Source organism: Dromiciops gliroides, chromosome 3 (assembly GCF_019393635.1).
Source record: "Dromiciops gliroides isolate mDroGli1 chromosome 3, mDroGli1.pri, whole genome shotgun sequence".
NCBI lineage: Eukaryota > Metazoa > Chordata > Mammalia > Microbiotheria > Microbiotheriidae > Dromiciops > Dromiciops gliroides.
Genome location: NC_057863.1, coordinates 600,007,199 through 600,079,287, shown reverse-complemented (window position 1 = coordinate 600,079,287; position 72,089 = coordinate 600,007,199). Strand labels below are relative to the sequence as shown.

The window sequence follows — 72,089 nt, the reverse complement described above, 5'->3', positions numbered from 1 at the left end:
CTTGTGTGAATTCTCAGTAAAATATTCTTTTAGTCAAATGCACATTAGGCATTCAAACAACGTGGCCAACCCATTGAAATTATACTCTCAGCAGCAGAGCTTGACTGCTTGGCAATTTAGCTATAGAAAGGACCTCATACCTTATCTTGCCAGGTGATCTTTAGAATCTTCCCAAGACAATTCGAATGAAAGCAATTCCATCTCCTGGCATGGCACTGATAATACGGTACATGTTTCACAGGTCTATAGCAATGAGGTCAGCACAATAACTTTGTAGACCTTCAGTCTGATAATTAGAAGAGTTCTTCTCTACCAAACTTTCTTTTGAAACCCTTCATATGTTTATGTGTTCTTTGGTCCAGTAAAGCTGGCTTGCTCATTGTCCTTTCCGTTAGGATTACTAAAAATTGCTGTGCTTGAAGTAGTTTAGGGGGCCAGTGAACACATGGATGGAAAGTTGTGTAGAACGCCTTAATACAAGAATTCAAAAGGTATGAATGTTTGGTCTGAACATATAAAATTACTTAAAGATTACCAGGGCATCCATTCAAACTTTTAAAGCTATTGAAGCAATTTTACTAATTATTGTGATGTCTTATATTTATTTTATATTTTATTATCAACTATAATATATGCCCTATTTATTTGATATGAAATTTTAAATAAGATAATTAAATTGCATAATTTCTATTTCGTTTTTCATTCCTTAGAAATCAAGAAATTTTATTTTCCTCTGAAATTGAAAAGGGTCAAAGTCAGCACTCACTATGCCTTTGATGCCTTAGCTAATTGATTGTTTTGAACAATTATATTCAAGTTGGCATTCTGCCATTGACAGCATATTCTTCCATTCTTTGTTATCAATCTGTAACAAACAGCAAAGAATTATTTTATGGTGCTTTGAAACTCATACCATGATGGGAGTATTTTAGTGTTGATATGCCTGGGTAGTGATATATACATATACTTAATATTACAACTTTTCCCCCCTATATTTTCAGTATTGAAGGCAAAACACTGAACTCAAGCTGCTAGATTCTTTGGGGGCCAATAGCTTCATATGTTACAATCTACCGTAATTCATTCATTATTCATCGATGATAGTAATGGCTCACATTGGTAAAATGCTTCAAAGAAGTAGAGAATGCTAGTGACAAACTTCATGAAGTTTATGACTTAGGGCCAGGAGATTTTTGGGTTAGAAGCGACTTTAAGAGCCAGTAAGTCCAAGCCCCTTTCTTTATAGAAGATGGAAATGAAGCTCTTTGTAATTCATTCAAGTAGTGACTCAAGACAAAAAGACCAACCTACCTGGACTATTAATGATCACTTTGTGATATCAGTGATATGGGTACATATGCTAACATATCAGATCACAACTGTCCATGTTCTCCTGTACATCCTTCACAGGTAATGTCTTGGTGTTCTGCAGACTTTCTCTTGATCTCTTGACATTGTATGTACACCAATGTCCATTACCATGTAGGTGTTCCTGCTACATGACTTCTCTCCTTTTTTCAATCTAACACCTTTCTAATGGCATTCATTACAATGTCATCTGCACTGTTCTTCACTGGTAACATATTCTAGCTTACTCTTTCATCCAAAAGTGGCCTGAAAATTTAATTACTTGGAGTCTTAGTACAGCACTATTAGGAAAATTATTAGGAAAATACTGGGGGGCAGCTAAATGGAGCAATGGATAGAGCACCGGCCCTGGAGTCAGGAGTACCTGAGTTCAAATCCGGTCTCAGACACTTAATACTTACTAGCTGTGTGACCCTGGGCAAGTCACTTAACCCCAATTGCCTCACTTAAAATAAAAATAAAAAAGGAAAATACTGATATTAAAAGTGAGCCTTTTATTTTATTTTTTAAACATCCCTCCCTAACTATCACCTTGCTAGATTAGAATGAAAGCTTCTTAAAGGCAGGGACTATCTGACTTCTTGTGTTTTGTCTTTGTATTTTTGTGTTTGTATTCCAGCACATAGCACAGTTTCTGCCTTATAGTAAGTACTTAACAAAAAATGATTATCCATTAGTGTATTCAAACTTTAGGTCATCAAATGTACTTTACCATTTCCTAAACTGTCAAAACCACCGTCTTCCTTATATTTAATACGGATCTATTTCACTGTTCATTTGTACTATCAATCCATGATAGGGCATCAACTTCATTTCATTCCCTTGAAGGTACAACTCCCAAGCAATGATAACCCTATTTATGCCTGTAATAGCAAGAACTCAACACCATCTTCAAAATCTTTAGCCACAAGATGGCAATATTGCTCCAAGAAAGTGCTTATTTATTTATTATGCATGGTCTCTATTCTCTCTCTTTCCCTAGATTTCTTATGTTAATCCTTTGGTCTCTCTTCTCTTCTCTTCATTTCCTTTTCTCTCTTTTTCCCTTTCCTTTTCTTGCCCCTTCCTTTCCCATATAGTCCTTTATCATAGAATGGAATTTTTAAAAAATAGAAACTTTTTAGTTATTCAGTATCATTAAGGGAGGATATGTTATAAAAGTGAATTTTCTGGAAAACTAAAACATTTTAGTTATATACTATTTTTTAAAAAGCAGTCATTTTAATGGATGTCACATTACATTTTTATACATTCCATTTTTATGCATCATATATTGAATATAAATTAACTTATTTCTTGACAGCTCAGGATCCCCATTATGAATATCCATTATTATATCTTGCTATAACACACTGACACTCTGTATGTCTATGGAGAATTGTGTAATGTTGTTTGTCCCTACACTAAATATCCCCGTATTTCAATACTTTAAAGACAAATTATTGGGATACATAAATGTAAATATATGCATATGTGCATTTTAATATTACTATAGATTACTGTGTGTGTATGTGTGTATTCTCACTGCCAGGCTATAATCATTAACTGAGCAAATAGATCACCTTTTATTATTTGTTGTTGTTTGGTCATGCCAATTGTGTCTAACTTATCATCACCCCATTTGGGGTTTTCTTGACAAAGTCACTTGGGTGTTTTGACTTTTCCTTCTCCAGCTCATTTTACAGATGAAAAATGGAGCCAGTGTTGAATGTGTTTCTCAGGAACACAGGCCACATTTGAACTCAGATCTTCCTGACTCCAAATCTGGTGCTTTTTCCATTGTGCTACCCGGAAGCCAATAGATAACCTACTCAGTAATAAATATTTGATGTGGATGATTTGTTTTAAATTCCTTTTTATGTGTGTGGAACTTAAGTCACCAAAAATCTTTTTGAAAGGATATTTACAATGTAATGTCCAGATTATGACATGAAGTATGACAGGCAGGTTTATGTTTATGTTTTATGTCTTATGTCTTATGTTTTAAGGTTTAGGGTTGTTGTTGGTGGTGGTGGTGGGATTTTTTGTTTTTGTTTTGTTGAGGCAAATTAAATGTTCCATTCTAAGGAAACTGATGTTAGCTTCAAAATTTCCTGGCAACCAATTTCCGAGTAACAGTTTTTAAAAAGCACAGCAGGGGCAGCTAGGTGGTGCAGTGGATAGAGCACTGGCCCTGGAGTCAGGAGTATCTGAGTTCAAATCCGGCCTCAGACACTTAACACTTACTAGCTGTGTGACCCTGGGCAAGTCACTTAACCCCAATTGCCTCACTAAAAAAAAAAAATAAAAATAAAAAATAAAAATAAAAAGCACAGCACATGAAATCAGAATTATCTCCCTTCAACTTTAAAGATAATTTCACTTCTGAAACTGGAAAATTATCTGAGCAAACAGATTAAAATAAATGAATGAATAAGGGGGCAGCTAGGTGGCACAGTGGATAGAGCACTGGCCTTGGAGTCAGGAGTACCTGAGTTCAAACCCGACCTCAGACACATAACACTTACTAGCTGTGTGACCCTGGGCAAGTCACTTAACCCCAATTGCCTCACTAAAAAAACCAAACCAAAACAACAAAAAAATAAATGAATAAGAAGTGGGTATTGGTAGAGGGAGTTAACAGGGTACAGTGGAGATATTGAGCTTAAAACTACAAGACTCAGGGGGCGGCTAGGTGGCGCAGTGGATAAAGCACCAGCCCTGGATTCAGGAGGACCTGAGTTCAAATCTGGCCTCAGACACTTGACACTTACTAGCTGTGTGACCCTGGGCAAGTCATTTAACCCTCATTGCCCTGCAAAATACAAAACAAACAACCCCCCCCCCAAATCTACAGGACTTGATTCACTTTTCAGCCCTATAATTCTTTACCAATTTAAATGCCATTTAAATTCTATGAGCCTCAGTCTCCTAATCTGAAAATGAGGATATTCATGCTGTATACCTGAAAAATCATTGTATGGTGGAATAAGAACTGGATTTGGAGTCAGACCACTTGAATTCAAATGTTGGCTCTGCTACCTACCATATCTTAGAAAAGTCATATACTCTCTGGAATTTATTCCTTATCTGTCAAACAAGGGGTAGAGTAAATGATCTCTAAGGTCCCTATTACTTTTGTCCATGATCCTAAAATTCAGAGAGGAAAATATAATTTGGAAAGGAAATGGACTGTTTATGTAAAGAAGTGAGAAATAACAAATGGGTGGGGCTACTGCTTCCCTTCGACCACTTCAGTGGAAAATGACTGCAAGGAAGGCTTCCAATTGGTTGCATTAATTCATCGTCTTCATCATAGTTACCTTTTATATTATAATTTAATATTTGCATAGCACTTTACAAATATCAAAGTAGTTGCTATTATTATTTTACAGAAAAGGATAATGAGACAGGTAGAGGTTAAGTGACCAAACTCACACAGTTAGTAAGTGTTCAAGGCAGGATTTGAAATTAAATCTTCTTGATTTCAAGCCCAGTATTTGACACTATTCAATTTAGCTGGAGGATTTATGAGAGAACATGGACAAACATGGCAAATGATGAGAAGGTATAGGTGACTGGAAAACTTAATTGATGAAACACATCACAAGCTGAGATCATAATGTGTACCATGTACCATCTGGTGTACTGTGTAACATACCATGTAACATGTAATGTGTACCATGTACCATGTACCATACTAGAATATACAAAAAATAAAACTGGAGTAAGGATCATAGAGTTGTAGAGACATAAAGATAACCTAGTCCAACCCTGTCATTTTACCAATGAAGATGAGATGTGTGGGAAGTGGAAAGAGGATAGCATACTATACAAAGGCAGAACGTTTGAACTTTACAGAGAGCTGAATGTAGAGAAGGGTTGGAAAGGAAATGTTTTGTTTTTACTTTTGTCTGGGATTAAGTGAATGGCTCCTGTGAAGTGACTATCTTCCCCTTTACTATTACCTTCATCCCCCGGTTTGCCATCCATTGATTTCTTCATTGGAAAACTGTTCATATCCTTTGACCATTTCTTAACTGTGGAATAACTTGGACTTATAAATTTGATGTAGTTCCCGATAAATTTTAGGAATGAGGCCTTTATCAGAAATACTGGCTATAAAAATTGTTTCACAGCTTTCTGTCTCCCTTCTAATTTTGGATGCATTGACTCTGTTTGTGCAAAACCTTTTTGATTTAATGTAGTCAAAATCATCCATTTTGCATTTCATAATATTCTCTATCTCTTGTTTGGTTATAAATTGTTCTCCTTTCCAAAGATCTGACAGGTAAACTATTCCTTCCTCTCTTAATTTACCTATGGTATCACCTTTTATGTCTAAATCATGTACCCATTTTGCCTAGTTTCTGCCATACTATCTTCCAGTTTTCCCAGCAGTTTTTGTCAAATACTGTCAGAAGCTGGAGTCTTTGGGTTTATCAAACAGTATATCAACTAAGGTCATTTACTACTGTATCTCCACTTTATTTCTTAGCCAGTACCAAATAGTTTTGATGACTGCTGCTCTATGGCATGTGGATTTCTCATGGCCCTGGGCTTGCTCCCTGGGCTTGGTCCTGGAGTGCTGGGATGGACAGGCCTGGTCACACCCATCCTGTGGGTGGCCTTCTGGATGGCAGCCTGCCCTCTCAGCTGGTGCTGGTGGATCTCACCACTGGCCTCCTGCACCACCAGCTTTCTGTGCAAGGATCAAGGGGCCTCAGTCACTTGGCTGTGGCCTAGAACTTCCTGCTGACTTGCCCCAACCCCATCCATGCTGTGCTGTGCTGAGGTATGCTGCGCCTCCCTTTTGCCTGAGTGAGGCCGACCTTTCCTGAAGTCTTATAAATTACCTCGGGTTGGAAGATCGTGTCTCTCTGTCTTTTTGTAGGTTCTGTAGTTTCAGAATCCGTTTAGAGGCTTGATTTAATGTTCTTTTTGAGGGAACCAAAGGAGAGCTCAGGCAAATTGCTGGCTTCTCTCCACCATCTGGGCTCCACAGGCCTGATTCTTTTCAACATGAATCGTTTTGGCTGATGGCCTAGCATGGTGCCCGTCACATAGTAGGCACTTAATAAATGTTTATTAAATAAGTGACTGATGCTTTAATACATTGCTGAAATTGGTCAAGTCAGTCACTTGGGGACTGTACTTATCCCTTACTGGATTTGGATATAGCTGTAACCAGCTCCCTTGGTCTGTGCTACTATCTTTGATTGCCGAGGGCCCTCTCTTGTCGCTTTTCCAACTTTTTGAAACCCAAAAGGTCAAAACCCAGTAATTATATCTCCAGATAATCATTAAAATAAGATTGTGAAAGAATAAACATCAAAGAGACCAATGATTCCAACTCAAACCAAAACAAAGCAGTAATATCATGCCTTTAGAGATATATGGCAGTTGGGGTTGAGGGAATAGAATTTAGTGTTGCTCCCTACCTCCACACCCTCATGTTTTACAACAAGAGTTCTCACTGGAAAGCTGCCAGGGAAAAGGGAGACCAACAGTATCCAATAACAATTTTCTATTGTAAGGAATTAATTGTGATTTGGAGTTTTTATAACCCCATCATTGCTTCATCATGGTCAGACTGAAAAGATGCAAGCTTTAACAACAAACATTTATTTTATTTTCCAGTTACATGTAAGGGTAGTCTTCAACATTCATTTCCATAAGATTTAGAGTTCCAAATTTTTTCTCCCTTCCTCCCTCCCTTTCCTCCCCCCTCTACAAGATCGCAATCAGATTATATATGTACAATCCACAAGTGTTCTTTTTCTCAGTTCTTTCTATAGGGGTGCATAGTAAGCTTCTTCATTAGTTCCTTGGGATTGTCTTGGATCATTCCACTGCTGAGAGTAGTTAAGTCATTCACAATTGCTCATTGAATAATACTGTAATGATTGGGATGATGCCACCTACTGGAGACTTACTATAGGAAAGCTCCACCATGAGGAGAATGCGTCAGAGGCAAGGCCATGTGGCTTTTCCTTGGCGTCAGGAAGTAACGTTTGCTCATGGGTGCTGTCTATCAAGGCAAGAGCCAATCAACTTGAGGAGCCTCTTTTTTTTCTGGGAGGAGACAGGAAGGAGGAAAGAGGGCCTGCTCAGAGAGCTCTGTCTCTTTTGGATTCCTGACTTGATGGTGGTGGTGGTGGCAGCAGAGGACTTGACAGGAAATTTGAGGAAAGATAGGAATGCCAGGCTGTTGGAATTCTATTCTCAATCTTTCTCTATTTTTCAATAAACCCTTAAAAACCTAAACTCGTTTTATCAGTGATTTTAGTCAGTTTCCCCCAAAACTGGGGACACAGATTAGAATCCACATTTAGAATCTTAAATTACACAATACTGCTGTCACTACGCACAATGTCCTCCCAGCTCTGCTCACTTCACTATACATCGATGTTCATTAGTCTTTCCAGGTTTTGGGGGGATCATCCTGTTTGTCATTTCCTGTAGCACAAGACCATTCCACTACAATCATATAACACAGCTTTTTCCATCATTCCTCGGGGGCGGTTAGGTGGCGCAGTGGATAGAGCACTGGTCCTGGAGTCAGGAGTACCTGAGTTAAAATCCGGCCTCAGACACATAACACTTACTAGCTGTGTGACCCTGGGCAAGTCACTTAACCCCAATTGCCTCACTAAAAAAAACAAAAAACAAAACCATCATTCCTCAATTGATGGACATTCTCTTGATTCCCAATTCTTAGCCTCCATCAAGAGTTGCTATAAATATTTTTTGTACAATTTTTCCCCCTTTTCTCTTTTTCATGATTACTATTATTAACAGTTTCCCTTCCATCCTATTCCCTTCCCCATGATATTTATTCTATTATCCATCTTCTTTCATCCTATCACTCTTCAAAAGGGATTTGCTTCTGTCTGTCCCCTCCCCCACTCTGCCCTTCCTTCTTTTGCCCCTCTCTCTTTATCCCCTTCCTATTTTCCTATTTTCCTGCAGGGTTAGAGAGATAACTCCACCCCATTGAGTGTGTACATTATTTCCTCCTTGAGCCAATTCTAATGAGATTGAGGTCTTTGAGCCAATTCTGATGAGTGTTAGGCTCATTTACTGCCCAGATTAAACAGATTACTCCACTCAGTTGGGTGTGTCTGTTAGTCCTTCCTTGAGGCAGCTATGATTAGTTTAAGGTCTTTGAGCCTTTTTTGATGAGTGTAAAATCCATTTACTGCCCTGCTCCTCTCCCATCTCTTCCCCCACTCCATAAGCCTTTTCCTGTTACTTTCATGTAGGATTTCACTTCTGCCCTTCCCCCTCCCCCAATGAATTCCCTTCACCCCTCAATTTAACTCTAAAGATGTTATCACCTAGCTAAGTGACACAGTGGATAAAGCATCACCCCTGGAGCCAGGGGGATCCTGGCCAAAATCCGGCCTTAGACACAAGACAGTTGTCCACTGAACAACCCCAGGTATGTCCCCCAGCTCCAATTTTTTATGGTTCTTGTATTTGAAAGTCAAATTTGCCATTCAGTTCAGGTCTTTTCATCACAAATATCTGAAAGTCTTCTTTTTCATTAAAGTCCCATTTTTTCCTCTGAAAGATAATGCTGAGTTTTGCTGGGTAGGTGATTCTTGGTTGTAATCCCAATTCTTTTGCCCTTTGGAATATCATATTCCATGCCCTCCGGTCCTTTAATGTAGAAGCTGCTAGATCTTGTGCTATCCTGACTGGGGCTCCACAGTACTTGAATTCTTTCTTTTTCGCAGCTTGCAATATTTTCTCCCTGACCTGAGAGCTCTGGAATTTGGCTATCATATTCCTAGGAGTTTTCCTTTTGGGATCTCTTTCTGGAGGTGATCAGTGGATTCTTTCAATTTCTATTTTAGCTTCTTCTTCTAGAAGTTCAGGGCAATTTTCCCTGAGAATATCTTGGAAGATGGTGTCTAAGCTCTTTCCTTGATCATGGTTTTCAAGTAAACCAATAATTTTCAAATGATCTCTCCTGGACCTATTTTCCAGGTCAGCAGTTTTTCCCAGAAGATATTTCACATTGCTCTCTATTTTTTTATTCATTTGGATTTGCTTTATTGTGTCTTGGTTTCTCATAAAGTCACTGGCTTCCATTTGTTCAATCCTCATTCTTAGGCAATTATTTTCATCAGAGAGCTTTTGTACCTCCTTTTCCATTTGGCCAATTTGACTTTTCAAGCTGTTGACTATTTTCTCATGTCTTTCCTGCATCACCCTCATTTCTCTTTCCATTTTTTCCTCTACCTCTCTAACTTTATCTTCAAAGTCTTTTTTGAGCACCTCTATGGCCTGAGACCAATTCGTATTTTCTTGGAAACTTTAGATATAGGGGCCCTGATGATGACATCTTCCTCTGAGGGTGCCCCTTGGTCTTCCTTGTTACTGAAGAAACTTTCTATGGTCCTCACCTTTCTCTGTCTGCTCATCTTGCTTTTCTTTTACTTAACTTTTAGCTCCTTAAAGAGGGGCACTGTTTCCAGGCTGCGGTATCCCAAGTTTCAGAAGTCTCAGGTGGTATGATTTAAGGAGGATCAGGTTCTTCACTCGCCTGGCCTGTTCCCTGGTCCTTAGATGACCCAAGACCAACTTGGTAATCAACCAGCTTTGTATGTTGTGGTTGTCAGATCAGATGAGCCTGTGCCCCTCCCCGACCTGGGCCACTGTTACTAGAGCCTACCTCCTGGTTCTCAGCAGGGGTGTAAAATCCAAGTTCTGCCTTAGCACCAGCATAAACCCCTGTAGTCTCTTCCCTGCTCAGGGCTCAGCCCACTCACCAGACTGTGAGCTTAGTTCCAGATGACACTGGTGCTTCAACTGATTCAGAGGCTCTGGGGGTCTGCTTTTCTGGTGAGGCCTTCCTGGACTGGATCTGTGTCAGGGTGACTGTGGGGTTGGGCTTGACTCCTGTATCAGCACAGCAGCTCCCTCCTTCTGACCTTCCAAGCCATTCTTGGTTAGGAGATGATTTCAGCACATTCTTCTGTGAGTTTTGCTGCTCCGGGCATTTTCCTATGGCGTTATTTGGATGTTTTTTGGAGTGATCATGTCATGAGTTCGGGAGCTCACTGCCTTTCCTCCGCTATCTTCTATACTTTCTTATCTCTCTCCCTCAAGATGCAAGCTTTAAAAGCCTTAGAGAAGACTCATTTATGTTTTTAAGACAAGAAAAAAAGATAGTAAGGATTTGGGACCTGGGAAGGAAAATGTACTGTGTACTATGTACCATTACATGTACTGTGTACCATGTAACACACCATGTAATGTGCCTTTCCAGGCAATATTATCAACAAGGTCAGATAAAATAAAATACTCCTTTTAAGAAAGCTAAGACAAGAAAAAAAAGAAAGGATTTGGTTATCGTAAATACAAAGGACCTGGGAAGGAAAATATACCATGAACTGTGTAACATACCATGTACCATGTACCATGCCATGTAACATGTAATATACTGTGTACTGTGTAACATATTGTGTGCCATGTACCATGTAACATCCATGTAACATGCATTTCCAGGCAATCAATTATATAAAATCAATAAGCTCAGATAAAATAAAATAAAATACTCATTCATGTTTTTAAGAAATCTAAGACAAGAAAAAAAGAAAGGATTTGGTTATCAAAGGACCTGGGAAGGAAAATGTACCATGTACCATATACTGTGTAATGTACCATGTACTGTGTACCATGTACCATATACTGTGTAATGTACCATGTACTGTGTACCATGTATCATACATAACATGCAATATACTGTGTACCACATAACATATTATGTACCATGTACTATGCACTATGTACTGTACCATGTAATGTACTGTGTACTATGTATCATGTACCATGTACGGTGCACCATGTGCCATGTATCATGTATCATGTACCATGTACGGTGCACCATGTGCCATATATCATGTATCATGTACCATGTACTGTGTAACATGCTGCGTGCCATGTACCATGTACTGTGTACAGTGTACCATGTACCATGCATCTTCTTTAGGCCCCTTGTTGGGTTTTGCTGTTAAGCGGCTGTGGCCAGCTGGCTGGCTGTTGTAGCTAGGGAAATTTCAATAGCTGGAAGGTGGAAACCCCACCTTTCCATTGCCCTGGAAAGGCCAGCAAGTGGTTAGGTTTTGGTTTAAACATATGTTGTGTCCTTGAATCTGCTAGTTCAGCCTCTCTGCAAGTAGTGCAATTTTCTTTATATCATCACATCAAAGTCAGTATACTTCTTCTGTCTATCCAAATAGAGGTATAATTCTCGAGAGTTATAAGTATTATCTTCCCTTGTGGGGGACAGTTTAGCCTTATTGAATAATTTTCCCCCTTGTTTACCTTTTTATACTTTTTATTTTCTTGAGTATATTTGATGATCACATTTTCTGTTCAGTTCTGGTCTTTTCATCAGGAAACCTTGAAAGTCCCCTATTTCCCCTGGGTAGCTGACTAAGTAAATTAGTTTCCTGGGGGCAGAACTACACATTAAATTTTAAATGTCACAGCTGGTGATCCATGAAGCAGAGTGCTGAACCCCTCGATCTTCTGATCTTCATGTTGTGTAAGAAATTTTCTCCTATTTTCCTTTAAATTTTCAAATGGATCTCCTCAACCTGTTAAGTACTTTAGTCTGGCTATTCACACAAGTGGAGGTTGAGATCATGTTTACACTTGGTCTGTTTGAATTTGAATATTCTATTCCTATTTTTATTTTTACTTTTCTTTGTGTTATAGTGAGGAAATTTTTGAATTATAAAAAGGGGACTGGGGGCAGCTAGGTGGCGCAGTAGATAAAGCACTGGCCCTGGATTCAGGAGGACCTGAGTTCAAAGCCAGCCTCAGACACTTGACACTTACTAGCTGTGTGACCCTGGGCAAGTCACTTAACCCTCATTGCCCTGCAAAAAAACCCCCAAAAAACCAAAAAAAACAGAAAAAGGGGACTAACAATACCAGGGGGACTAAAAATACCAAACTCCCTAGAAAGGATACTTAATATTAAAAGTATGACTTATGGGGCAGCTAGGTGTTGCAGTGGCTCCAGAGCACTGGCTCTGGAGTCAGGAGTACCTGAGTTCAAATCTGGCCTCAGACACTTAACACTTACTAGCTGTGTGACCCTGGGCAAGTCACTTAACCCCAATTGCCTCACTTAAAAAAAAAAAGAAAAGCATCAGTTGATTTTCATAGAGATTTTCATTCTTTTAAGATTGTTTTTTTTTAAGCCAGTTTGAATTTCATTGTCTTATTCTTCCATGTGTATTTTGTTCTATTCATCTATCTCTCTATTTTTGGACCAATGCAAGATGGTCTTGATTTCATAATACAATATTAAGTCTGGAAGTATTATTCTCCCATATTCCAATTGGGTTTTTGTTTTGTTTTGTTTTGTGTGAGGCAATTGGGGTTAAGTGACTTGCCCAGGGTCACACAGCTAGTAAGTGTTAAGTGTCTGAGGTCAGATTTGAACTCAGGTACTTCTGACTCCAGGGCCGGTGCTCTATCCACTGCACCACCTAGCTGCCCTGCCATAACAAATTTAAATTAATTTTAGAAGTATTATTTTTACTAAGCTTAAAAAAGTTATTATTTGGAATTATTTGCTAAATTATTTGTTAAATCCATATGAGACCTGGATTATGGGAATTTACCATTTGCGACATTAATTGCCTTTATTGTGATCTTGAGCAGCCAAAATGCCAGCCATCCCTGAGAGGAATATATAATATCTAATATGCGGGCATTGAACTGTCACAGAAAGGGAGAAGGGGAGTCCAGATAGTGCACTGCCTTGGGAAAGGCCATTGGCAAGAGCTGAGGTTGAATTCTTTTGGTTTAATTTTCCCTCCACATAGCACTGGATGGTCAGGCTATGCCATCTTATTCCATGTCTGACTTCAATTCCCCCTCCTATATGACTGATATCATGGACATCTCAATCCTATGCATCTGATTAAGCCTGACTCAGTTTCCCCTCTGTTCTTTTATGGTAACCCCATAATTATCTCAGGTGTCATGATAAACACAATGTTGAATTTGGCCTTGACATCTGTTATTAGATTATTTAATTTCTCTTCATGGCATGAAGATAATTATGGGGGCAAAATGTGAGAAAATAATGGGATTTGGCCCCACCTGAAGATTGATTTGGAATTGATTGAATTGGGTGAGACTGACTGAGAGACTGACTGAGAATCTACTTAAGGTTGATTAAATCAAGACTGGCTGGCCCTGGGTGGGGTGTTGTTCTCAGAAGCTGAGGACTTTGAACTCAGAAGCAAGACCACCTGGAGGTCTGGTGAAGTCAGGCCAATCAGCTTAAACGATGACCCCTTCTGGGGCAGGGAGACAGGAAGTAGGAAGTGAGGCTGGCTCCCTGGGTCTGCCTCTTTCTTTCCCCAGAAGCCACTCCCTTCTGTTCATGTACAAAAAGAGCAAAAGACTTACTGTAGTCTGGGAGTCCTAGTGCAGGAGCTGATAACAAACAAGGCCTGTTTTAATTCTGTTGTAGCTAAAAGATGCTGGGAATCCAGCTGTAAAGCTTCTGGGACAGAATTTTTGGTTAGAGATGTAAGAGGCTTAGTAATTTCACCGAAAGAGGGTATCCATTGTTTGCAATATCCAGCTGCTTCCAGAATAGCCCTTAGCTGCTTCTTAGTAGAGGGAGCAGAGAGTTGTTGAATAGTCTGGACACGCTTAGTAGAGATGGACCAATTCCAGCAGCCAAAACAAAACCCAAATATTGCACCTGAGTTAGACACTATTGTACTTTAGAGACCTTATGGCCTCATTTGTGCAGATCTAATAACAGGTGTCAGCTGTCTTCCTGGCAAATCTCAGCATTACAAAATGGTAAACCGGCTTGCCATCTGGCCCAGGCTTGGGTTTTTCAACTGGCATTGCATGGGGAATAAGGGCATGGGACAATTATGCCTTGGTTTATCAAAGCCTCAATTATAGGAGAAATTCCTTCAATGTCTTCTCTAGATAAGGGATATTGTGGAATGTTGGGCTAACTTTGGTCTATAATGATTGGAATGATGCCACCTGCTGGAGACTTACTGCAGGATGCTCCGCCATAAGGAGAAGGCGTCTAAGGGAAAGACATGCAGATCTTGGGCGTCAGGAAGTGACGTTTGCTTGTGGGAGGAAGAGGGGGCGAGGCTGGTGCTCTCGCTCTCTTTTGTCAGGACTCTGGTTGAGAGCAATGGAGGCCAGGCAATAATTCAGAAACATGTACACTTTCCAATGAATATATATATATATATATATATATCTCATGCCTACCTAATGAGATTGTTCATTTCATAACTTCAGTTCCGTTTTTATTATTTCATAATGGCGACCACTCATTAGAAATTTTAGATAGACTAGCTAGAATTTTAGCCCCTTACAAGTCTTAATGATAACAGGCACAGCAGATTTAAGGAGACCTACATCAGTAGAGGAGGAATCAGGAATATCAGAAGGGATTTCAAATATATCTCCTACTGTTTCCTGAGTGTCTGAGATAAAAATTGGCAGTAAGTGGACAGTATCCTCTGGCAATTCCAGGGAAATGCCACCATGTGGAGAACAAGATATGGTTGCTCTAAGTTTACAAATGAGGTCATGACCTAGTAGGTTTGCAGAAGAATTAGGCATAAGTGGGAAAAAATATTCTACTGTTAATGGGCCCAGATTCACTATGTGAGGGGTTAATTTTGCAATGGATTGGGCTTTTCCTGAAATGCCAAGTACATTTAGAGATCTGATAGGTGTATATTCAGGGTCAGGTTTGCTCACCAGGATATATCTTGAGGCTCATGCATCTTATAAACAATCATAATAAGTATCTCCAACCCTAAGGTTTACATGTAGTTCCTTACTTTGGGGAGGGGAATGGACTGGCACAAGAGGGCTAAAAATTTCAGGGTCTGGAAAGGTAAAATCTTCAGATTCCACTGTCCTTCCCCCCATCAATTCTCTATATCTCTCTGATCTGTACCCCTTTGAGAGAGCCTGTAACTGCTTTCATTCTGCTCACCTATATCTCTCTGAAAGGGCCTGTTTTGCCTCTGTCTGTACCCCTCTGAAAAGATCTATCTCTATTTTGGTTCTGCCTCTCTGTACTCTTCTGAGAGAAATTATATCTGTTTTGGTTCTGCCTTTCTGTACTCCTCTGAGAGTTTGGTTCTGTTCTCTTTTCATAGTCCTACAGAACTGCATTAAATGCCCTTGTTTATTGCAGTAACAGCAAAATCTAGGGGGTTGATAGTGATACTGGGGTTGATGGTGGTTCTCAACTGACCAGCCTTGCTGCCTCATTATTTCCTGTACTGGAGCTAAAATGCTTGTCTGTTCGTTTCCTCCCTCTCATTTTTTCATAAATATATGTTACTATTTCTTTAAGTCTGTCAGGACCCAGACTACTCCAGCCTTGACACTGCCTTTTGAAATATTTCTGGTAAGGACTGGTGTATAAAATGAGAACGGATAATATGGGCATCTCTATTGTTTAATGGGTCTAGTCTAGCATATGGCCTGGCATGCTTACACAGTCTGTCATATTAGGTCTCTCATTAGGTCCCTAAACTGTATCTATAAATTTTCGCCAGTTATCAGTATTTCTAGCACAGGATTCCATTGCCTTCAACAATGTTTCTCTTGCTTCCTTCAACATATTGCTCAGGGATATTGAGGTCCCAGTCAGGGTCTTCTAAAGGCCATCGAATCTCAACTTTTCCCAATGTTTCTAAGGAGTTCCCTGTGGATATTATATCAGCTCTTTCCCCTGGTGATAACATCATTTCCATGAGATCATTAACATCATTCCAAGTGGGTTGATATCCTCTGAAAATTGCCCTAAACTGGCTGATAACTGCTGTGGGACCCTCATCAAATTTAGGAATTTCTCATCTCCATAAATTTAAATCTTTTGGGCCCAAAGTGCCTGAGCTTTGCTACAATACCTTTTTTATCTTGGGTGGGGATCTCTTCAAGGGGAAGAACTTTTATCTTCTCTGTCTCCTCTACAGGTGAATTTTCTCTCTTTTTTTTTTTGTTTTTTATTTCTGTTGTTGGCATTTCAGCCTGAGACAGGCTTGCATTCAAGCTCAGGCTCGGATTCCCCTTTCTTTTTCCCCCTTTTTGGTCAATGCCCTACTTGCTGCATTCCAGAGGTTCCAATAAGTTAAATCTTTGGGGGAATCAAAGTGTAGGATCATTTGTAGAGTCTTCAGTGTTAAGTGGTCAAAAGATCCATTCTCTAACCATTTGTTTTCCAGTAAGCTAAAATATTTTTATGCCACATAAAACATAGTTTGATAAGCCTTGCTTTTTTCATGCCTAGCTGAATCAGTAGCTTATGAGTCCCATGCTACAATTATTTTTTCAATAGGAGTATGTAGTATGGTATGTAGTATCATCAGTCCCCTTTTAGTAATTCTAAAATTGCCTTACTATAACACAAAAAAAAGAATAAAAATAAAAGAGGAATAGATCATTCAAATTCATAAGGACCAAGGGTAACACGAGTTCAATTCTGGCCTGGGTGAACAACCAGGAAAAGAAGCTCAGGAGACTAAAACTCAGGAGGCTTTTTTGATCCATTGGAAACGGTAAAGGGAGAGACATGTGGAAATAGGAGGCTAAAATTAGTAAAAAGGGTACTTAAGAAGTACTTAGGTACTTAGCTGGTAAGAGAAACCCAATTTAAAGGGACAGGCGCATGTAGAAATAGGGAAAAATTCCTTACCCAACTGGAAGATCAGAAGATCAAAGGGTTCAACATTCCCCTTTGTGGTCGCCAACTGTAAAGTCTAAAATTCTAACTGTGATGTCTAAAAATCTAATGAGTGTCGCCTTAAATTAGAAACATATAGTACCAATCTTTTGGCATTAAGTATTTATTAAAGTATATTAGGGGTTAGTAAAAGGAACACGTGTAGCAAGAAAGAGATCTGTCTACTTTCCCTATTCTCCCTGCTCCTGCTGCCAACAGCTGGTTCCCAAATGAAAAAAGAGACCACTCTCCTCCATCGCTTCTCCCAGAAGCCCCCTGTAAAACAGGAAACAGGGCCATCCTCACACACAGCTCTAAGCAAATTGGCTGGTAGCACTGATTGACATGACAGATGGTAACTTCGGAAGCTAATCCGACCTTCAAAACCCTCAGAGGTCACTTCTGGATGCTAAGTCACATGTTTTCTTTTCAGGATGTCTTTCTCAGCAGATGGTGGCACTCTGATTCTCACAGACAAGTGAGATGGACTTTGCCTGAAGTCTTCTAAATTATCTCAAGTTGGAAGATTGTGTCTGTCTTTTTGTGGGCCATAATGGTAACAAGGACAGCAGATTTAAGGAGTCCCACATCAAAAGATGAAGAAGCCCAAGGGGGAGCCGAAATATCAGAAGGGATCTCTGAGTGTCTGGATTTGAGTGGTAACTGGTCAAGGACATCCTCTGGCAATTGTAGGGACATTATACCATCATGAGAACATAATATGGTTACCTGAAGTTTACAGTAAGTTTGCAGGAGAGATAGGCATAAGAAGAAATTAATGTTCCACTGTAAGTGGGCCCATAGATACCATAGCTTAGAGACAATCTGAGGTTTTCCTGAAACTCCAACTGCATTTAATTATCCAAGAGAAGTACATTCACAATCAGGTTTTCTGACTAGGATTGATCTTGAGTTATAATAAGTTTACAGTTTAAGATACAGTTATAATAAGTTTTTCCAACCTTAAGGGTTACATAGAGTTCATCATTTTGGAAAGGTGAATGGACTGGGATAATAAGTGCTAGGACCTCAGGGTCTGGGAAAGTAAAATCTTCAGGTTCCACAGTCCTGTGTTTTTAAAAATTAATTGCTATTTGCTATAGACACCAGTTTTGAGTAAGCATATTATTATTTATTAATATTATACACCAGTAAAGGATTGACCACGTGTTAGGGACCTAACTTTTCATGATCTCAGGCCATGTGGTAGAGGAAGCAGGCAAGCTTCAGCATGCCAGTTGGCACAAGGAGGAGAAAAAACCCCATGCTAACTCCCAGAGAGACAACATGTGGTCTCAAGTAGACCTAAGAGAGTTCAGAAGACCTTAAAAGCCCCCAAAACTCTAGTGGTATATTTAAGGAGGACTCAGACCAAAGGGTATGACCTGCAAGGGCCAGTTGAGGCTTGGCATTTTTGAAAGAGTCAGTAACAAGGGTTTTTATCTTCTTTTAATAGAGGCGGGTCATTATACATTACACAACGCTAATTGGTTAGCATCATTCAATTCCATTGGTTGACATGACTTGAAGGTGGTCGACATTAAAATGAACTCTACAGGTGACATCAGGGAAAAGAATGAAAAGGACTCACTGAAGTTGTTCCAGGCAAAATCCATTATCTAGATGTGGTTTAAGAACTGATGAGTTGGGGGGGGGGGGCGGAGCCAAGATGGCGGAGAGGAAGCAGCAAGCTGCCTGAGCTCTCCTTCTGTTCCCTCAAAACGAACATTAAATCAAGCCTCTGGACGGATTCTGAAACTACAGAACCTGCAAAGAGACAGAGAGACACAGTCCTCCAACCAGAGATAATTTAGAAGACTTCAGGAAAAGGTCGGTCTGACTCGGGCAAAAGGGAGGCCCAGCACAGGGCAACAACCCAGCGCTGAGGGGGTTGGGGCAAGTCAGCAGGAGCTGCGGGCCACAGCCGAACAACTGAGGCTCCTGGAACCTGGCTCAAAAATCTGGTGGCCAAGAAGGACAGTGGAAAAACCTACCTGCACCGGCCGAGAGGGCCACGAACGGCGGGATCAGACGCCGGGGTCTGGCGCCTGGCTGGCCGAGCACAATCAGACAGGAAGTGCAGGGCTGGGGATCTCCACACAACATAAAGGCCTCAGAGTAAAAGCCTGGTCACACAGCACCTATACACCTGCACAAGAAGCCCAAAACAGGGACCCTGGTGCCGCCAGAGCAGACCTCAACTTAAAGAATAAATAAATAAGCTGCAATAATGAGTAAGAAGCAAAAAAGAGCCCTCTCCATTGAGAGCTTCTGTATCAATAGGGAAGAAGCCAACACAAACTCAGATGAGGACAATAGCCTCAAATTGTCTACATCTGAAGCCTCACAAGGGAAGGTGAATTGGTCGCAAGAACAAAAAGCCTTCCTGGAAGAGCTCAAAAAGGATTTTAAAAATCAATTGCAAGAGGTAGAAGAAAAAATGGGGAGAGAAATGAAAGCAAAACAAAAAAACTATGAAAAGAGAATCAGCAGCTTGGAAAAGGAAGCTGAAGAAAACAAAGCCTTAAAAAATTCATTTGGCCAAATGGAAAAAAAGCTGCATAATCTCACTGAAGAAAACAATACCTTAAAAAATTCACTTAGCCAAATGGGAAAAAAGGTGCATAATCTCACTGAAGAAAACAATGCCTTAAAAATTAAAGTGGGACAGTTGGAAGATAAGGAATCCATGAGACACCAAGAATCAGTCAAGCAGAATAAAAAAAATGAAAAAATAGAAGAAAATGTGAAATACCTCATTGGAAAGACAACTGATCTGGAAAACAGATCGAGGAGAGACAATTTGAGAATCATTGGACTGCCTGAAAGCCATGACCAGAAAAAGAATCTAGACACCATATTCCAGGAAATTATTAAGGAGAACTGCCCTGATATCATAGAATCAGAGGATAAAATCATCATTGAAAGAATCCACCGATCACCTCCTGAAAGAGACCCCAAAAGGAAAACTCCAAGGAATATTGTAGCCAAATTCCAGAATTATCAGGTGAAGGAGAAAATACTCCAAGTAGCCAGAAAGAAGCAATTTAAATATCATGGAGCCACAGTCAGGATTGCTCAGGACCTGGCAGCTTCAACATTAAAGGACCGCAAGGCTTGGAATATGATATCCCGGAAGGCAAAGGAGCTTGGATTGCAGCCGAGAATCTATTACCCAGCAAAAATGTGCATTTTCTTTCAGGGGAAAAGATGGACATTTAATGACATTGGAGACTTTCAATCTTTCCTGGTGAAAAGACCAGAACTGAATAGAAAATTCGATCTCAACATACAAGACTCAAGAGAAGTTTAAAAAGGTAAACAGAGGGGAAAAAAAAAGTTACCCTATTAGGTTAAACTGTTTATATCTCTACACAGGAAGATAATACTCATAACTCTTAAGAACTGTAAATGTATTTGGGCAGAGAGAAGGACTTTATATAGAGGGTATAAATATAAATTATCTTTGATGTGATGATACAAAAGAATTAAGGGGATAAAAAGGGAGTCTATGGGGAGGAGAGGAAAGGGGAGGTGGAATGGGATGAATTATATCATATGAAGAGGTAGAAAAAAAACCTATTACAATAGAGGGAAAGAAAGGAGGGGGGAACATGGTTTCAACCCTATTCTCATTAGATTTGACTCAAAGAGGGAATAACATATACGTTCATTGGGATAAAGAAACTTAACTCATTCTTTAGGGAAACAAAAGGGGAAGGGAAAGGGGGGGACTGATAGAAGGGAGGACAAAAGCAAGGGAGAAAAGGGTAAAGAAAAGAGGGGGGGTGATAAAAAGGGAGGGCAGATTGGGGGAGGCAGGGGTAAGAAGTAAAACGTCGGTGAGGAGGAATAGGGTGAAAGAAGGGGGGAAAAGTACAAAGGGGGTAAATAGAATGGAGGGGAATAGACAGTCAGTAATAATAACTGTGAATGTGAATGGGATGAACTCTGCTGTAAAACGGAAGCGAATTGCAGAGTGGATTAAAAACCAGAACCCTACAATATGCTGTTTACAAGAAACACATTTGAAGCAGAGAGAGATACATACAGAGTAAAGGTAAAAGGCTGGAGCAGAATATATTATGCCTCAGCTAAAGTAAAAAAGGCAGGGGTAGCAATCCTTATCTCAGACAAAGCGCAGGCAAAAATAGATCTCATTAAAAGAGATAAGGAAGGAAATTACATCTTACTTAAAGGTACTATAGATAATGAAGTAATATCAATATTAAATATGTATGCGCCAAGTGGTATAGCATCCAAGTTCTTAGAGGAGAAGTTAAATGAGTTACAAGAGGAATTAGATAGTAATACTATACTAGTGGGGGATCTGAATCTCCCCCTCTCAGAATTAGATAAATCTAGCCAAAAAATAAATAAGAAAGAAGTGAAAGAGGTGAATAGATTACTAGAAAAGTTAGACATGATAGATGTCTGGAGAAAATTGAATGGGGATAGAAAGGAATATACCTTTTTCTCAGCAGTACATGGCACATTTTCAAAAATTGACCATGTATTAGGGCACAAAAACATCATAGTCAAATGTAGAAAGGCAGAAATAGTAAATGCATCCTTCTCAGATCATGATGCAATAAAAATTACATGTAAGAAAGAGCCAGGGAAAAGGAGAATGAAAATCAATTGGAAACTAAATAATTTCATTCTAAAGAATGAATGGGCCAAACAAGAAATCATAGAAACAATCAATAACTTTATCCAAGAGAATGACAATAATGAGACAACATACCAAAATCTATGGGATGCAGCCAAAGCAGTGCTTAGGGGAAAATTTATAGCTCTAAATGCTTACATGAATAAGAAAGAGAAAGAGGAGATTAATGAATTGGGCATGCAACTTAAAAAGCTAGAAAAAGAACAAATTAGAAATCCCCAATTAGACACTAAATTAGAGATCCTGAAAATTAAAGGAGAAATTAATAAGACTGAAAGCAAAAAAACTATAGAATCAATCAATAAAACTAAGAGCTGGTTTTATGAAAAAACCAATAAAATAGATAAAATATTGGTTAATTTGATTAAAAAAAAGAAAGAAGAAAACCAAATTACCAGTATCAAAAATGAAAAGGGTGATGTTACCACCAATGAAGTGGAAATTAAAGCAATAATTAGGAAATATTTTGCCCAACTGTATGCCAATAAATTTGACAATCTAAATGAAATGGATGAATATTTACAAAAATACAAACTTCCCAGGTTAACTGAAGAGGAAATAAAATCCTTAAATAAACCCATATTAGAAAAAGAAATTGAACAAGCTATTAATGAACTCCCTAAGAAAAAATCCCCAGGGCCAGATGGGTTTATGGGTGAATTTTACCAAACATTTAAAGAACAATTAATTCCAATATTATACAAATTATTTGGAAAAATAGGTGAAGAAGGAGTTCTACCAAATTCGTTTTATGACACAAATATGGTGGTGATACCAAAACCAGGCAAAGCAAAAACAGAGAAAGAAAATTACAGACCAATTTCCCTAATGAATATTGATGCTAAAATCTTAAATAAGATATTAGCAAGGAGATTACAGCAAGTGATCACCAGGATAATATACTATGACCAGGTGGGATTTATACCAGGAATGCAGGGCTGGTTCAACATTAGGAAAACTATTAACATAATCAACCACGTCAATAAAAAAATCAACCAAAATCATGATTATCTCAATAGATGCAGAGAAAGCTTTTGACAAAATACAACACCCATTCCTAATAAAAACACTAGAGAGTTTAGGAATAGGGGGAGCTTTCCTTACAATAATAAACAGTATCTACCTAAAGCCATCAGCAAGTATTATATGCAATGGAGATAAATTAGAGGCCTTCCCAATAAGATCAGGGGTGAAACAGGGATGTCCATTATCACCCCTATTATTTAATATTGTTCTAGAAATGTTAGCTTTAGCAATCAGAGAAGAGAAGGGAATTAAAGGAATTAGAATAGGCAAGGAGGAAACAAAACTATCACTCTTTGCAGATGATATGATGGTATACTTAAGGAATCCTCGAGAATCAAGTCAAAAATTACTTGAAACAATTAACAACTTTAGCAAAGTAGCAGGATATAAAATAAATCCACATAAATCATCAGCATTTCTATACATGACCAACAAAGTCCAGCAGCAAGAGATAGAAAGAGAAATTCCATTTAAAGTAACGGTAGGTAATATAAAATACTTGGGAGTCTACTTGCCAAGACAAACCCAGGAACTCTATGAACACAACTACCAAACACTCTTCACACAAATCAAATCAGATCTAAATAATTGGAAAGATATCAATTGCTCATGGATAGGCAGAGCTAATGTAGTAAAAATGACAATACTGCCTAAATTAATTTACTTATTCAGTGCCATACCAATCAGACTACCTAAAAATTATTTTATACAGCTAGAAAAAATAATAACAAAATTCATCTGGAAAAACAAAAAATCAAGAATATCCAGGGAAATAATGAAAAAAAATTCACAGGAAGGTGGGTTAGCAGTACCAAACCTGGAGCTTTACTATAAAGCGGCAGTCATCAAAACTATCTGGTACTGGCTAAAAAATAGAGTGGTAGATCAATGGAATAGGCTATGCTCAGGAAATGCAGTAGTAAATGACACTAGTAATGTAGTGTTTGATAAACCCAAAGACTCCAGCTTCTGGGATAGGAACTCAGTATTTGACAAAAACTGCTGGGAAAACTGGAAGATAGTATGGCAGAAATTAGGCATAGACCAACATCTTACACCTTATACTAAAATAAGGTCAAAATGGATACATGATTTAGACATAAGAGGTGATACCATAGGTAAATTAGGAGAGAAAGGAATAGTGTACCTATCAGATCTTTGGAAAGGAAAACAGTTTTTGATCAAACAAGAGATAGAGTATATTATAAAATGCAGAGTGGATGATTTTGATTATATTAAATTAAAAAATTTTTGTACAAACAGAAGCAATGCATCCAAAATTGGAAGGGAGGCAGAAAGCTGGGAAACAATTTTTGAGGCCAGTGCTTCTGATAAAGGCCTCATCTCTAAAATATATAGGGAATTAAATCAAATTTATAAGAATCCAAGTCACTCCCCAATTGAGAAATGGTCAAAGGATATGAACAGGCAGTTTTCTGATGAAGAAACCAAAGCTATCTATTCCCATATGAAAAAATGCTCTAAATCTCTAATGATTAGAGAGATGCAAATTAAAACAACTATGAGGTACCACCTGACACCTATCAGATTGGCTAAAATGACAAAAAAGGAAGATAATAAATGTTGGAGAGGCTGTGGGAAAATTGGAACACTAATGCATTGTTGGTGGAGCTGTGAGCTGATCCAACCATTCTGGAGAGCAATTTGGAATTATGCCCAAAGGGCGATAAAGCTGTGCATACCCTTTGACCCAGCAATCCCACTTTTAGGTCTTTTGCCCAAAGAAATCATGGAAGGGGGAAAGGGACCCACATGTACAAAAATATTTATAGCTGCTCTTTACGTGGTAGCAAGGAATTGGAAGTTGAGGGGGTGCCCATCAATTGGGGAATGGCTGGATAAGTTGTGGTATATGAATACAATGGAATACTATTGTGCTGTAAGAAACAATGAGCAGGAGGAGTTCAGAGAAACCTGGAGGGTCTTACGTGAGCTGATGATGAGTGAGATGAGCAGAACCAGAAGAACATTGTACACAGTATTATCAACATTGAGTGTTGACCTACTGTGATGGACTATATTCTTCTCACCAATGCAATGGTACAGAAGAGTTCCAGGGAACTCATGATAGAAGAGGATCTCCAAATCCAAGAAAAAAAAAGAAAGAAAGAACTGTGGAGTATAGATGCTGATTGAACCATATTATTTCTTTTGTTTTGGGTGCTATTGTTTTTTTTTTCTATTTTGAGGTTTTGCATCACTGCTCTGATTCTTTCTCTTGTAACAGGATTAATGCAGAAATAGGATTAATGTTATTATGTGTATATATATATGTGTGTGTGTGTGTGTGTGTGTGTATATATATATATATATGTATATGTATAGAGATATATAGATATAACCTATATCAGATTACCTGCTGTCTAGGGGAGGGGGGAGGGAGGGGAGGGAGGGAGAAAAATCTGAAATTGTAAAGCATGTATAAACAAAAGTTGAGAACTATCTTTACATGTAACGGAAAAAATAAAATACCTCATACATTAAAAAAAAAAAGAAAAAAAAAAGAACTGATGAGTTCTTCACTGAGCTAGACAACAGAATCTATCTCCATTTATTTTGTTCCCTCGGGTTTCTCCCAGATCAAGGAGAAGTGGACTTTCTGGAGTGGGGATGGGGGTGGGGGTGGAGAAAGGACTGAGAAACTGATCTCAGGTTCCCCCCAAGAAATCCATTATTAATAATTATTTTCTCAAAATTCCCCATCTTGTTTCTTTAATGAATAAAACTAATATTACAAATGTAGGGGCCAAATTTAATATGGGAAGAGTACCTCTAGGTCCCAAACTTCCTCTCCTCCGAACTGCCCTCTTTAGTTATTTCTCCCAGGCCAATAAGAAAGGAGCTTAACAGCCTCTTTTCCACAAACAAATAAGGTTTTATTAATGAGAATAAAATACACGGCAATCCCCAATACAATCCCCAAACTCGCTTCCAGCTCAGCTAATTCAAAGAGCCAGACTCGTTTTATTTAACTCACCACCTGGGGTCCATAGCTTCAATAGGAGTCCACTGTGCAGCCAGTGGTAACAGGAAATGTTCCCCTCAGTGAGCATTCCTTTTTTTTCTACTTTTACTCTCCCTCCCCTAACAGGCTCCCCTAAGTAGTAGTAGCAGTAGCAGTAGCAGTAGCAGTAGCAGTAGCAGCAGTAGTAGCAGTTATAGCAATAGTAACTGGGGGCAGCTAGGTGGTGCAGTGGATAAAGCACTGGCCCAGGATTCAGGAGGACCTGAGTTCAAATCTGGCCTCAGACACTTGATACTTACTAGCTGTGTGACCCTGGGCAAGTCACTTAACCCTCATTGCCCTGCCCAAAAAAATTCTTTAAAAAAATAGTAACTGGAGGAGGAGGAGGAGGAAGAGTAGCAGGTGTCTCAGTAGCAGGAGCAGCAGTAGCAGGGATATTAATAGTAGTAGAATAGCTAACATTTATATCATGCCTTAAAGTTTATGAAATGTTTTACAAATATTATCTCAGTTTCTCCTCAAAACAACCCTGGATAATAACTGTTATTATTATCACCATTTTTTCAGATGAGGAAAATGATTTGCCTAGGATCATACAGTCAGTAAGTCATCATGAATTGCTTGATGACAACTTGAATGCAGAGCTCTAGTAGAATGCTCCAGGTATCTGACGTTATCATAAATTTTCATAATTTACTTAGAAAAAGGTATAAATTCAGTAGGGTGCTGTCATCAGCTAGAAGAATCTACTCAGGAGAGCCAACTGATAAATTTTCACTGTGAGCATTTACACCTAGAAAACCAGCAAACAGTATAAATAAGGGTTTGCTTTATTGTTTTCTTAACTCCCCCAGCAGGGGAGAGACTACAGAGATCTATGCTGGTGCTGAGGCAGAACTTGGGTTTTTCACCCCTGCTGGGAACCAGGAGGTAGGCTTGAGTAGCAGTGGCCCAGGTTGGAGAGGGGCACAGGCTCGTCAGAGCTGACAACCACAACACACAAAGCTGGCTGATTAGCAAGTTGGTCTAGGATGACAAGGGAACAGGCCAGGCCAGTGAAGAATCTGCTCCTCTTTAAATCATACCACCTGAGACTTCTGAAGCTTGGGATACTGCAGCCTGGAAACAGTGCCCCACTTTAAGGAGCTAAAAGTCAAGTAAAAGAAAAGCAAGATGAGCAGACAGAGAAAGGTGAGGACCATAGAAATTTTCTTTAGTAACAAGGAAGACTGAGGTGCACCCTCAGAGGAAGATGTCAACATCAGGGCTCCTAGATCTAAAGCTTCCAAGAAAAATATGAATTGATCTCAGGCCCTATATAGAGCCGCTCAAAAAGGACTTTGAAGATAAAGTTAGAGAGGTAGAGGAAAAAATGGAAAGAGAAATGAGGGTGATGCAGGAAAGACATGAGAAAATAGTCAACAGCTTGAAAAGTCAAATTGGCTCTCTGATGAAAATAATTGCCTAAGAATTAGGATTGAACAAATGGAAGAAACCAAGACATAATAAAGCAAATCCAAATGAATAAAAAAAATAGAGGGCAATGTGAAATATATTCTGGGAAAAACTGCTGACCTGGAAAATAGGTCCAGGAGAGATAATTTGAAAATTATTGGTCTACCTGAAAACCATGATCAAGGAAAGAGCTTAGACATAATCTTCCAAGAAATTGTCAGGAAAAATTGCCCTGATATTCTAGAAGCAGAAGGTAAAATAGAAATTGAAAGAATCCACTGATAACCTCCAGAAAGAGATCCTAAAAGGAAAACTCCCAGGAATATTATAGCCAAATTCCAGAACTCTCAGGTCAAGAAGAAAATATTGCAAGCCACTAAAAAGAAAGAATTCAAGTACTGTGGAGCCCCAGTCAGGATAGCACAAGATCTGGCAGCTTCTACATTAAAGGATAGAAGGGCATGGAATATGATATTCCAGAGGGCAAAGGAATTGGCACTACAGCCAAAAATAACATACCCAGCAAAACTCAGCATAATCTTTCAGGGGAAAAAATGGCAATAAATAAAAATCATTCAGGTAAACAAATGTTTCTTAAGTACCTTCTGAGAGTAAAGAACATCAGGAGGAGAATGCAATGCTCTAGATAAAATGTAATTCATCGTGACATAGAGTTTACAATCTAATAATCCACTGAAAATGTTTGATTATGTTATATTGACTTACTTAACTTGACAAAACAGAAGTGTTAACTTTGAAATTTTTCCTTAGGTATTATTTGTTCATTCATCATGCTGAGCTAAATAAAATCTGGAAAGAAGACATGTTAGAGGGACCATGGTAAGGTGGAAAATACAGGGAATCTTCAAGAAAATGACCCAGTTTCTCCCCCATTAGACTGTGAGCTCCTTGGGGTCAGGGACCTTTTTCAACTTTTCTTTGTATCTTGTGGGCTTAGCACAGTGTCTGACACATAGTAAATGCTCAGTCAGTCTTCAATGATAATTTGGTTCAAAATCACATCTCTACCTCTGTGACTTATTTTTGATAAGCCTATTCAAAAAAAGAGGGGACCATTTGTAAAAGTTTTCTCTTGTTTTTTTTTAAATGTTTTCTTTAAGATTGTGTTGTACTTTAACTTGTATTTAAATATGTTCTGATTTTTCATAAAAGTAATTGTATGCTTAGTAAAAAAAGTATTATTTGAAATTATTGCATAATTGTATATTATATTATGAGTCAAGGTACATTCACATTTTTTTGCGATCATTATTATCCTCAATTTTAAAATCCATATGAGACTTGGATTATGGGAACTTATCATTTAAGACATTAATTGCCTTCATTCTGAGTTACCAGATGCCAGTTGGCCAAGATCCCATCCAATCACAAGAGGAATACATGCAAGAGCAGACATCGAGTTGTAATGATTGGAATGACGCCACCTACTGGAGACTTGCTGTGGAGAGCTCCACCATGAGGAAAATGCCTCAGAGGCATTGTGGCTTTTCCTTGGAGTCAGGAAGTGACGTGAGCTAGTGGGAGGAGGAAGGAAGAGACTGGCGCTCAGTCTCCCTGTTTTTTCCTGGGGACGCTGGCGGAGAAGGGAGCTAAAAATGTGCTCTCCCTTTAATAGATAGAAATCTAGGCCTTTCTCTCTCTCTTTACCAAATTCTTATTCTCCTTAATAAATGCTTAAAAGTCTAACTCTTGCTAAAGCTTATAATTTATTGGCGACCACTCATTAGATATTTTAGACAGTTTAGCTAGAATTTTAGCCGTTAACAGATGGCTGACCACGAAGAGGAAAGCTAACCCTCAGTCTTCTTCTGATCTTCTAGTTGGGTAAGAAATTTCCCCTCCCTCTCCCTTTAACTGCTAAGTACTGGTGTACTGGCTGTGTTTTCCTTTAAATTTTTTCGAATGGACCTTTTAAACTCCCTAATTATCCTATTTTTGATTTTAGTCTGTTTAACCAGACAAATGGGAGATAAGATCATGTTAATGCTTTGTTTTTGTGGATTTTCTATTTTTCTTTTTATTTTTGTTAAAAGAGCCAGCAACTTACTCACACAAGGAAATATCTCTCCCTCTCCCAACCATGCTTTTTCAGAGAAACCTGAAGAGATTCCTGCAGCTTTTCCCAATTCTAACACTAATTGTTGCTCTAATTTTGCATGCCTGGAGGCAATGACCCACCCTCTAGAAGCTTTTAATTCCCTAGCACCTGGAGGCAAAGTGGGGGAAGAGGAATCCAGGCCTGAGTTCAAAATCAAGTCTGATTCAAATTGTGCTGGTCCCTCCCCTCCTCTCCAGACCCCACCCTCTACTCCTCCTATGGCCAAGCCCATAGCTTCCCCTGCCTAGGAAGTCCAGAGATCTGATGCGCATGCTCAACTTTTTCTACCTGCATTTGCAGCTTCAGGCTCAGCCCTTCCCCAGCCTGACTGTGCTTCTGAGACAACCTTAGAAAACCCTTTAAATTCCAGATATGCTCGTTTTGTTCATAATTTTGCTAACCTGCTTTTGTCTTTAATTAGTAATCTTATAAAGCATTTGTATGGTGAAAAGACTGACAGACAATATAGAGGGGTTAAAGAAGAAAAATTTAAGCTAAATAAGAATGACAATCATCAACATAGTTCAAGACTCCGCTTCTTTTGCCATGGAAGGGTATATATTTTACAGAAATGTAGAAGTCAGCAGCAAGGTATTGATATGAGTATTGGGGATTTTAGATATCGGAATCAAAAGTGTTCTGAATTCACTCAGAGTAATAATGTCAGTTCAGAGGTTACATAGGATTTCTATGCTATTATATATACATTTTGAAATTAATGGTATGGGTTTATTTTCATAGAGATTTTCATGCTTTTGAGATTGTGTCTTATACTTAGTTTCTAAAACAAGGAGAATATTTGTAAAGCTTTTTATAGTCATATGATCAAGTTTATATTTTATAATACTCTTATTAATATTAAGTTCATATTCATTTAGATTTCCCTAGTTTGAATTTCATTGTCTTTTATTGTTCCATGTGTATTTTTTTCTATTTATTCATCTCTAATTTTGAAACATTGCAAGATGGTTTTGATTTCATAATACAATGTTAATTCTAGGAGTATTGTGCTCCCATATTCTGAGTTGTTTGTTTTTGTTATTTTTTCTCAACTGATTATTTGATCAAACTCTTTAAAGCATTTCCTTGGCAAATTGGTTGCCATGGCAAGTGTAAATTGATTCTAGAAGTATTATTTTTGATAAGCATATTTTTTAAAAAAAGAGGGGAATGTTTGTAAAAGTTTTCTTTTTTCAAAAAAAGTTTTCTTTAGGATTGTGTTGTGCTTTAACTTGTATTTAAATATGTTCAGATTTTTCACAAAAGTAATTGTATACTAAGTAAAAAAAAGGTATTATTTGAAATTGTTGCATAATTATATATTATATTCTGAGTCAAGATGTATTCACATTTTTTGCAATCATTTATTATCCTCAATTTTTAAATCCATATGAGACTTGGATTATGGGAACTTATCATTTAAGACATTAATTGCCTTTATTCTGAGTTATCAGATGCCAGTTGGCCAAGATGCCATCCAATCACAAGAGGAATACATGCAAGAGCAGACACTGAACTGTCACATGAGGGGAGACATGCATGAAGTCAAGGTATGGCCGAGGGAACGGCTTTTGACAAATGTTGAGGTTGGATTCTCTTGGTTTAATATTTTATTCTCTTTTTCCCCACAATATTGTACAGATGGCTGGAAGTATTGATCCCACCCATCTCACTTCTACACCTAGCTTCTATGCTCCCTCCTATATGCCTGATGCCATGGACATCTCAATCCCATGCATCTGATTAAGTCTGACTCAGTTTCCTCCAATATGTTCGGTGGCATGGACATGTATTCCATCCACCTATTTTAAGCCTGGCATACTGTATGGGCAGTACATATTGCTCAAGTGTGGGAATGCTCATATCCCATCATTTCTCTGTTCTTTTATGGTAACCCCCATAATTATCTCAGGTGCCATGATAAATAACAGTGTTGAATTTGGCCTTGACACCTGTTACCAATTATATTAGATTTTCTATTTCTCATAATGGCATGAGGATAATTAGGCAGATGATGCAAAAAGTGATGAAACAAAGATAAAAATTATTTTTAAAAAATTAATATCGCAGCAATTGTCTTCTCAATTACTCCCCATAAGGGGGGGCTATAATAATAATATAATTTTAAAGAATGGTTCAATTTTTGTTTTATTGTATGTTTCACGTGTTAACAACTAAGATTCTGAATTCCCTTAGACATGTTTTTGAGAACTTTCATTGTTTGATTTGATTATTGACGAAGCTATTTTAAAGTTGTGTTAAGCTCAATTTTGTAGGAAATTTTCCTGGCTGATTACCAGCATCCACACATCAACCCCTGAAGAGACTTCCATTCTACGACTACACCTAGAGGACATCTGAGAAAAGACTTTCAGAGACTTTAAATGAACAGTTTTGATTTGTTGTTTTTGTTGTTTTTTTTCTCTTTCTGTTATAATATACACCATCTGTAACATGTATTCTCTGCAGAGGCCCTCCCTTTGCAAGACTAATGTCAAAGCGTCGGTTCATGAGGACAAAAAAAAATCGCCCCTCTGGACAAAACTTTCCTCTCTTCCTTTTCTATATTGTTGTTCACATATTATTAGTTAGCAATAGTTATTATATTGTTTTTACTGTTCCGTCAAGGAAACATTTTGTTTCTTGAGGAACAACAGGGGGGACTGTAACGATTGGAATAACGCCACCTGCTGGATACTTACTGTAGAAGAGTTCTGCCCATGAAGGGAAGGTCTTTGAGGGCAAGACCAGGAGTCAGGAAGTGACGCGAGCTAGTGGGAGGAGGAAGGAAGAGACTGGCGCTCGGTCTCCCTGTTTTTTCCTGGGGACGCTGGCGGAGAAGGGAGCTAAAAATGTGCTCTCCCTTTAATAGACAGAAATCTAGGCCTTTCTCTCTCTCTTTACCAAATTCTTATTCTCCTTAATAAATGCTTAAAAGTCTAACTCTTGCTAAAGCTTATAATTTATTGGCGACCACTCATTAGATATTTTAGACAGTTTAGCTAGAATTTTAGCCGTTAACAGAGTTGTTGAGGTTGGTTTCTCTTGTTTTTTTTTTTCCCCACAATATTGTACAGATGGCTGGAAGTTTTCATCCCACCCATCTTATTCTACACCTGACTTCTATTCCCTCTCCAATATGCCCAATGCCATGGAGGTCTCAATCTCATGCATCTGATTAAGTCTGACTCAGTTTCCTTCAATATGTTTGGTGGCATGGACATGTATCCCATCCACCTATTTTAAGCCTGGCATACTGCATGGGCGGTATGTGTGGGCTCAAGTATGGGAATGCTCATATCCCATCATTTCTCTGTTCTTTTATGGTAACCCCCATAATTATCTCAGGTGTCATGATAAATAGTGTTGGATTTGGCCTTGACATCTGTTACCAATTATAGCAGATTCTTTAATTTCTCATTAATGGCAGGATAATTAGCAGATGATACAAAAGGTGATGAAACAAAGATAAAAATTACTGTAGTAATATTAAGTTTTAGAGAATGTTTCAATTTTTGTTTTATTATATGTTTCATGTGTAACAACTAAGATTCTGAATTCCCTTTAGACAGTTTTTAAGAACTTTCATTGTTGGATTTGATCATTGACAATGCTATGCTAAGGATTAGTAAAACTCCAGCAGTTCAACAGCTAAAGAAGTGGGTCCAGAGACAACCAGAGTCCAGAGCAGAGTCCAATTTTTCCTGATGACCACTCCAAGGAGACAAGATCTCAAAGACTTTAAATGAACAGTTTCATTTTGTTGTTTTTCTTTTTTCCTTCTGTTATTATATACACCATTTGTAACATGTATTCTCTGCAGAGGCCCTCCCTCTGCAGGTCAGTGTCAAAGCGCCAGTTTATGAGGGACCGCCCCTCTGGACAAACTTTCCCCCTTTTCCCTTTTCTATATTGTTATTAACATACTGTTTCTTCAAGAAACAAAGGGGGGACTGTAACTATTGAAATGACGCCACCTGCTGGAGACTTATTGTAGGAAAGCTCCACCATGAGGAGAAGGTGTCTGAGGGCAAGCCATGTGGCTTTTCTTTGGCGTCAGGAAGTGACATTTTCTTGCGGGAGGAAGAGGGGGCAAGGCTGGCTCTCTCATTCTCTTTAGCCAGGACTCTCATGGAGAGTGGAGCAGGAGAACTGTAGCTCCCTGAGATAGATAGATGAATCTAGGCCTTTCTCTCTCTCTTCACCAAATTCTTATTCTCCTTAATAAATGCTTAAAAGTCATCAGATATTTTAGATAGACTAGCTAGAATTTTAGCCCTTACATATATGATAAATATGATGCTAATAACCAAACCAGGAAGAGATTAAACAGAGAAAGACAATTATTGACCAGTATTACTAATATTCAGTAGTGATAATATTCATTAATATAAAATATAATAAATAAAATATTACCAGAGACATCAAAGAAGGATATTACACAATAATTAATCCATCAAGTTGGATTTATACTAGCTGACTATGAAACAAGATAATAAAGTAAGGATTTGGGTATCATAAGTATAAAGACCCATGAAGGAAAATGTACCATGTACCATGTAATGTAACCTGTAACATATACCATGTAAATATCAATCGCCTTTCTAGGTGATATCAATAAGCTCAGATAAAATAGAACACTCATTTATGTTTTTAAGACAAGAAAAAAAGAAAGTAAGGATTTGGGACCTGGGAAGGAAAATGTACTGTGTACTGTGTACTGTGTACCATGTACCGTAACATGTACTGTGTAACATATTGTGCAATGTGTAATATGCAAAGTGTACCGTGTAATGTACTATATACAATGTTCTGTGTATCATGTACTGTGTACCATGTAACACACTGTGTAATGTGCCTTTCCAGGTGATATTATCAATTAGATAATATCAATAAGGTCAGATAAAATAAAATACTCATTTTAAGAAAGCTAAGACAAGAAAAAAAGAAAGGATTTGATTATCATAAAGGACCTGGGAAGGAAAATGTACCATGAACCATGTAACATGCCATGTGCAGTGTACTATGTACTGTGTACCATGTAGCATGTAATATACTGTGTACTGTGTAACATATTATATGCCATGTAACAATTGGAATGATGCCACCTGCTGGAGACTTACTGTAGGAAAGCTCTGCCATGAGGAGAAGGCACCTGAGGGCAAGCCATGTGACTTTTCTTTGGCATCAGGAAGTGACATTTGCTTGTGGGAGGAAGAAAGGGTGAGGCTGGCTCTCTCGCTCTCTTTCGTCAGGACTCTGGTGGAGAGTGGAGCTAGAAAAGCACTCTCCCTTTAATACATAGCTGAATCTAGGTCTTTCTCTTTCTCTTTACCAAATCCTTATTCTCCTTAATAAATGCTTAAAAGTCTAACTCTTGCTATTAAATATTTAAAAATAAATAATAATAAATATATAAATAATAATAAATATATAAAAATAAATGCTTAAAAGTCTAACTCTTGTCATTAAATATTTTAGACAGACTAGCTAGAATTTTAGCCCCTTACAGACATGTACCATGTAATGTGCATTTCCAGGCAATATTATCAATTATATAATATCAATAAGCTCAGATAAAATAAAATAAAATACTCATTTATGTTTTTAAGAAATCTAAGACAAGAAAAAAAGAAAGGATTTGGTTATCATAAATACAAAGGACCTGGAAAGGAAAATGTACCATGTACCATGAACCATGTACATGTAATGTGCCATGTACTGTGTGCTGTGTACCATGTACCATGTACTATGTAACGTACTGTGTACTGTGTACCATGTACCATACCATGTAACATTCTTCCATCCATCCATTCATTCATTCATTCATAGACTACTCTCACCCATGTCTTCCAATAGATGCTAAGTAGGACATCTTTCCCATATGCTGAGGACCTTCATTTAAATCTCTTCAGACACCAGTTACTCCCCATTCTAGCTATATAACTGGCACCTTTTTTTTTTTTTCTGTTCTCACAGTGTTGAATTCTGTAACTTCTCTTATTTAGAGTGAAAGAACAAAGCCAAGATTCCATTATAATTACACTCCCAGTTATTCTGTAGCATGCCAGCAATGATGGACACTGTACAAGCCCTACTAAAAGATGATGCCATTTCCTGTTCTGCCTTTGTGACTTGTACAGTATACTTACTGTCAACATTTCTTTCCTTTCAAATTAAAAAAATCTAATTTTAGTGTACTTCTTACCTCATGGTACAATGGCTGTTATGGAAATAATGTGACATCTTATGGAGAGCTACATAAAACCTCTGTTGCTATTGCTTAGTTAGCATAGACAGTGAGGCAGCTTCAAGGTAGCTTTGAAGCATGAAGTCCCTAGAATTTGAGTCATTGATCCTGTATTTTAAAATATTTTTAATGTATTTAATGTAAACAAGATTTTTAATATTTTAATGTATTTTTAACTTTAAAGATCTGTATAAATGTTAGATATTATTATTATTACTATTGTTGTTGTTGTTATACCCTTGAGCTTCTGTGCTCTACCAGGATAACGTGGCATTGTTTCAGGGGCAAAAAGAAGGGCCTTTCCTATTCTTCTCCCCCAAGTCTCAGCAAAAATAACAACCACCACAACTGCCTCTTAAATTTCCATCTGAAGCTAGAAGAAATGAATCCCTGTTGAAATACCTCACTAAGAAAATTAGGGGAACTGGGCTAGTAAATATTTAATAGCCTGTACCCATCAGGTACATAGGACTTACTTAAGTTTAACCTGCATTATTAATATGTTCTCCATCACTTTCTTAAGTCCAAACAAGTAACAGACTTGATTTGTAGTATAATCTCTCAGAATCTGATGGGAGCTGATTCCAACACACAATGAGACTTAATCTCTAAAGTCCTTTCCAGCTATATTTTTATATTCCTATCATCTGTGTTTTGTTTGTTTGTTTGGTTTTTTTAGATGGTTATGTAGAACAGTGGATTGACTACTGGACTTTGAGTCAGGAAGACTAGAAGACTTCTCAAGTCCCTTTTAGGTCCACTTCTATGATGAATATGAACTCTATACTGCTTCTCATATTTACTTAATTGATGGTAATATGCTATTGCCTATTTAAGTTCATTATGTATCTTTTAGGTCACTTAGAATTGTGATTTTTCTGAGATTATAGTGTTCCATGATTACAAGTCATAGAGCACCAGCAGAAAAATATTAGAAAAGATGCACAAAAAAGCATAACCAGTAACATCTGGTAGTGTATGCTAGGGGTCATAGGAAACATGAAGGAACCACAGTAGTTCAGAGAAGGAAGATATTATTTGTTTTTTGCAGGGCAATGGGGTTAAGTGACTTGCCCAGGGTCACACAGCTTGTAAGTGTCTGAGGCTGGGTTTGAACTTGGGTCCTCCTGAATCCAAGGCTGGTGCCTTATCCACTGTGCCACCTAGCTGCCCCTGAGAAGGAAGATATTATTGAGGGCCAGAGTGGTCAGAAATCTCTTCACAAAAGCCTTGAAAGAAATGCAGATCTATTATTGCTGCTCAGTGCAAGTGCTTTCATCCCAGATGAGCAGGGTGCCAGTTAGAGTATACATTATGAAGGAGGATGGAAGTTATCTACCACATTTTCTTGAGAAGATGGTCTAACCATTAAGGGATCTGGAATACAGCCAATCAGCATTAAAGTGAGTTACTGACCTGGCTGGCTGGCAAGTGTGAAGGATGGAAAGTCAACATCTGCCAAGTGATGAGGATAGGGGCACATGTTCCTAAGTTCAGTGGTCCCTAAAGCACTGCCAGTTGGGGCTTAGAGCTTTTTACCTCACCCTCCCCAAATTAAACCAATCACAAAAGATAGGAGTTGTTATTCCTCTTTACTCCTGCCTAAGGCTACCCTTTCCCGTTTTTTCCTCCATTCTGATTTCTTTCTTTATGAAGTTAATATTACTGTGATCTCTGTGCTTTCTGATGCTCTGTCCCTTAGTTTCTCTGTCCTTTGATGTCTTTGTCCATCTCTATGGCTCTGTCTCTTGGTTCCTTTTTTCTTTCTGTAGCTTTGCCTCTTAATTTCTGTGTTCTTTCTCTGTGGCTTTGTCCCTTGGTGTCTCTGCTTTCCTTTTGTAGTTCTGTCCCTTGGTGTTTTTGTGATCTCTTTTTCTTTGTGACTCTGTTCCTTGGTATATCTCTTTGAGGTTTTTTTGTCCTTCATTGTCTCTGTCTCAGTGGCTCTGCCCCTTAGTGTGTTTCTCTGAGGCTTCATCTCTTGGTTGTGTTGTGTTCTGTCTTGGTGGCTCTGTCCCTTTGTATCTTTGGAGTCTCTCTTGCTGTGACTCTGTCCCTTGTTGTGTCTCTCTGAGGTTCTTCCCTCAGTATCTTTATGTTCTGTGTCTTGGACATCTCCATGGCTCTGTTTCTTGGTGCTTTTCTGTAACTATATCCCTTGATGTCACTGTATTCTCTGTCTTGTCAGGTCTGTCTTTTCTGTCTCCTTGGTATATCTGGGCACTCTGTGGCTCTGTTTCTTGGTATATCTCTCTAAAGTTCTCTGTCCTTCTTTGTCTCTAGCTTGGTGGCTCTGATCCTGGTTTTTCTGTGGCTCTGCCTCTTTCTTGGTGGTGTTGTTTTCTCCTTGGTGTGTCTCTCTGAGGTCCTGTCCCTTGGTGTCTCTATGTTCTGTCTTAGGTGTCTCTGTGTTCTCTGTCTTGGTGTCACTGTGTTCTCTGTCTTGGTGTCTCTGTTCTCTGTCTTGGTGTCTCTGTGTTCTCTGTCTCGGTGTCTCTGTTCTCTGTCTCGGTGTCTCTGTGTTCTCTGTCTTGGTGTCTCTGTTGTTCTCTGTCTTGGTGTCTGTTGTTCTCTGTCTTGGTGTCTCTGTGATCTCTGTCTTAGGTATCTCTGTGTTCTCTGTCTTAGGTGTCTCTGTGTTCTCTGTCTTGATGTCTCTGTGATCTCTGTCTTGGTGTCTCTGTGTTCTCTGACTTGTGTTGTTCTCTGCCTTGTTGTCTCTGTGTTCTCTGTCTTGGTGTCTCTGTGTTCTCTGTCTTAGGTGTCTCGGTGTTTTCCATCTCGGTTTTTGGTGTCTCCGTTCCTTGGTATCTCTGGACACTGTTTCTCCTTGGTGTCTGTCTCTGTGTCTTTTTTCCTTATCGTCTCTCTTAAAGTCTTTCTGAGTCTCTTGAGAGGTTTGGCCCACATGGGGTTGGTGATGGTTGTAGAGGATCAGGTTCCTGTCATGGCCAGGGCGGACTCTACAGTAAGGTAGACCCTTCACCAGTCCACGTCTCGAGGGTGGTGCTACCACTTAGCGCCCCGCCCCACCCCGCCCCGGCACACCTAAAGGAGGGCCTCAGCGGTGGCTTCCTCACTTATTGGCTAGGATAACTGTCAATCTGAAAGAAAGGCAGGCAGCGCGAGCCGCCCGCAGGCTTGCGGCGCAGGTCCCTCTGGGAGGTGTAGTCTCAGAGGCGGCCCCGCCCCTCGGGACTCGAATTCCCAGCGTGCCCGGCGAGAGCCCAATGGTCACTTCCGCCCGGCGGTCGGCTCCACCAAAGCGGTAAGGGGGCGGCCGGGGGGAGGTGAGTGCGGGCTGCTGGGGGAGGGGAGGCTCGCGCCCATCCTGGGGTGTGTGTTGGGGGGAGTGGGCCAGAGACATTCCGCTCGGGGGGCCTAGGGCAGAGGTAGGGGTGCCTGGGCCGGGGTGCGGAGAGGACGTGGGGAGGGGGAAAGGGGGGGGGGGCGTGACATCCTGGGGAGGAGGGGGAGGGGCTGTGAGATGGGTTGGGGATGAGGAAGGGGCAGAAGGGTTGTGACAGCTGGGGAGGTCCAGGGATGGGGGGGGGGACCCAGGAGTGGGAGAGGGTTAGAAAAGACTGGCAAGCTGGAGTGGGGGGAAAGGAGGCGGGAGGGGTACAGAGGAGGGACCGAGGTGCCATGACATCCTGGGGGAGGGGAGATTAGGAGGGAGGCCTGTGAGATACTGAGGGAAGACGAGGGAAGGACAGAGAAGGGGAAGGGGGCAGAAAGGACACTCAGGGACGAGGGACCCAGGGGCTCCTGTCATTCTGGGGCAGAGTAGGAGGGGCAGAAGGTGGGGGGACGCGATGGTGGGAGGGGGAGGTCTGTGAAATGGGGAGGACAGGGGGGGAAGGGGTCAGGGAAGGGACTTAGGGAGGTGGGATAGAGGGAGGACCTGACCTCCTTGGGATGAGAGTAAAGAGGCAGGGAGTGGAAGGGTGAAAGAGGAAGGTGGAAGGGGAGGAACCGAGATATTCAGGAGGGATGGGGGAGAAGGAGGGAAGAGGACAGAGATAATGGGACAGGTAATAAATAGATGGTCTGGGGAAGAGAGGAACTATGAAAGATAGGAAGAGGAGGGAAAGGATGGAAAAAGTGTGTGTGTGGATGGAATAGAAGGGGTGAAGGGGGAAGAACGACCCATGAGTAGGGAGGGTGGAGGGTAAGCTTAACAAAATACAAGTGGAAGAGAGAGGGTTAGAGGAGGTAAGAAGAGGAGACCAGAGAGACAGATCAGAGCATATGATTGGGGGAAAAGCAGGGACAAAGGCTGTAGTAAGATCCAGGCAAAAGAAAGAGGAGGGGGCAGTAAAGTGGTGAGGGTATAAGGGCTAAGGAAGAGTGGGAGTTGGAGGGAGCTAGGGAGACAGAGGAATGAGAAGGGAAGATAGAGGGACAGAGGTGAGGAGAGGAACCTTGTGCAAAGTAGGAGCTAATGTGAAGACAATTTCGACCCTTGCCATTTAGGGTATATAGAGGTTTTAGACAGAGATAGACTCATGGAACAGCAGTGTGATGGGAGTCCTAGGGACTCAATGTAAAAGATCAGGTAAGATAATAATTGTGAAAAGTGCTTAGCAGAGTACCTGGCACATAGTAGGCACTAATTAAATGCTTGTTCCTTTCTTTTACTCTCTGAAGAAGTGCAGGGACTCTAGGTAATGATACATAGCATATGGATAAGTGTGTTCAGGTCTCTCTCTCTCTCTCTCCCTTATCCTATATGGATTGTGTACATCTGCTGGGTAGGTGAGTGCCTATTAAAGGAATCAAAAGGCTGCTCGGCTGTGCTGTATTATGTGTGAGGTTGATTAGAGTTCAGCCAATCCCCATGGTTTGGGTCTGGGCATGGGAAATGCATCCCTGTCATTTATGGCCAAGTAGCTGAATGGGGAAAAGAGGTAGTCTGTACTGAGACTTGATTGTCTTTAATCCATAGAACAATTGAGTAGGCCACTTCAAGAGTAAGTCACTCTTTTTTTTTTTTTTTTTGTGAGGCAATTGGGGTTAAGTGACTTGCCCAGGGTCACACAGCTAATGTCAAGTGTCTGAGGCCAGATTTGAACTCAGGTCCTCCTGAATCCAGGGCCAGTGCTTTATCCACTGCACCACCTCGCTGCCCCAAGAGTAAGTCACTCTTGAAGGTATTGGGGTTAGGTAACCAAACTCCAATAATGTTTTAGTACTGACAGACTCCTAGAGAGACTTTGAGCTGAGGGAGAACTTGTGGGAGTGGACTCTTTCCAGGCTAGACTTCTGTAGACTATAACATCTGGAATTTATATGGCACTGGGACAGCTTTGGACATGGCGTTGAGCAGCTGTTTGGCTAACTATATTTGACTGTTTCATTGCTATCAGAATTCTTCTGAGAAAGGGGAAGAAAAGGCTGTGATGGTTTTCTGGTAATGAAAGAGCTGTGATTTCTGCTTCATAACTGAAATTGTAATACTCTTATCAAATTTAGAGTATCACTAGCCCTACTCTTTGGGTAAAGAACTTTTATGCACCAGATCTGCTATAAGATCTGTGATCCCTGCTTTCAAGGGAAGCTAGGTGGTGCAGGGGATAGAGCACTGGCTCTGAAGTTGGGAAGACCCGAGTTCAAATCTCACTTCAGACACATGCTAGCTATGTGACCTTGGACAGGTCACTTAACCCCAATTGCCTTAAACGTCCAGAGACATCTTCTGTCGTCCTGATGTATATTTTGCCACTGGACCCAGATGGCTCTGGAGGAGAGAACGAGGCTGGTGACTTTGCACAGCACTCCCTCACTTAAATTCAATTCACTGCAAATCATGACATCACCTGATGTGATGGTCCTCTTCAAGAATTAAGGACAAACAACAATGATCCCTGCTTCCTAAGACTGGAAAAATCTATACCCGCTGAGTCCCTTTGCTGCAGTGTCACTGGCTGGCTCTGTTTCTGTACCTGTCGAGTACATAGCCCACTGTTGGACATAGAGTGTCAAAATGTCAATGTCAGAAATGCTAAAAGCACTCCTCCGGTCCATGTCAATCTGAGCTCAGTTCTTGTGTAGATTCAGAAATGGGACAAATTTGATCCTGTAGTGTAATTCCCCCCAGAGATTTGGAAGGCAGTGTTCAGCCTGGACAACTCTGCCTCACCTGAGTATTGCTGATAGCTTTTGTTACTGTATATAGCATAGATGAAAACACTGGACTTCCTCATGAATAAATTGTGTTTTCAGACCCATATCCAAATCATTTGACTTAGCTCTGCTCTCTTTTGCAAAGAGGCCTGCTACTGCCTTTGCTGGCATTGGCGTCCAACTGTGATTCAGCTTCCTGTTTGTGGGTGAGGGGGCCCCACAAGCAGAGCATTCCTGATGAGAGAAAAAGATTGGCAGGCAGGCACATGGGAGCTGCTTTTTGACCATCATTGAGGGAAAGCTGGGATTATATAACAGCCTTTTATTCTTCTAAAGCCAGGTTAGGTGGGGGCAGAATAAAGCTGTTTGTGTCTTTCTGCTCATATCCTTTGTGTCTCTGTTCCTAGGAACCGAGGGGGAGAAGCCCCTCTCACAGGTGCCCACCTGAAGGAATTAAGGTAAAGGAGGAGACCGGGAGTAGGAAGTCCACCTAGTTTGGAGCCCATCCTATTTGGAGCCGCTCAGCACACTTTACTATGGCCGCCACCCTGGAGTCCCCAGATCAGTCTCCAGCGGAGCAGGAAGGGCTCCTCATAGTGAAACTAGAAGAGGATTCCTCCCGGAAACAAGAGTCTTCTCTCTGGGGAGATGAACTCAATCTTGAGCTCTCCCGTCAGCGCTTCCGGCAGTTTCAGTATCAGGAGGTGTCTGGACCCCACCAAGCTTTTAGCCAACTCTGGGAGCTTTGTTGTCGGTGGCTGAGGCCAGAGGTGCGTATGAAAGAGCAGATCCTGGAGCTGCTGGTGCTGGAGCAGTTCCTGAATATCTTACCCAGGGAGATCCAAATCTGGGTTCGAGAGCATCATCCAGAGAGTGGTGAGGAGGCTGTGGCTTTGGTGGAGGATTGGCAGGAAAATCCCAGGAGACGAGGACAGCAGGTGAGGAGGGGAATGAGGTGGCTTTGTTAAATGCAATAAACGACCTGATAAAACAAAAACAAATTTTTTGGGGGAGGTGGGGGTCCAGGTCTTTGATTTCACTGTTGTAGGAAGGACCAGGTGAGGAGCCTCCTTTGGCTAATACAGATTGGCAAATATTTAGTAATCTGCATTTTTAGAGGGTTGTTCGAGGTGGCAGAATGAGGAAGGGTCTGCTCAGGGTCACACAATTCGTATTGCTCAGAGAAGGGTTTTGAACCCTGGTCATTCTATGAGAGCAGGTGTCTAACCTCTATACCAAACACTTGCTGCTTCTCAGGTTAAAGGACAATGGCTCATTCCCTGCCACGTGTACCTCTTCCGTGCCCTTCCTCTCCTGTTTTCTTGGCCTCCCTCTTTCCAGTCTTTGTTTTATATGCTTTTTTTTTTCACTTCGGTGGCCACACTAAGAAAGCATTATGATTCTAATGGCCTTGACTGCTTAGCTCATAGTTCACATCAGCTGACCAACATTTTTACCTCCTCAAGTCCATAATCTTCCACAATTTTCCCTTTTTTAGAGCTGAGAAACTTCAGTGAGAAGACTAAGAGCACTGGGCACACATTTCCCAGTAAATTCCAATTTTGCAATGGAAGTCCATGGGGAAAAAATAGGATTCTAACTTCAGAAATGCATTTTATGGCTGTTTCCTGGAATGCATTTGATTTTGGAAACGCCAGCCTTTAAGTGGTCTGCTCACAAATCTGATGGTAACTGCAATCTTTTAGGGACTTTGAAAGATATAAAAAGACTTTCTTCAGACCCCAGTCATAGGATTTACACAGATTAGAAAACATAGCGAATTGAAATATTGGGCTCTGAGGGGCAGAGGACCAGATCATGTAGTACCTACTCCCACTTCGTATGAGGTGTAGAAGGGAAGGAAGTGGCAATTTCTGCTTCTTGGCATGTGATTCCTATAGGCCCAAGTCCTTAAGTGAGTTGTACTGCTAGTTGTTCCCTCTCGCTCATTCATTTCCTCTTTCCTGGAGGAATTCCCCTTTCCTACCAACAGGTATTGCCAAAAAGCTTTATCCTGCCACAAGGCACAGGGTTCCCTAAGGGCTTTACTCTTTCGTACTTGTTGCCTGGGTGTTAACAATGATCCCTCTTTTAAAATTATCTGAAAGAACTTGCCCATTGCAGGACATACTGTTCCCTTCAGAGCTGGGGGGAAGGGGAGGTGTGTATGGCCCTTAGGTAAGAATTAATGTTCTGATGCTAGTCATTTCAGCCCCCTCTCTCTCAATACAAAATGTGGCAGATAAAAACTTGTTTCTCCTTTGAATCATCTGCAACAGATCCACTCCAGGAATGTCTGCAGCTCTCTGGGTCTAGATAGAGATACTTTATTGTTCTAGTTCACCTGTCCCTCAGAAGAGAAGTGAACCTCGGTAGGATTAATGAGCTCTCACCCCTCCCATTCTTAAGTTTTTATAATCAACTAATTCATAGTAGTATTAGCAACATTCTTCATGGTGCTGGGGCACACTCATGGTGATCATGCTAGACCACTGTTTTCTGACTGGCTGCACCTGATGGTCATCAGCCTTTGCTAATTGCCAACAGGTGTTCATGCTTTCAATAATAATAGCTACCGTTTCTTTAGTGCTTTTAAGGTGTGCAAAGAATTTTGTATATATTATCTCATTTAAGCCTCACCACAGCCATGTGAGATAGGCATTATTTTTGTCCCCATTTTTACAGATGAGGGAACTGAGACAAAAATTAAGTGACTTGCTTAGGGTCTGAGGCAGGATTTGAACTCCCGACTCTTAAGTCTAGCATTATGTCCATTGCGCTACCTGTTTTACCAGTGACTACCAGAATGCCTTTGACCTTTCCCCTTGCCCAGCAGTAGAACTGAGGATTTCCATATGTTTCCATAGTTTTCATGCTTATACCTCTTTGGAATAACCTGGTCTTGGAGCCTTCTTGGACCCCATTAGCATTTCCTCTCCTTGTATTAACACAAACACAGAATCTCTGAGGTGGAAGAGCTTTCTTCCTTTCAGGGGTGGTTTTGGCCAACCTGCCCCTCAACAGGAATCATTTCTGTCACAGCCAAACAAGTGGTTATCCAGGGCCTCCTTGAGAGCTTTCAAAGAAGGGAAACCCACTCACTACCTTTTGAGACAGCCATCCCACTATGGGAGAGCTCTCGCTATTAGGACATTTTCTCTTCTAAGTCTGCTGAGCTGGAGCATCCCGCCACTGTTCCTCCTTCTCGCCAAGGCCAGGCACCAGAACTCTAATGCCCCTTCTTGACAATCCTTCCAAAAATACTTGAAAACAGCCAGTCTGCCCTCCTTCAAGTGTTCTCTCACATTACACACAAGTAGCTGTGATACCAAAGAGAACCCAAGGAGCTCAGAAGCACAAAGTATGTTTGGGCTCTGAGAAAGGAAAGGTAAGGCTTCCTGGAGAAGACAGCCTTTGAGCTGAGTCTTACAAGATGAATAGGATTTCAATGGGTAGGAAGAATGGAATGATGAGAATTCCAGGCAGAGAGAATAGACATTGCCACAGCCAGTTTGTCATTAACTTCTGCTCACTTCCCCCCTCAGTGAATACTTTCTTTCTTTATCTTTGCCTTGATACTGGCCCCGGTGTCCTCTCCACTTGGGAATGGTAGTACTGGAGGGTTGGAGGAGGGGATAGGAGTGAGGTTTTGTTGAACCAGGCAAGGGAAGGCCGTGTATCATCTTGACTCTAAGTTAATGAAACTTAGCAGAATTTGAACTTCAAGAAGAGCACCACCTCCTTCAAAGCAGACCTCTTGGGGGGCTGCTGCGCCTCAAAACACAGAAGTTGCTCTTCTGGAATGACCCGTGGTCCATTCTTTTAAATGTAGCACCATAGACTTAGAGTTAGAAGGGTCCTTAGAGGTCATCTAGACCGGCCTCCTCATTTTACAAGTAAACTGAGGCCTAGAGAAATTCAGTGATTTCTCCTAGGACTCGGGATACTCAGGGACTTCAAACATCATACAGGTAGTAGGAGACAGGGAGGCGCGAGGCTGAAGCCCAAGTTCTCTGATGCTAAATCTAACAGTTTCTACAGCACTGGACCTCCTTCCCAATGTCCTCTATGTTGGCAAATCTTTGCATTGGGTATTTGGAATTAGCTCCAATTTGGGGTCAGTTTTGATTAGCACGTGGGGTAATGTGGTTTGGGCTCAGAGGCAGCATGAGATAGTGGAGTGAATACAGGACCTGAGTCAGAAGATCTGAGTTTGAGTCTTGGCTCTAACTGATGACTTGGGGAAGGTCCGTGTCCACATCTGTAAAACAGGAATATGTTTCTACTTGCTGCCCTCCAAGCATGTTCTGAGGAAAGCACGGTGTGATGGGTAAAGCCCTATGGGAAGGTGAAACTGTGGGGCCGATTCGTTGGTGTTCCTCTGGAGATAATTTCTAAGGATGATTGTAGAGACGTCTTAAACAAAGGCTGCATTGTTGAAAGAAATGAGTTGGGATAGATTACAGAAATTCAGTGGAGTGAGAAGACCATTGGATTTCACAGAATCTCAGAATTTGAATGCCAGGACCTGTGTCCAGATTCTTGGCATATAATTTGCCCTGGAGTAAGCTGCTTAACTTTGGGGTGACCTGGGGTATGTCCCGTGACCTCTTCAGGCTGGAGTTTCCTCTTGTAGGATGAGGGCGCTGGGCATGTGAATATAAAAATCCTGTTGTGATGGTGGTTGTTTTTTTAAACACTGTCTTAGAACATTTAGCCGTGTCCCGCGTACACCAACACCGGCTCGAATTGAAGATATTAGCAGTTCTTGCTCTGGGTTATACTCCAAACCAGGGATTGGTTGAGTGATGATAATTGGAGGTTTTCCCACAGATTACTGCCAATGCGTATGAACAGGAAGCAGCCTCAAAGGAGTGTAGGCCTTTGGGAGCCTCGAAGGATTCAGAGATAGAGCCCAAGGACTGCCGGTCTAAGGAACAATCCCCAAAGCTGCTGCTACAGAATTCCTGCCCAAGGCTGCCTGAGCATCATCAGACACTCAAGGAGGAGCCACGGCGTCTTAAAGAGAATGGTGAGAACCACAGCATTGTGGGGAAAAGGAGAGCTATGCCTAAGAGGTCTGGACCTCAGCAAGGGGTGGTGACATTTTTTTTAAGTGTATTTTTTATGTTGTGTCTGACTGCACATTTATAACCTTTATCAAATTGCTTGCCTTCTCAATGAAGGGGGAAGAAAGGGAGGGTGGAAGAGAATTTGTAACTCAAAATTGTAAAAAAAAAAAAAAAAGATTAAAAATTTCTTTTCCATGTAATTGGAAAAAATAAGATATTAAAATTAAAAAATTTCTAATTATATGTAAAAATTTTTTAAATTTGTTTTTTAAAATTTTGAGTTCCAAATTCTCTCCTTTCCTCTCTCCCCTCCCCCTTCACTGAGAAGGCAAGCAATTTGATATAGATTATGCATGTGCAGCAGTACAATATATATTTCCTTATTAGTCATTTTGTCAAAGAAAACACAGACCAACCCCCCCCACCCCCCCAAAAAATAAAGATACAGGGGGCAGCTAGGTGGTGAAGTGGATAAAGCACCAGCCCTGGATTCAGGGGGACCTGAGTTCAAATCTGGGGTCAGACACTTGACACTTACTCGCTAGCTGTGTGACCCTGGGTAAGTCACTTAACCCTCATTACTCCACCAAAAAAAAAAAAGATTAAAAAAGTATGCTTCAATCTGCATTCAGACTCCTATCAGTTCTTTCTCTGGTGTTGGATCTTTGTATTGCTGAGAATAGCTGTCATTCACAGTTGATCATCCTTATAGTATTGCTTTCACTGTTTGCAGTGTTTTCCTGGTTCTGCTTACTTCACATTGCATGAGTTCATGTAAATCTTTCCAGGTTTTTTCTGAAAGTAGCCTGCTCATCTTTTCTTATAGTACAATAGGATTCCATCACAACCATATCCTGCAACATTTTTAGCCATTTCCCAATTGATGGGCATCTCTTCAACTTCCAGTTCTTTGTCAACACAAAAAGAGTTGCTTATACAAATAAGTCCTTCTCCCCCCACCCCTCTTTTTTAATGATACAGGCTTAGTAGTGGTATTTCTGGGTCAAAGATTATACACAGTTTTATAGCCCTTTGGGTGGAGTTCCAAATTGTTTTCTAGAATGGTTAGATCAATTTACAACTCCATCAACAGTGCATTGGTGTCCCTATTTTTCCCACATCCCCTCCAACATTTGCTATTTTCCTTTTCTATCATATTAGTCAATCTGATAAAAGTGAGGTGGTACCTCAGAGTTGTTTTAATTTGCATTTCTCTAATCACTAGGGATTTGGAGTATTGTTTCATATAACTATAGATAGCTTTGATTTCTTCGTCTGAAAACTGCCTGTTCATATCCTTTGACCATTTATCATTTGGGGGAATGTCTTTTGTTCTTATAAATTTGACTTAGTTCTCCATATATTTGAGAAATTAGGCCTTTATCAGAGAAACTTGTTGTAAACATTCCCCCCACACCCCCAGTTTTCTGCTTTCCTTCTAATCTTGGTTGCATTGATTTTGTTTGTGCAAAACTTTTTAAATGGAATGTAATAAAAATTATCTATTTTACCTCCATAATAGTGGGTCGTAACACTGTAGACATTTTGATGGATGTAAACACTCAGTGGAGCAGTTGGATACTGGTGTACTCTGGGTCTTGAGCTGGAGTATAAGTATCATGTCTGTTGCTTTGTCTCAAATTAATTTCTGTATTGGATATCGGAGTCAGGATTTTCCCTTTCTCCTTCTATTTCTTTTTCTTTTTTTTTTGGTTCTCAAATTGCATGTGAAAGTATATAACAGGAAGCTCGTGTTCACTGCTGTGTGCATTTGTCTGAGGTCTCTTTGTTAGTCACCAGCAAGATGGGAGTATGCTTTCACAAGGGCAAACCTTTGCCGGCCCCAGACATAGGGGCAGCAACAGATTCTGAGAGGAGTTGGTCGGTGTGCTTCAAATATGCTTAAGTCGTGGGCACTTGGGAAAATGTCTGGGCCTTAAACGTCTTCCTTCTTCTCCTCAGCTGTTCTTGCTCCCCGGGTTCCTACCTTGCCTAAGATGGGTAGTGTCAGTGACTGGGAAATGGCAGCTGAGTCCCAGGTAAGTTGCCATTTGCTCTTTCTTCTCTTGAGATCAGATCCACCCTCACATTGGGCCCCAGTCCTCTTCCTTCCCCCACACCTTTTCTTTCCTTTCTGGGGCTGTGCTAGAGAGTCTTGCCTATGCTATTGATCACTACCTTGTTTCCCCATCCTCTGGTGGTCTTCCTCTTTTGGCACAAACCCCATTCTTGAGAAATCTGATGTTCCTTCAGTTATTTGTCTTGGATTCATTCCTTTGGACTTTAGCTCTCCCTGTTATTCTAGCTGGGCTGGGCGATTGTCCATGATCTATAACTCCTGACTGGGGGCACCTTGGGTTATTTCAGGGGTCGGTAACAGATGAGGATGCATCGTTGTACTCCTCCACAAGCCATGGGAACCCTGCTCAGAAGGCCATATGCACCAATGCCACAAGAGAGAGTTATGGAAATGAGCTTTCACTGGGTAAGCCCCGATTTTTCTTGTAATTGACAGTTAATATGGTTCTAGTGCATTTCATTCTCTGATAACTCTTTGGGTGGACATTCTGTGGAGTCCAATGCCTATGTAGTAAGGACTGTGACCCTACCATGTTCCTTCCACAGGAGAGGTTCATATCTAACATTGTTGCAAACTGCCCATCCCTAGGCCTTCTAATGGGTGGGAGAGTGTGCTTACATTTACATCATTGAGTACCCTTCTTCATAGTAGCCTAGTCTAGTTTCCATCATTTGTATCATTTCCAGTTGTATACCATGTCTTCATATATGTTTCAAGGAAATTGGTGTTGGTTACATTTTCTTTATAAAGACAGCAATGGCTTCTTTTGTAATTTACTAATAAGAATTTGCTATTTGTGCTTCTCTGCTGCTTCATCAAGGAAACATCCCCCCTCCCCGCCCCGTTTCTTGTCGAAGCAAAGCGGGAATGTAAGAATTGGTTTGGGGACTCATCTTTGGCTAAAATTAGAAAGCTTCAAGCGCACTATGCCTGGCTCCCTCCGCCCAGTGGGGATATGCACAAAAACTTAAGCCCCAGGCGCACTCTGTGCCCCAGCCGGCCTTGGGGCCCACTCCTAGGGGTGCCAACGAATTATCTTGGGGTGTGTGGGTGGTTGGCCCAAGTTTTCCTGTGAGAAAAGGGTTTTTTATTCTGGAGTGGGGGTAGAGTAGAGGAAGAGATGGTAGAGACAGGAGGAAGGAGACGAGAGGGGGAGTGAGCGACTGAGGAGGGGAGGTAAAGGAGAGACGAGAGAAAGTGCAGGCAGCGGCTACAGGGCAAGTGGTGAGCTATAGAGAGGAGGAGGGAGCGACCAAGGAGACAGAGGGAGCGAGTGCCCGAGGAGACGAGGAGATGGGAGGAGGAGACAGAGAGAGGGAGGAGAGTTCATGGTGGCAGGCGAGAGATGCACAGGGGGATAGAGAAGCAGCTGAGTCTGGTGGGCGAGTTTACAGGTCGTATCTGCTTTTCTTTGTTCCACATCAATAAATCCTGTTTTTTTGCTTTTATTGAAAAGAGGCTTTTAAATCTTTTTTCTTATTAGTCTGGGAGAAGCAGGTGGGGAGGGGGCAGTGTGAAGAGAGGAGGCTCGGGACCTAGTGGTTCCCCTTTGTTTTCAGCCTCCCAATGAACTCTTCCCATATTAAATTTGGCCCTAACAGATTGGTTGTCCATATGGAGCTTAACAAACCTGGGGGAATCTTTTAAAACTCCCCCTTGGGGCAGCTAGGTGGCGCAGCGGATAGAGCACCGGCCCTGGATTCAGGACTACCTGAGTTCAAATCTGGCCTCAGACACTTAACACTTTATTAGCTGTGTGACCCTGGGCAAGTCACTTAACCCCAATTGCCTCACTAAAAAAAAAAAACAAAAAAACTCCCCCTTACACTGCTCTTTGGCATTTTCTCCATGGGATGCTTCAAATTCTTTGAGGTGACAGTGTGATATAGACAAATGAACAGGGCAGAGGGAGTCAGAAGGCTGTCATTAAACATCTCTCTAAGGGATGGAGGCTTTAAGACATAGCAACAAGAGGGGCAGAATTCTACTTTTTAAACACTTATAAATCACAAAATTTATTTACCCTGATTCACATCTATGCGTGCACACATGCGCGCGCGCACACACACACACACACGCACGCATGCACACACACACACACACACACACACACGTGCGTGTGATCTCCTGGAAAGTGCAGAGAGAACCCTCAAATTCAGGGCTCCAGCGACCACTGTGGGGCCATGGACATGGCACTTAACAGACAGTTTCTCTGTGTGTAGATCGTTTCCTTGAGGATTTCTAAGCAGTAGTCTGACTACTCAGAATTACTTGATTGGCCGGGGGGGGGGGGGGGGGGGGGGGAGGCTGGCCCCTCGAATCATAGCATTTCAGAAGTGTAAGGACTATTAAAGGTCACCTTGTCCAGCCTGGATCTGAAGAGGAATCCCTTGTAGAACAACCCTGTCACATGCTCATCTGTCTCTGTTAATGGGGGAGACTAGTTGCCTCCCGAGGAAGCCCACTCCAATTTTGGGTGGCTCTAATTGTTAGCATCTCCATCTGTCTGTCTTCCTTTCCTTTTTATCTGTCTATCTTTATGTATGTATGTATGTGTGTGTGTGTGTGTCTGTCTGTCTATCTATATTTAATATTGTTAGCCTCCCTGCCACCCTCACTGATTTCTCTTGGTTCTTCCCTCTAGGCCCAAGGAGAACAAGTCTAGCCTGTCTTACCCATGTTAGCCCTTCAGATCCTTAAAGACTGTGTGAACAAGGGAGTTTAGGTCTCCCTTTCTTAAGTCTTCTCTTCTTTAGGGTAAATAGATGTTAATTCCACTAAATAGTGCTGCTTCCATTAGCCCTCCAGTGGCATGGCATCCACTTAATCCACCAATCTGGTTGCCTGCTCTATATACTCTCCAGTTTGTTAGTGTCACTTCTAAAAGGGGGCAGAGTACATTGGGATTACTACCTAATGCAGCCTCATATCATTTTAGCTTTTCTGGCAGCCAGGACCAATGATTACCTAATAATAAATTTGCAGGCTCTGAAAGCCCCCAGATCTTTTTCATATGAACTGTTGTCTAGCCATATCTTCCAAGTGCTTGTGCACTTGGTTTTTTGAATCCAAGTAAAAGGTTTAAAATTTAGTTCCTTCAGTGCTAGAGTAGATCTGGGATCAAAGTGGAAATGCCCATCGATACAGCTTTCATTCTTTCCATACCTTTTCATCCAATGCATTTCTTATCTGTGTCCTTTTGTAATTTTTCAATAGAATTCTGGCTATTCAACTACCTCTGAATTCACCTATGGTCTCTAAAGTGGGCACCGTGGCTTAACCCTAGGGGGATAATGATCTAATAATAAAGGGTATGCAAGCAACCAGTTTGTGGAAAGACGGGTCACGTTCTACTCTGCCTGAAATAACCATCTATGATACTTATTTGTAACAAAATACACCCACTGTGTTTTAAAAAATTAATTACTATTGCTATATTGGTTTTGGCAGTGAGCATATTAATATTTTATTAATATAATATCCAGTAAAGGATTGCTCACATGTCTCCCTACCTTCTCATGGTCTCAGGCCGCATGGTAGAGAAGGTTCTTATCACTTCTCACCTGGACTGTTGCAAAAGCCTCCCAATTGATCTCTCTGATTTGAGTTTTGCCCTTCTTGCCTTCTGCAATCTATTCTCCATACAGTTGCCGAACTGATTTCAGGTCTGATCATGTTACTTCTCTACTTAGTAAACTCCATTGGTTCCCTATTGATTCTAGAACAAAATATTATTTCACTTTTATCTCTTCCTTTTAAAATGTCTATCTTTGTGTACATTTTATAAACATACATAGTTATTCACATAATACTAATACATATGATTTGTAAGTAAATATACACATTGGGGGTATGTGCTCAAAACAGTTTTTACAGTTGGGGTGTGCTAGTGAAGAAAGTTTGGGGGCCACTGGTCCATCCCACTTGTCTTCTTTCCTACAAGGAAATCTGGAGAGACATTGTCACTTTCCTTTGGGAAACCACACATTTCCTCAAATTACCAGGTTACTGGATCAATAATTATCAAAATTCTCTGGTTTTGATAAAAAAAAAGATCAGTGATACAGGGAAAAAAAATCCAGGAATATGAGCAGTCATGTAGTCCTGCCCTAAAAAGGAAATGACTTGTTCTTGATGAGCCCTTGGTATCCAAGCCATTCCTTTAATAATATTTCATATCACCCCCAGATTAGATTAGTATGCTTCCTAAATCTAAGATTCCAGGAGCATACTTGCTCAATTGTGGCATTAACCAATAAGTGAATACCTTTCTTTGTTTAAATGATGCCAGCCTGAGGTCTCTTATAATAACTCCCTTCTCTGACTTTCACCGGCTCTTTTTCTTCTTCCTTGCCCATTATTGAGGTGACTGTCCTCCAAGAGTCTGTCCCAAGAGGCTGTCTAGCCCACCCCTCACCTAAGAACCCCCCCTACTTTCTATCTCTGCACTTTTTCAAACCCTGCTCTAGATTCCATTCTCACATCTTCACTGATGGCCCAAGTCTCTCTTTCTAGCTTTGGCCTTTTTGAGCTCCATACATGCCTCTCTGCCTGCACATCATGTCAGGACCTCACACCAGCTTATTCTCTTTTCCACTGAGCCTACGTCTGTTTCTTCTCTGTTTTACCAGGGGCCCATCTGTCACCCAGACATCCCCCTCCCCTGGTAAAACCTTGATGTATCACTGACTATAATAATGTCTCTCATTGGTTGGTTTGGTAGTCTCTTGTTGTCACTGGGCCATATTCAACTGGATTTCTTGAGGGTAAGGAGGATCTTAGGTTATTTTGTCTCACCTCTCCTCATCTGTATCTCCACTAATCCAATGCTCTACTCTCTGTTATTCCAATTGAATGAAGGGACTTGATGAAGGGTTCTTAACCTGGGGTCCCAGGAAGAGAGAGGGGCACATGGAATGTGCTTTATAAATGCTCATTGACGGCTGTGAACTTGGTTTTTAAAAAAAGTATTTTGATAACTGCACTCCAATATAATGTTTCCTCTGAAATCCCATATATTTAATGCATTTTAAAACTTTCCAAGAAGGGTTAGTCCACAGGTTTCACCACGATTGCTGAAGGGGCTCGGGACAAAAATGGTCAAAAGCCCTGGACTAGAGGCAGGAATGATCTGAAAGTCATTTCCATTTGACCTTGAGACTAATGTTGGAATAAGGAGGACTGGGCTGCTAGGTGGTCTTTAAGGTCCTTTCCAGTGAGTTCTAAGCCTTCTGCGTCCTAATCTAATTTTACTTCCCAGTGCCTCATGATTATTTTTGATCACCTCATTAATGAAGCTGACTAGATTCTATGTCCTTCTCCTCCTCCTTCCTGACCTTAATTTTCCTAGGCAACTTGGTGGTGCAGTGGATGGAATGCTGGGCCCGGAGTCAAGAAGACCTGAGTTCAGATCTGGCCTCAGACATTAGTTCTGTAAATCTCTTAACCTCTGCCTCCGTTTCTTCATTTGTAAAATGGGGATAATAATAGTACTTATGTCAGGATTTGTTGTGAGAATCATATAAGCTAACATATATAAAGTATTTTGCACACCTTAAAGTGTTCCATAAACACCATCCTCCTCCTCCTCATCTAATGTGAGGTTTGTGCTACTCACAGGCAGATTTAGCTTTTGGACCAATTCATAATTTAACTTTACTAAAGGTTTTCGTATCAGGTGTTGGGGTTCCCAGGACTTTTCTCCATGCTTCCCTGTAAGAAGAACAAATGGACTGGGCACCAAGTGGTAATTAGGAGGAGCACAGGGAGGTGCCAGGAGTGCTCTGGAGAGCCATGCTATGGTTCATCCATAATGGAAAAGTCCCTACAGAGCTGCCCAAGTTGAGTTACTTATTTTTTTTTTTTTGAGAATTCTTTTTCTTTTTCTTTTTTTTTTTTATTGAGGCAATTGCGGCTTAAGTGATTTGCCCAGGGTCACACAGCTAGTAAGTGTCAAGTGTCCGAGGCCAGATTTGAACTCAGGTACTCCTGAATCCAGGGCCAGTGCTTTATCCACTGCGCCACCTAGCTGCCCCCAAGTTGAGTTACTTATGAGCCACTGGCCACATTGATTGGTAAAGGGATTGTATCAAGAATCTGTGAAACTCTTATATGGAAGAAATTACCAGGCTTAACAATATTTTCCTTTTAGAAGTTTCCTGATCAGACCAGAGGCTCTTTTTCTCAATCTTGTTAAGGTCTGATCCTTGCTGGCAGCTTCCTTCCTTCAATGTTGGCTGCACCCTTGGCTAAGCATTAAATAAACCCCTGGGCTACTGAGTGTCACTTGGGATTGCTGCTTATTTCATGTCACTTGCCTGCCAAGATGAGGTACCTGCTCCTGCCAGGCTGGATTCTCTTACTCTTCCTGGGCTTTGGCCCTTGCAGTCTGGCCCAGGAACAACCACAATCTTTTTAAAGAGAGAAGGGGCCTCAAAAAAGTGTTGTTCAGGCCTGTGGTTTCATCATTGTAAGGAACTCCTGGTGAGGAAACTCCTTCCATCGGGGAACAAAGGAAGAGAGCAAGCATTGATTAAGCACCTGTTTAATGCCAGCGTTTCACACATATCTTGATCTCTTCTGATGCAGATCAACTCCTTCTGTACAACTTCTAGTCTCAGAAAGCTAGCGGGAGTGATGTACTCAGGGTCACACAACCAGGATCATTCAGAGGGTCAACCCTGAACACAGGCCTGCTTGACTCAGGGACTTGTTCACACTGTGTCTCTTCAAAAAAAGTTAGGGTAGTTAAAACACAGACAAACAAACAAACAAAAGCTAAGAATGAATAAGACTAATTTTCATTTTAAAAACTTGAGTGTTTTAAAAAAAATGCCTACAACTAACTTGAAGGTTTTTCCTGTCACATTCTAATGAGGCGTGCCAGGGGACTGTGAGTGGGGCCTCTCTCTAGCCAGGTGTAATAGTCTAGGCAGCATGCATGTTTTGTCCACTTTGTTTTTCTAGTGTGAGTGGCTGGACTGATTTTTCCCATAATGACTGCTTTCCTGGGGAAGTTTTGGATCTCTATTCACATTTATGTTAGAACAATACAGAATTCTTAGACGAAGCTCAGAACAAAATGCATTTAAAATGGCATTTTGTTCAGGTGGGTTGTATGACTTCTAAGAATCAAAGAACAGTTAAACCCAGCGGGCTCAGAACCTCTCTCAGGTGTGTGTGTGTGTGTGTGTGTGTGAGTGACTAGGTTGGCTTTCAGGTCATCTCTGTCTCTGCTCTCCTTCAGTAGCACAATATTATTGACTATAGGGCATAAGAGGAGGAGCATCCAATTCAAATATTTGTTAAACACCAACTGTGTGACCAGGTCCTCACCTTCAAGGAATTTACAAGGGAAATAAGCATTCATAGAGTGTCTCATTTGAGACTTAGAACAACACAGTGAAAGGTAGGTGTTCTTATTAACCTCCTTTTACAGTTGAGGAAACAGAAGCAGAGACAACAAAGTGATTTGCCCAGGGTTCCATGGCTTTTAAATGACTGAAGCTGGATTTAAACTGAGATCTTCTGACTCCAGGCCCAGCACTCTCTCTGTTTTGTCACCAGCTGCCTCCATGGGGACATGACACATTTGCACATAACTAGAACACAAAACAGAACGTGTGTGTGTGTGTGTGTGTGTGTGTGTGTGTGTGTTTGCTCAGTTGTGTCCAACTCTGTGACCCCATTTGGAGTTTGCTCAGCAGAGATCCTAGAGCGGTTTGCCATTTCCTTCTCCAGCCCATTTTAGAGATGAGGAAGCTGAGGCAAACAGGGTGAAGTGACTTGCCCAGGGTCATACAGCTAGTAGGTGAGGCCAGATTTGAACTCAGAAAGATGAGTCTTCCTTACTCCAGGGCTGCAGCTCTATCCACTGTGCCAGCTAGCGGCCCCATGTGTGTATAAAAGAGATAGGAAAAAATGCCCCATGAGGTCTGGTGAGCAGAGGACACTAGGGGAGTGTTTTTCTGGTCACTTCTAGGAGTGTAATGAAACCAAGTCTACTGGTGTTTGCCCATTTCTCCAAGGAGAACCTGAGCACTATCTTTTCCTCTATGCACACCTGTCTGCCATCTTTCCAATTGCATATGCCTTTTTTTTTTTTTTTAAGTGAGGCAATCGGGGTTAAGTGACTTGCCCAGGGTCACACAGCTAGTAAGTGTTAAGTGTCTGAGGCCGGATTTGAACTCAGGTACTCCTGACTCCAGGGCCGGTGCTCTATCCACTGCGCCACCTAGCTGCCCCAGCATATGCCTTTTTTACATCTTGGGCTTCTGTCTATGGTGAGAACATCAGTGTGGCTATGGTTCATTTCCTCCCAGGGTGAGTCAGGTTGTTAACTGTTAGAGATTAGAGATGAAGGGTGCCACAGAGTGTGAGTGGTCTGAGAACCATGAGGTTTCCTGTTTCTTTTCCACCACCATCCCTGCAAAAGAGGAACAAGATGCACAGCCCCGAAACCTATTTCATATTTTTGTCTATCTTATGGTTCACTATGGTCAAACCTGCCCCTCACCCCTATCACCTGGTGGCCAAATTGTGCAGCAAATCACAGGGGTGCAATGGGACATTAAACATTTCACCTTAATGACTTATTAATAAAGATTAGTACTTCTTTTGGCCTCAGGGAGCTGTGAAAAAATCCCTGAGATACCAAGGACACCAGGAACCAAGAAAGTCTGAGACCCTCTGCTGTAGAGCTATAGCAAGCTGACCTTTGACTGTAGTCAGACACTTTCTCACGGGTTTGCACTGCTAGAGCTTTCGCTGGGGCAGAGCTTTTCCTGACAAGAAGCACAAAGGTGCACTTTTACTCTAATGATTGCATATGATTAAAGAATTCCTTCTGGGATCTGGAGCTGATGGAACTACATTTCTGCCCTTCCCCCCATTACCCCAACCTTAAAAAAACACCCAGGGCAGCTAGGTGGCACAGTGGATAAAGCACTGGCCCTGGATTCAGGAGGACCTGAGTTCAAATCCAGCCTCAGACACTTAACACTTAATAGCTGTGTGACCCTGGGCAAGTCACTTAACCCTCATTGCCCCGCAAAAAACCAAAGCAAAACAAAACAAAACAAAAAAACCCCAAACGATTCCCCTTTATCAAGCAGATCTTTTCTTTGGTTAACTTTCTCCATTCTTTTTTTTTTAATGTGTTTTTGCTTTTATACTACTGTCACCTTATAAGGTGCCAGCTCTTCCTTTCCATGATTTCCTCCCCAATGAGAGAAAAAAAAATTAAGAAAACTATCTGATACAGTTACTGTGACTCCAAGAGTGTGTTCGATATCTCACACCCAGAGCCTTCCAGCTTTGTGCATTCTCGTATCAGTTATCTGGAACTGATATTGGTCATCATACATGTTCTGAATTGTGTCATCTTCATTTATAGTATCATAGTGTATGTTTTTCTTCAAGTTCTACTTAACTTATTCTGTGCCATTTCATACGTCTTCCCATATTTCTCACATTTGTTCCTTGTGACAAAGTAGTATTCTATCCCGTTTATCTCCCACATCTCGTTGAATCATCCCCCCAGATAATGGGCACTTCTCTTGTTTCTGGTTTGTTTCTTGCTCCAAAAGTACCTGTTGTGAGAATTTTTGGTCTCTACAAGAATTTTCTTTCTACTGTTGACCTCATTCTCCCTCCCACCTTCCTCATTTACATTGGTGCTGAAGACTTTATCATGCCATATCTTTTTTTGCTGCATCTCTTTTAATCAGAAGCAATCCACAAGCTTTTATTAAGGGCCCTCCCATTATGTTCCAAGTACTGTGGAAGATGCTGGGGATATAAACAAAAAAACAAAGCAATTCCTGACCTAAAGGAACTTCAGTTCTGTTGAGAGAATGGTCTCTTTTAATCTTCTAGTCAATATCTCTAAAATTCTTGTTGTAACTTTTGTGATCCTAAATGTAACATCACTTGGGCACCTGGACCTCCCTGACAACCCTCTCCTTAGAGTTAACATGAACATACACTGTTATTATGGACCTCTGTATCTTCAGAAATAGATTGTCATCAGTCTGTGATTAATTAACCAGGTACTCTAGAAGTAGAAGTGTCAGGTGAATGGAATTTTCTGATTATTCAAGGATTACTTATCTCCATAACTCTGTCTGTTTCAACTCTTGCTGAAAATATTTTGGAAATCTGTGTCTGCTTTTCTTCCTAGGAAACTTGAAGAACCTTTCTTTTCTCACTGAATATCTTGCAGGACTTTGGAGTCATCCCATCAGACATGAGTGCTAGCTATCTAGGGCGGGTAATAACTATAGGGCTAGTGCCAGGCACTGTGCTAAGTGTTGTGGGGACACAATGAAAGGCAAAAGACAGTTCCTGCCCATTAAGGAGCTCACAGCCTATTAGGGGAGACAATATGAAAAAAACTATGCACAAATAAGCCATATACAGGACAAGTAGGAAGTAACCAACAGAGGGACAGCACTAGGATAAAGAGGGGTTGGGAAAAGCTTCCTATACAAGGTGGAATTTTAGGTGGGGACTTGGGGGAAGCCAGGGAAGCCAGGAGGTAGAAGATATAAGATATCTCATTTTTACTAGCTAGCCAATAACATTTTTTTTCATCTTTTTTGCATCTTTCTCTTAAAAAGTGAGGTGCTCAGGGGCACCGGCCCTGGATTCAGGAGGACCTGAGTTCATATCTGGCCTCAGACACCTGACACTTACTAGCTGTGTGACCCTGGGCAAGTCACTTAACCCCCATTCCCCCCCCCCCCCCAAAAAAAGTGAAGTGCTCAGAAAAAACCCAAAATTGTTTAATTGAAAGTTGCAGCTAGGAGTTACTGGTTAACTAAGTTTAAAACCAGAATTATAAGAATCATAGGATTTTAGAGCTGGAAGGGACCTCAGAGATCAGGTTATTTTATAGCTGAGGAAATTGAGAGCCAGAGAGGCTCTGTGACCTTCCTGAGGTCCTGTGGCTAATTATTAACAGAACCAGGTCTGGACTCAGTATTCCACATTTAGAGCTGGAAGGGATGTTCTAAGTCACCAAGCCCAGAGAGGTGTCTTGATCGGGGTCATGGCAGTTAGGGCCACAGGCAGGATTCAGACCCAGACTTTCCTCACTTGAGGCCCAGGCCTCTGTACTGGTCCTCGTTGCCCCTCCATGTCTCCTGGCTTCCAGTCCAGCTACAGTTGTTCTAATGAACATTCCTCTTCCTTATCCCCTAAGGCCAAATGTACACTCACTTCTTTTGGCATGGTGTGGCTGGCATAGAGGAGTCACCTGGGTTTGAATCCTTTCTCTGATACAGACTCGTTCTGTGACCTTGGGAAGGTCATTTAACTTCTCAGCCTCAGTTTTCTCTTAGTCACAAAGGATATTGTGCCCTTCTGCCCATCCAACAGGGTTTTTGTAACGATCAAATGAGAACTTACTTAAACCTTAAACACATCACCTCTTATCATCAGCGTCACCATCGTCATTATTCCTATGGGGTCATGTTCTGTCTGCCTCTATCAGGGAAAGGGACTGAACTTTGGGAAAGTTGAGGAACCTACACAAACCATCATTTCTCCTTTTTGCCTCCCTGTGAACTGGATTTCCAGTTTTGAGACCTAGCAGGATCTCCTGGCCAGAACAAGGAAGAGAGCCCTGTGTACCAAACCTTGTGGACTCTGGGAAGAGAGAGAACCCTGAAGATCATAGTAGGTGTGAAGAACAAGTGAGACTAGGGCAGACATCCTCCATGAAGGAAATAAAATCCTGGGAAGAACAGGAACAGTGGGATGTGGAAGATATGAGGGTTACGGGGGTGCACTGGGGCTATGAGGAAACAAAGACTTTCCTTGCAATCCTTGGTGAGGCTCCCTTTTCTGAAAAACTTCGGACTTGTCATCAGAACCGCCCCATCTACCGGGCCATCTCTGAACGATTGAGAGAGCGGGGTTTCCTGCGAACCCTGGAGCAATGCCGATACAGGATCAAAAACCTTTTAAGAAATTATAGGAAAGCTAAGAGCAGTCACCCCCCTGGCACTTGCCCTTTCTATGAGGAGTTGGACACTCTGGTGAAGGCTCGGGCTGCTGTCAGAGCCACAGACGTCTCAGAGAAGGCTTCAGGTCTCCCCAGGTTGGGGGATAGTGATGCTGAGACAGAAGAGCAAGAAGAAAGGAACTGGGAACATGAAGCAGCTACAGAGGCCACAAGAGCTGAAGATTGTAATGGGGATGAGATGGTCACTGAAGAACCAATCCAGGCACCCAAGATGCCTAGGGGCTCAACCTTTTTCCAAAGTCGTGTTGGTAAGAATCTGTTAGGGTCCTCGCACCTATCCCTACCCTCGACTGCTTCATCCCCTGCCCTGTCTCCCTCTAGTCGTTCTCTGTCCCAAATTAATCCATATACAGACACAAAACAAAGGGTGTGGGGTGGGAGGAATGATTAGTTAGTGAAATTGGAAGTGTTAAAATTGAAGACCTTGAGAGCTAGAAGAGGCCCCAAAGGTCATATTTTAGATTGTAAACTTTATGTGGGTAAAGACCACGTTTTATCTAAGTGTTGTTTATTCCTACTACCTAGTATAGTTCTCTACACACATTAATGCTTGATAAATGTTGTTTGAATTGCATTTAGGTCTGCCGCTTCATTTTACAGCTGTGGGAACTGAAGCTTTGAGAAGTTGTCACTGGTCCAACATTGCCTAATTATAGTTAATATCCTCCAGAAGTTTAGAATAAAAAATCAATGTGGATGAATACAACACTAAATATATACAGTGTAGACTAGCATACCTCAACCTGATGACCCTGGTGTGGCATGAATAAAAGGACTGAAGAGTCCTTTTGGATCATTAAGCTAAATTCCCCCAATACAGACAGCATGCTGGGGTAGTGGGATCAAGTACCATTCAATTCAGTGAACATTTATTAAATGCAAATGTGTGTATGCACACACAGACATAATATATGATGTGCATGTATATAGACATACATAAATACATACACACCTCTGTATATATGGCACTGTGTCTGGCTCATATACATATATGTGCATATATTTGTCAAGTATTGTGGTGGGGATATAAGTACAAAGAATGAAGCAGCCCCCACTTAGAGCTTCCATAGGGAAATATAGCATGTGCACAGATAAGTAAATAAAATAGACAAAAAGATCTGGGTCCAGAATTTTGTAACTAGCTACTTCTTTGACATATTTTTTGGGGGCCCAAATTTTGACTTGAGAGCTTAGATGGGCTCTTTTATTTAGGGGAAGCAGGTCTGAGGGGGCAACAGTTTTGGCCTGATTGTCAGTGATACTCCTTTAGTGGGAGAATCGTTGGACATGGATTCTGTTCTTGACTGTGTTGATGGCTGTTGGACCTTGGATGGTTATTTAATCTTTCTGGGTTTCAGTTTCCTCATCTTTAAAATGAGGGGCTTGGACTAAACTCATGGAATCTTAGAACTGGAAGGGACCTTGAAGGGAAGCTAGCTTGAAGCCCCCTGTCTGGAGCATGAATTCCCCTCTGCAACCTTCTTGAGAAGTAATCATCTTCCCCCTGGTGGAAGGCCTTCTACAGAGGGAAATGCATGTATTAGCCAGGCTCGCAGATCCCATCCAGCTCTAATGTGCTGATTCTTTTTTCCTTTCCCTTGTGGTCTCATTTTCTTCAGAATTCCTCATATGCTCACCCGGCCTTTATCCCTAGGCCACCAGGCACCAACCAGAATGACCCTTTCCAGGTTTGAGAGCTCTAAAACCTTCTCTTCTGGTAGCAGGTGTGCACTGGAGCTATGAAGAAACCAAGACTTTCCTTGCTATTCTTGGTGAATCTCCTTTCTCCAAAAAACTTCAGACCTGTCACCAGAACAGCCAAGTGTATCGTGCCATTGCCGAGCGGCTACGCCAGCAAGGTTTCCTCCGGACACTAGAACAGTGTCGCTACAGGTTCAAAAACCTCCTACGAAGTTACCGGAAAGCAAAAAGCAGTCAGCCCCCGGGGGTTTGCCCCTTTTATGAAGAGCTGGACACTCTCATGCGTGCGCGAGCAGTTCTCAGAAGTGCCTGCCTCCCAGAAAGGCCAGGGAGGAGGGATGCCGAAGAACAGGACCACAGGGCCTGGAGACAGCAGGAGGAGGAGGAAGAGGAGGAAGAGGAAGAGGAAGAGGATGAGGAAGAGGAGGAAGCAGCTGAAGAAGATGGGGGCAGTGATGTGCCGACCGAGAATCTTAAGGCCTTTGACACTGCAGCTTCATTTAAAAGCTGCATTGGTAAGCTACTCCCTGTTCATTGGGCTTGGCCTAATGGAAATAGCATTGGACTGAGAGTCTAAAGGTTAGGAGCCTCATTCCAGCTCTGTTAATCACTGTGACCTTGAGCTTTTGTCACTGCCTCCATCTTCCTACCTGTTAAATAGGCATGATTTCTGCCTCTGAAGAAGCCCTTCATTGTAACTATTGAGAGGCAGCATGCTTTAGAAGATAGCATGCCAGACTCAGACACAGGAAGATCTGTGTGTCAGATCCTGTCTCAGACACTTCCTAGGCATGGAATCCAGACCAAGTCACTTCAAGTTTCTTATCCATTTCCTTATCTGTAAAATGAGGGGGTTCAACTCGATGGCCTGTTTGGCCCCTTCTCTCACTAAATCCATAATCCTGGCATCTCTAGGCCCCTAGACTCTTCCTGTTCTGATTGAATGTCCCTCCTTCATGTCTAGTCCTGACCATTGAAATAATCTAACCACACAACGAGCCATCTCAACAGTGTGGTCCGTTCTACCCTTCAGTTGTACATTCCATTGTCCTTCCTCCATTCTTGTCCTGGTGGCTCTCGGTGTGGCCTCACCTTCACCATCTGCCTTCTTTCCTTCTCCCAGGCCTTCGAGCATTCTCAAAGGAAGTCTTGAAGCTGTGTAAGAGATGATTATAAATTCCTACCATCTAGCCTTAGCTGGCTCACTTTGTGGCATACCTTTGATTCATTTCTGATGAACTTTCTACCACACTCCATGAGACGGCAGTTTAAAGGCTGTTTTAGCCCCCAACTCTACCCTGCTCCCTTTTCTCTTAGCCCTCGATATTGTCTCCTACTTTACTGAGAAGTTAAAAGGCCATCTGCCATAGGCTATCTTACCTTCCCTCCTCACCACCTTGGAACGTCTGTAGTTACTCATCTTTTACTCTTTCCCTTCACTTAACCTAATGCCAAATCTCATTCATACTCGATTCCATCCTTTCTCATCTTTTCCCCCATACATTCAGTATCCCTATATTCTGGCTCTTTCTCCTATGCCTAAAATGAACCTCAGGTCTCTTCCACCTAAAAAATCTTTCCCTTCATCCAAATACTCCCTGAAGTTGTCCTATTTTCACTTCTAAACATGTAGCATAGTCTTTAGTCTTCTGCCTGTACTCCTTTATTCCCTCTTAAAATCCCACAGCCTGGCTTCTGTCTCTAATGACATTGTTCTTTTCAAGGTCAGCAAGAACCTTTTGCCAGATCCGATGTTCTTTTCTTGGCTATATTCCTTCTATTCCATTCGGCAGCATTTTTACTTTCTTGACTCCTTGATATTCTTTCCTTCCTCACTTTTAATAACTTTTCTCCTAGCACTTTTCCCTCCAGGCTGCATCTTCTCTGTCTCATCTTTCTTGTTCCTTCACTCTCTCCACAACCTCTTTTGGGGGGTCTCATTCACTCTCATAACTTTAATTGGGAAGTCATCTCTGGCGATGACTCTCAAGTCCACGTATCCTGTTTTGATGCTTTCCTGAACTCTATCCCCACATGTTCAGCTGCCTGTTAAGCTTCTCTATGTGGCTATCATGACAGCACCTTAAAACTTAACATGTCTGAAATGAATCATGTCTCTTCCCACATCCAAATCTGCCCCTTTTCCCAGATTTCCAATTCTTCACGGCCCCATCATCCTCTGTCAAGCAAGAAACACTAGCATCCACTTTGAGTTATCCATCCTCCTAACCTCCCACACCCAGTCAGTAGCCAAGTCCTTCCTTCACAGCATCGCTCAAATCCATCTTATCAGTGCTTACATTGACACTATCTTATTACTTCCCCCAGGACTATTGTGGTGGTCATCTTTTGAGTCTCCCTACCTCCAATTTCTACCTCTTCTAAGCCATCTTTCAAATGGCTATGGGAATAATCTTCTGGTCTGAGTCTGAGCATATCATTCCCTGCTCAAAAAAGCTTCCATGGCTTCTCATTGTGATGGTGTCAAATGAGGGCCTGGCATTTGAAACCTTAGATAGTCTTGCTCTGGCATACCTTTGCAGCTTTGTTTTAAATGAAGCTTCTTTACACATTCTACATGTAAGCCAAACTAGATTGCTAATTGTTCTTGCATTTCATCCTTCATCTTTTCCCTCAAAGACAAGCAGGCCATCCATTGTGTCTGAAAGATCCCTCTTCTTCACTTCTTCCTACTACAATCCTAGCTGGGGTGCTTCCTTCTCCATTACATCTTGCCCTACTCTCCTGGCTGACAGTAATCCATTCTCTCCTCAGATTTTTCCGATTACTTCAGGCCTTCCTCTTGCCTTGATCCCATACATGTGTCATACTTATTTTTGTACATATTTTATCCCCTCCCTGATAAGGTGTAAGCTTCTGAGATGTCATGGACAGAGAGCCAAGTTACTGACTTGGGAGTGCTTGGGTTCAACTCCTGTCTGTAACATCTGTTGGCTGGACTCCCCAGGGCAGTCAGTGCCCTGGGCAGTTCTCTAATACTGTTAAGTTGCACAAAAGATTGTAAGAGGGAGTTTCCTCATTGGGAATTCTACACTCCAGTGAAATCACAGGCCCAGGCTTAAAATCACACAAGCTCCCAGATGACAGGGATGGTTATTTGTCTGTCTTTCTATTCCCATGACCTAGTACAGCAGGAACATAACACATATTGGCTTAGTGGGAATGGACTGAAGGGGCCGCTTGATCGCACAGTATCCTCTTGCATCTTTTTGTTTGTTTGTTTGTTTGTTTTAGTGAGGCAGTTGGGGTTAAGTCACTTGCCCAGGGTCACACAGCTAGTAAGTGTTAAGTGTCTGAGGCCGGATTTGAACTCAGGTACTCCTGACTCCAGGGCCGGTGCTCTATCTACTGCGCCACCTAGCTGCCCCCTCTTGCATCTTTATAAATGAATCAGTGCCCATCTGTGGGTGTGGGGTTTAGGTGGTTTTATTTCACTTAGCCACCAGCCAGTCAGAGATCAGGAGCTTTCAGGGTTGTGAGGGTCATGGCTTTTATTAACTTAAACAAGCAAATATGATCACCGGGTCAGGAGGGCATTTAAGAGATTTGTTCTAGAAGAATTTGGTTGGAAACTGGAATGAAAATTGTGCTTGAGACAGGTCCCATACTTCCTTGAAGAATCACTAGGCATTTTCTTTCTGATCTGTGTAGGCTAGTCATGGCAGAGAGCCTGAAGGAAGTTCTGTAATTAGATCTCCTTATGATAGTCCTTGTTTGTCTCCTAAGCAAAATTGATTCCTCATTCCTTGGCCTAGTGTGAATTTTCCAAGTTCAGACAAGGAACAGAGTTCAGGCTGTTTTCAAAATATGAATATTGCATTCCTACTCATCAGAACATTTTACCAAAAACTATACAAAAGACATAGAAGACATAATCCTTGCCCAAGAGGTGCTTTGAAATTTGGTTTTTGAAATTGAGCTTTTGTTTTTATATCACCTATGTTTTTCCACATAGCCTTATTCTTTCCTACTCCCATAGAATCATCCCTTATCACAGAGAATAAAAAAGAGGGGGAGAATAGTTCAGCAAAACTAAAAGGCACATAACCCAAGCCTGGCATCATATAGGCAATGTTGTATACCCATAGTCCCCAATGAATGAAGACTCACAGTATCCATTTCAAAGTAGGGAGGGAGGGAAGCTGGGTGGTGCAGTGGATAGAGCACCATCTCTGGATTCAGGAGGACCTGAGTTCAAATCCGGCCTCAGACACTTAACACTTACTAGCTGTGTGACCCTGGGCAAGTCACTTAACCCCAATTGCCTCACTGAAAAAAAAAATTAAACTAGATATGTTAGTTTAATTGCAACTTCCCTCCCTTTTTTTTTTTTTTTTGGTGAGGCAATTGGGGCTAAGTGACTTGCCCAGGGTCACACAGCAAGTAAGTGTTAAGTGTCTGAGGCTGGATTTGAACTCAGGTACTCCTGACTCCAGGGCCAGTGCTCTATCCGCTGCACCACCTAGCTGCCCCTCTAGTTTAATTTTAATTTTGTTCCTTTTTCTCCATGTATTTCCCCTAGCTCCCCATTTCTTTAGTCACTATCACAGCTACATTTCTATTCTTCTTTTTCAGGTTTGGACATGAAGTGTGAGAATGAAGAACAGAATTCAAAGCATGAAGTTTCTAAGGAGCTGCATAAGAGATTATCCAAACATTTGGAAGATGGTCACCAGCCTGTTTGGGGAAAAGACAGTGAGGATGAATATGAATCATCAAGACACTGTGAAAGTCCCTTAGAGGAACAGTGGGAGAAATGTGGTTCTGAAGAGGATTTAGAAAAATTAATAGATCATCAGGGATTATACCTAGCAGAAAAACCCTACAAATGCAATACATGTGTGAAAAGCTTTAGCCGGAGCTCTCATTTTATTGCACATCAGCGGATCCACACAGGTGAAAAACCCTACAAATGCCTTGAATGTGGGAAAAGCTTCAGTGACCGTTCTAACCTCAATACTCACCAGAGAATTCATACTGGAGAGAAACCTTACAAATGTCTTGAATGTGGAAAAAGCTTTAGTGATCATTCAAACCTAGTCACCCATCAGAGAATCCATACAGGAGAAAAGCCCTATAAATGTAGTGAGTGTTGGAAAAGCTTCAACCAGAGTTCCAACCTTATTAAACATCAGAGAATCCACATGGGAGGAAATACTGACAGACATAATGAGCATGGGGAAAGCTTTGCTAACAATCCATCTTTGAGGGCACACTTGAAGAACCATACGGGGGAGAAGATTTCTGAACAGCTTGAAGGAGAAAACAATTTCAATACGAGCTTAACTTGTCCCGGGCCCCAGAGAGCTGACTCTGGAGAAAAACCCTTTGAATGTCATGAATGTGGAAGAAGCTTCAGTAAGAGCTCAGCCCTTACTAGTCACCAAAGAATCCATACAGGGGAGAAACCTTATGAATGTACAGAATGTGGGAAAAGTTTCAGTAAGAGCTCAACCCTTACTAACCATCAAAGAGTCCACACAGGTGAAAAACCATATAAATGTGTTGATTGTGGGAAATGCTTCAGTGAACGTTCAAAGCTCATCACTCATCAGAGAGTTCACACGGGAGAGAAACCCTATAAATGTCTGGAGTGCGGGAAAAACTTTCGTGACCGTTCCAACCTCATTACTCACCACAGAATTCATACAGGAGAGAAACCATATAGGTGTGGTGAATGTGGGAAATGTTTCAACCAGAGCTCAAGCCTTATTATACACCAGAGAATCCATACTGGAGAGAAACCCTACAAGTGTACTGAGTGTGGAAAAGACTTCAACAACAGTTCACACTTCAGTGCCCACCGGAGAACACACACTGGACGTAAAGTTATATAGGAAAGAAAGAATAAACATTTATTTTAATTTTCTGGCATCATATGATATACTTGCTAGAAAATTACTTTTTTAAGCTTTAGGGTCAGTTCATCCCAGGGAAATAATACTGGTCTAAAGCCAAGCAGCTTGGATGTAAATTTTAGAACTCTAATATTAAAACACATTTCACAAAAAGAATTTGCTTTTGTGTTGGCAAAAAAAATCCCCACAAACATGTTCCTTAGGCCAGCCTCACCTTGGCTAATGAAAAACGTTGGAACTAAGCAAGTAATATTCAAAGTCCCAACATGAATTATTGGTCTAATACAGACAAGCCATTAGCATGGGAACTTTCTCACTCATTTCAGGAATCATGTATGGAATTAAAGCAATAAAAAAGCATTACCACATTATCACAGATTTCTGATTTTTAGCAAATCTGAAACACTTAATAGAAAACATTTCAGCCTTGTATTACAACCTTATAAGGCAAATAGAGATGTTTTCCCTTTTATTTATAAATGGGAAAATAAATGATTAAAATAAGAAGTCTTAAATGTAGCTCAGATATTGTTAACATTCATAGAGGAGAAAAACTTGTTAAAATTGATGAAAACATAGCTTTTAGTCTGGTGGGAAACTAGGCTTCGTAGGGAGATAAGTTTGGAACTCCTTTTTGTGCTTGGTGCTATGCTAGCAAACCCCAGGCTTATGCATTATGGGGAGGCTCAGGGGTCATGTTTTTTTTAAACTGGTGGTGGTGGTGTTCCATAAATTCAGAGTATGGGGGAAATGCTGATGGTGATATTACCTCATATTCTCCATGCCAACCTGTTTTGGAATTCCACCCAGGAATAAAAATAATGCCTAATTATTTTGATTATCTTAATAAAGTAGAATTTAGTCCTTGTCATTCTGTCTTAAAATAATTATTAAGACACAGATGAGCACTTGGTGGAGAACCACATTGATATGTTGTGTTCAGATGGATTTCTCCACTCCCATTCTTCAGCCTTGCTAAGAGAACTGTTTCTTTAGTACTGATTGAAATCTGGTGGAATCTTTGTGGTCTGATCTGTGTTGGAAATGAAGAAACTTGTTTATGTCATGGAAAATCTGGAGGACCATCATCCAAAGTTTAGTATGACTCAATTGCCTTCCAAAATAACTGCTGATGGAACAGATAGGGCAGAAGAAGCAGGTCACTTATCAGACTAGTTTGGAACCTCAAGTGTATATTAAAAGGATTGTGAAATAACAGTCATTTTTCTTTCTTGGTTCCCAAGCAATGCCATTCTGAGCCAATTTCTAATTCTTCTGGGGTCTCAAGGAAGGTTGGTTGTTTGGGGACCTTCACACAGGTACTGTCCCTGGAACATGGACACTGAGATGATATTGCAGATTAATATTGTCTTAGCTTTCAGTACATGCTGGAGAGCTCTGACAAGTTGAGATGTTTATAGACACCACTATGTCCTCACCCAAGTAGCTCTTCACACGGGATAGTCTAGGGGGTCCCAAGAGAACTGGTGCTAGGAACTCAACTCCTAAAAATCTAGAGCTCCATTGCCAGTTTTTGGAAAACAACTGACATGTCTTTAAAATATTTCTTAAATTCAGTTGTTTGTTTGTTTTTTTTGCAGGGCAATGAGGGTTAAGTGACTTCTTGCCCCGGGTCACACAGCTAGTAAGTATCAAGTGTCTGAGGCCGGATTTGAACTCAGGTCCTCCTGAATCCAGGGCCTGTGCTTTATCCACTGCGCCACCTAGCTGCCCCAAATTCAGCTTTTTAAAAAAAGTTTTAACATTTTGCATTAACAAAAGAAAGTGGTTATTTTCACATTGAAAGTGGTTGGTAATCCCATGCATTTTAGGAGTTTGTAACAAATGAATTTCAGTGGCTACTTGCTTTGCTAATTTAGAAAAATGAAAAAACTTCAGTTTTGGAATAAGGTGGTAGCCCCCTATACCCTGGCTACATATATTAACTTGGAAACAAAAAGGAAAAAACCCACCTAATTTTTGAGAAAGTCAGGAATTTCTTACTCTTAAAAGAATCAGCTAGATCTGGTCAGAAGAACAAAACAGTCACCCACATCATCTCCATCACAAGATTTTTTAGGGCTCCTGTAGGTCACTGATGTGGAACCCGATGGAGGCACCACCCACAACATGGGAAGAATGGTGAGTAGAAATTGGTTGAAATGGAACAACCTACCATCTGCTAGACAGGGAAGCTTTCAGCAATTCCCCCAACTCCTTTCCTTCCCCTTGTGCCTCTGCTTCAATATATTCTTGGTCAAGAGACCATCCTGGAATAATTTAATTCTCAACAGCTACAGGAAATAGTGCAGGAGTCCAAGGTTTGAGACTGCTCTAATAGAATTGTTGTTAATGGTACCTCTCCCTATCAGCATTCCTCAGAGTCTCAGTCCTTTCCAAATTTTGACTTTGAGTGGTTTCTCCTATTAAGAACATGGCCAGACTCCTCTGTTCCTTCCTAACTTTATGCACCTGACTCACATAGGGCAGGGGAAACATGGCTCATTCTGGGCTCTGTCCTTGCAGATGAAGGACAACAATAATCTCGATAAATGTTGGTGATACAGGAAGTGAATAGCTGGCCAAGAAGATGGCTGCTAAGACTGGGATTTGGATTTCGTGGCCATGGCTTACAATTTAAGAAAGGCAGGCTCATTGTGAAGCACCTCTCTATCCAAGACCTGCCCTGTGACTCACACCTGGGCTTCTCTCTTCACACACATTTAAAAGTCCACCGATTCCTATGGGGTTGACTTGTCTAATTACTACAAAGAGTAGAGAAGGTGGCACCCAGTACTCATGCTCCCTACACATTTTGTATAGCACCTGCAGACCCCCATGCAACTCACAGGGCATGTCCTCAAGGGAATGACGACTCCAGCTTCAAGGTACTGGCATGTTGACCCCAATTTCGAGGTACTTTGTGGATTCACATCTAAAACCCCTATCCATGGATTTGCTTTTAGTAGTCAGCCAGCAGATACAGTTAAAAGCAAAGCATTTAGGGGGCAGCTAGGTGGTACAGTGAATAAAGCACTGGCCCTGGATTCAGGAGGACCTGAGTTGAAACCCAGCCTCAGATACTTGACACTTACTAGCTGTGTGACCCTGGGCAAGTTACTTAACCCTCATTGCCCCACCAAAAAAACCAAACCAAAACCAAAACCAAAGTATTTAATGAAATGACATAGTAAGAAAAGTGGCAATAAAACATTTCCCCCATAAGCCTAGGGCACACTCCCACAAACAGTATCAGTGAGAATGAATATACATGGAAAGGCATATGTGTGGAGATCATGGGTGGCAAGGACATGTATAGAATACCTATGTAGGTAACATGTGACCAGGGGACACTTATCAAGGGACATATACATGGGAAACACATGTCCTGGGTACACGTATAGAGTGCACACTTAGGGAACACGTAGCTAGGTCACACATATAGAGGAGCAACTCATGCTGCTGCTATCTTCTGGTGCATGTGAACAACAGGATGGCAGACTGGACATTTTCTCCAATTCCAAAAAAGATATCAAGAATGGAAAAAGGTTTTTCCATTGACAGTAGGGGTTCTAAAGGTCACAA

The 72,089-nt window shown here is 41.2% G+C and overlaps 1 protein-coding gene across 4 annotated transcripts; it reads left to right on the top strand.

Annotated features, from left to right (window-relative positions):
* The first annotated feature begins 38,838 nt into the window (after positions 1-38,838).
* LOC122751498 (zinc finger and SCAN domain-containing protein 20-like) lies at positions 38,839-70,126 on the top strand. 4 transcript variants are annotated; one of them, XM_043998569.1, is made up of 8 exons: positions 38,839-38,886; positions 42,152-42,682; positions 46,578-46,776; positions 48,779-48,855; positions 49,184-49,301; positions 60,477-61,172; positions 62,646-63,140; positions 67,222-70,126. In XM_043998569.1, exons 2-8 carry the CDS (start codon positions 42,281-42,283, stop codon positions 68,481-68,483), a joined length of 3,249 nt encoding a protein of 1,082 aa, XP_043854504.1. In that variant the 5' UTR covers positions 38,839-38,886; positions 42,152-42,280; the 3' UTR covers positions 68,484-70,126. The 4 variants fall into 4 exon arrangements, with proteins under 4 accessions (XP_043854504.1, XP_043854505.1, XP_043854506.1 ...); XM_043998570.1 differs by having other exon boundaries at positions 38,874-38,908; XM_043998571.1 differs by lacking the exon at positions 38,839-38,886 and adding an exon at positions 39,567-40,176 and having other exon boundaries at positions 62,649-63,140.
* The last annotated feature ends 1,963 nt before the right edge of the window (positions 70,127-72,089 follow it).

Coding starts and splice junctions, on each gene's coding strand:
- LOC122751498 (XM_043998569.1), top strand. CDS start 42,281: ATGGCCGCCACCCTGGAGTCCCCAGATCAGTCTCCAGCGGAGCAGGAA. Junction 42,683..46,577: donor CCAGGAGACGAGGACAGCAG/GTGAGGAGGGGA, acceptor GTTTTCCCACAG/ATTACTGCCAATGCGTATGA. Junction 46,777..48,778: donor ACGGCGTCTTAAAGAGAATG/GTGAGAACCACA, acceptor TCTTCTCCTCAG/CTGTTCTTGCTCCCCGGGTT.